The sequence below is a fragment of the Saccostrea cucullata genome, unplaced genomic scaffold (assembly GCF_032062105.1).
Source record: "Saccostrea cucullata isolate Sc308-1 unplaced genomic scaffold, CSIRO_AGI_Scuc_v1 ctg347, whole genome shotgun sequence".
NCBI classification, from domain to species: Eukaryota; Metazoa; Mollusca; class Bivalvia; order Ostreida; family Ostreidae; genus Saccostrea; species Saccostrea cuccullata.
In genome coordinates, this window is record NW_026933200.1 from 483190 (window position 1) to 555278 (window position 72089).

Genomic DNA, 72089 nt, shown 5'->3' on the forward strand with positions numbered 1-72089 from the left:
TTACCCTAACATCCATGTATTTGCACTTTTCACCATCTGTTGTGACTGCATCCTATACACAGGGACTGTGCGAACAAAATGGATCTACACTACTAGAGGATCTTTCACATTTTATACAATTTTTCATTGATTTGAGATATAGGGAAATGTTTTCCCTATATAATCCCTCTTATGGCCCTACTTTACCTTCCTTGGAACATGATGTAAATAATTTTCAAACTAGCTTAACTCATAAAACTTCAACATAAGATTAAGCTTTCCTGGTCCAATGGTTATTGAGAAAAAGACTTTTTCTCTATATTTCACTTTGTAACTTTAATTCTCTAATTGTGACTCAACCTTATCCCTTTGAACCTTAATTTAAACACTTTATTATTTTCACTTTCTGAGTAAGCTTTCACATAAGATTCGCTTTTTTATCTAGAGGTTTTTGAGAAAAAGATTTTTTAAAAAAAATTCTGTTTCAGTGTTAAAGTTTGATTGCATGTCACATTCAGATCCTACCATTTGGGGTCAAATTAAACAATTTAATATTAACATGATTAACACTACGTCCACGTATGTTTTAGCTCGTCTGCTCCAATGATTCTTTGGAGGATTTGAAAAAAATGTCCTATATATATTTAAATGTTAAACTTTGAAATCGCTATTGAAGCCCAAACCAACTCCAAAGGTCATTAATTGAACAAAAAATTTAATACACCTAAGGAAGCTTCCACATAAGTTTTAGTTTTTCTGGCCCAGTGGTATTTGAGAAGGTTTTTTTAAAACCCACGAAATTAATGCCTTTTTTGATTATTTCCCCCTTGGAAAAAGGCTTGGCCATTTATCTTAACAATTAAGAATCTCATTTGCCGTAAGGGTGCTTGTACTAACTTTGGTTAATTTTTGAGGAGTAGAAAATGTGAAAGGTTAATAGACGGACGGATAGACAGACAGACAGATGGACGCCCGATGATTTGAAAAGCTAACTCGAGCTTTCAGCTGATTAGGTAGGCTTAACAATGTTGAAAAGAGGAAAAATCTTTATGAATGTTTTTCTTGAAATATTTGGAAATGTTTGTCTTTAAGAGTGATAAAAGTGCCCAAGAGGAATTAATGAACAAGTTCGTGTTTAGTTGAAATATCAGATTTATGAAAAGGGTCTCCACTTGAGTCAATGACAAGTTCTAGAGTTATCAGTTTATACCATAAACAGGTACTCCTCAGAATAACACTACATAGCTTGAATCAATGCAGGTGTGCGTTCAATCTGCCGATCTGGTACAACAATCTAATGAATCAGTACTTCCTTTCTTGTGGAAAAATACAAACCTTTATATAATTACATATACAGTTGAATGTTTAAATGGTAAACATCATGGTTTATCATTAGAAAAATCCTGAAGGAAACTTCAAAGTATAAAATCCTTAAAGATCGCGAAAAAATCTAGCTTAGTGAAACAATTGAAACATATTTTAAAAAGAAAACCCGATAAATTTCTCTCATTCAAATGCATTATAAATATGAAAGGTTATCTTCCTACATAGGCAACATTATAAATTAAAATTGATAAATTCACCTTTCACTTATGAATTTTTATTTCAGTCAAAATTAATTTTTAAAATTCTCACTACCTTTAACATTTCACAAGATTCTAAGGGGTGTTAAGAAAGTTCGTTCCAGGATGAAATATTTTCAAAAAGTTCAAAGTAGTGCATAACTAAAGAGACGAATTTTCAAGTCCGAAAAAATCACAAGAGTGTGCTTTAGATTTATAGCAATTCATTTCCAGTAGGAACTTATAGGATTTTTCTTCCATATGAAAATACATATTACATTTTTAAAGCACCCAAATGATAGAAATGCTGGTCATTTGGGTGAAAATAGGGATAATTCCCTGTTGTTTCTTCATAGCTTATCTTCCATCAGAAAAGCTGACGAATGTAGGTATAAGAACGATAGATCACTTTTCAATACAATAGGTTTGTCATTTTGGAATTCTCCACAGATTTGATAATTTTTGCATAATATTTGAAAGGAAGTTTTGACCTGTCTGCTTAATATATGTCACAAATATGCGTCATCCCTAATTTTTCTGAACAGACATCATCTGTTTTAATACCTGCCCTCTCCTTATTGATTCAACAAAAGACAGTTAAAACCTTATCAGTAGCAAGAATGGACTCTGCAAATATGAAATATCACAAATTGTTAATATATTCTCATCGGATTTCTTTTTGAAAATAAAAGAAAAATGTGGAACGAACTTTATTAACACCCTTTATATTAAATAAATATACTTTACAAATGAAGTTTGACAGTATATTTGTGTATATTAAAGACGGAATGTTATTTACTACAAAAGACATTATTGGTAATCTAACAACCAAGCTCTCTGAAAAACATGATGACTTTAACTTTTCAATTGACAACTTCCCTTACTTATACAGATTACTCCGTTCCTATTTTATATTGCTTCATGGAATTTTTGATCTTGAATACTGTTCGTTATCCCCATATGTTTCATGTTAAAAGATTTCAGGAAAAACAATAAAATACAAACATATATTGATAATAAACATAGAATTTATAAGTGTACTGCAATTCGAGAGGCACCTATTAAACCTGTATTTGAAATTGTCGTTCAGTCTTAAACATCATATACATGCTCTGATTTGAGTGTTTTCAATAATACTTTACTTAGTGCTAATTAAGTTGATCTGAGATAAACCTTCAGTTTAATTGCATACAATAAGGAAGAACTTACGGAAGGAAAACGATACCACATAAACATTAAGTTTATTTTTAATGTATTTTGAAAACATATAAACAAAAATAAGATTAGTCCAATACTTCTTCAATGTCAAAAACTAGGCTAGATCTTTCCTTTATCCTTCTAATGAATTACCGTATATACTCGCCTATAAGTCGGATTTTTGGGAGTTAAATTTTTGGTCCAAAACCCTATGTCCGTCTTATAGGGGAGTCATAAAGATATATTTTTTTCTGGACGGTGAGATATGGTATTTTTAATTTTTTTGTTTTTTGTAGGACTCCAAAGTGCAACGGCAATCCAAAATCCGATGGTCACGCCAGAGTCCGATGGTCTGCGCCAATCCCCGATGGTCTGACACGCCAAAGTCCGATGGTGCGGAAATCAATTAACGTTTATTAAGTCACAGTGCCACTGCGCCACACCTCAATGCCGCGCCATGCCAAGGTCTTAGAAATAAGTATAAATAAATGCGAAAACTAACCCTTATCTGTCATATATGTGCGCGAGACTAATGCTCGAAAAGTGTGTATTAACAATAACCTAGATATCTTGGGTGGGTGCAAGACTAACCCTAATCACTCGACTATAGTGTGCGAGGACTTATCTTAAATATCTCGGGTTGTGCAATGCAAGGACGAACCCTAATCAGTCAAGTGGTGTGTGAGGACCAACCCTAATATCTCTGGAAGGTGCAATCAATATACAAAATCAATAAAATTGTATTCGAGGACGAATTCAGATATGATGGCTTTTGAATGCAGGACGACGGCGTCAATTTTTGACGTCAAATATATTGTGACGTCATAAACGTTGACTGTTTCTCCGCACCATCAGATTTTGACGTGTCATACCATCGCACTTTAGCGCAACGTGTCTCGTAGGAAACGAGTCATCGGACGTTGGCTTGACCATCGGACTTTGGCGTCCGTAAAGACAGTAAGCCGTCGGGGTTTGGCGCAGACCATCGCACTTTGGAGACTTAGTCGACAAAATATTTAATATCGACAACAAATGATTTATGCTTATATCAAAGAAATCAATAGGATTAGATGTGTAATTTCATTTCAATATATCGAAATTAAGTATATTTTGAACAAAAGGGTTTGCAATGTTCTTATTTTCACTCTGTTGAAGCTAATGTTGAGGTCGTGCAAAGCTGTATCTAAGATTGTCCAAGGTACTACTCGCGAACTTAAGTGCACTTATTCTATTCATCTTGTTCTTTATGACAGTCTGACACTTCCGTAGGGGGTTCATGTGAACCTCAGCCCCCGGATACTGGGGCTGGGCACTACCCCTCGCTTCTTCGTCGTCACTGAATTCAGGTGGTGGCATTTCGTCCACATCTAACAGACCGGATAGATTGTACGACATGCCATTCGTCTTCCGTCTGTTAAGCATATCCCTTTTAAGGGTAGTTTTCATTGAAGGTTCATTTCTGAGAAATTTTTTTGGCATCAAGGAACTGGTTCTCTTATTTTTACTTTTACTTTCTGTTTCATTGTCTGTTCTGATGCTCACTGTACCATCGTGTGCAGCGTTGCCCTCGCTATTGCTGTCATCGCGATAGATATCCGAATTACTTGGTGGTTTTCTTGGAAGAGGGGGTGGTTTCTTTCCTTTCTTAGGTTTATAGCGGAAACCATTGCTATGAGCAGATGGGGGCGCTGGGGGAGGCGGAAGTGCCTTTATTTCCGCTTCACTAGATCTATCATTTGAAAGAAGTGGTTCTTGTGTCAGATAATCAGATGTGTCTTCAGGAAAAAGAAAACTTTTCCGCTTGTCAGGATTGGGTGAATTAATTGGCGGTAGAGGTTTATTTTTTACAATAGGAGGCAGAGAGTTCTTAGAATACTTAACTCCTGAGAACTCTGTCTTTTGCATTTGCTTATTTAAACACATGTCCGATTTTTTGCCTTTAGCTTTCAAACTAAGAACATCGTATGAGGTGAAATCTTCACACTTTGCAGAGGGTTGACTCGTGGTCATTGGGGCTTTTGGAAGACCGACTTCCTTTGGGGTATGCTTTGTTCTTGGCATCAGTCTAGCTGTATCCGAAATTTGTGCATACGGATTTTCAGAATTATCTGGGAAGAATCCACTCGTCTCTCCGCAGGTTACACGTGGTTCACAGGGCGGGGTTTCTCGGGTGTTACATTGCCTCCTCCCGGCCTGGTCCTCCCTACAGGAAGCCTGCCGCTGAGAGGCATCTGTGTATAAAAAGGATTTCCCTTAAAGTGAATTCAATTCTTTTGAGATATAAATTAAACAAAAAGTCAATAAGTTTAACATCTTTGTCCTGTTGATCTTTAGGAGATTTTAAAAAGATCTCTATCCTCTTTATTTCCATAAAAAAGATCAAATATTGTGGATATACCTGAGCTCAAAACCAAAATTTAATTTACAATTATTGTGAACCTTATTTATTCATTGGGGTACATAATTCAATTTTTGAAAAAATCCGTGGGTAGTTATGGATGGTAATTTCCTATGTTAAACTTTGCTCTGATTTTGCTGTCCCTTCCCCTTCCACAATCATGATTTGAACAAACTTGGATCAACACTATCTAAGAATACATGTGTATTTAAAAAGTTCAAACTTCATATGAAATTGTTCTTGATTTGATTTTAAAAGATTTCTCCTATGTCGAACTTCTTTCCTTTAATTTGGCCTTACCCTTACCCCGGGAATTAAACGCATTTAATAAACGTCTTCAGTTCCCGGGGATATGTTTGTATATCAATAATATATTATAACTTATTGATATGTTTTATTATTACTTTTCTTTTTTGAGATGATTACTTATATATTTTGAACCTTATTTAGTATATCTCCTGATATGACTTGAATATGTATCGACGACGTATTGTCAATTAACAATGGTAATTTTCATTCCTACGTCGATACGATATATCCTGGTGAGCTTGAGATAAAAGATACCACAGAGTCTGACACATCTGCTTCATACTTGGATATTTCACTTGAAAAAGACGTTAATGGTAAGCTAACAACCAAGCTATATGATAAACGTGATGACTTTCACGTTTCTATTGTCAGCTTCCCTTACTTATGCAGCAATATACCTTCATCACCTGCATACGGAGTATATAAATCTCAGGTGATTCGACACGCAAGAGCATGCTCTACGTATGAACAATTTCTAAAACGAGGTACATTATTGACAAGCAAGTTGATGAAACAATAATATCAGCATTCTCGTTTAAAGTCATCATTTTGTAAGTTCTATGGTCGATACAATGACATTGTCAGCAAATACAATTTATCATTGAGTCAAGTGCTGCCAGACGTTTTTCATACTAATTGTTAGTCCATTATTTATACACTGAATTGACGACGGATTTTTCGGTTATTTCCCGATCATGACAAGGAACATACGGCGGATGTGACCAGTCAGCAGGGGATGCTCACTCCTCCATGGCACCTAATCCCACCTCTGATGTTTTGGAGGTCCGTGTTTTCTCTGCTACTAATTTGTATTGATTTATGGACTTTGAGATTGAATACTGTTCGTTATCTCCATATCCTTCCTTGAATATGTTATCGTAGCTCCATCTTATCCTTGGGTGTAATAATTTTTATGAAACTACAATCTCACAAAACTGTCACTTATGTTTCATCAAGTCTTGTCCTTTGAAGATTTTTGAAATTCAATAATTCTTAATTGATATAAAGAAAAGGCTGTGACGCTTCATTAAAAAAGGACTAAAAACCGACCCCTATCTTTTTAAACAGAATGAGAGATCGAAAAATCAGAGAGCGTATAAGCAATACAATAAAATTGAAAAACAATTTAAAGATAAAAGTTAGCGTAAATGTAATAAACTGAAGGCCTGCAAAAATAATATTTCATTAGTTTTTCTAATTTTTTAAACAGAGAATATAAAATAAAATGTATATTAATGTAATAGCAGAATAAATTAAGGTCACGATCTAATAAACGACTTTACACTGTCTTTTTGTTACTAGATCAATTTTGACTTCATAATTTATATAAGCTTAAATTTTCCCGTACTTTACGGCTGTAATAGAATTATGTAGAAAATGAAGCATTTTCATTGTATTTAATTTGAAATCATGTCAAAAATATCCCCGATATCTATATTCAATTTGATATCATTCTGAAGTAGAGGTTTAGAAGAAACGAAAAAACATTTTCTAAGAGACTGTAGGCAATATTGATACACTTCTTTTATTTGAGAAGGAAAACAATTACGAAATTCATACCCGACTTTCTTCATTTTTCATTTAAAATTACAGCTGAAAATATGTTTTTTCGTCTTGTTTATCAAAAAAAAAAAAAAAAATTATGACCCCTAATTTCACCTTATTTTATTAAGCTATATTTGTAAAGGAATCATTAAAAGAACTCGTTCCTCAAATTTGAAAAATCTGTAGTAACCTTTTATTTGCTAGAGCTCGACCTTAAACAAAATTGTGACATGCCTAATACAGTTCTACCTAAGTTCTGAGGGCTACTCTGAAATCTCTATGATAACTGGAAATCTTTAACCAGATAATTTTAATGGTTTTTGTAGAAGTATGTACTTACTATTTATATGCTTTGGTTCATATCCTTCCTTTATTTTCCTGTAAAAATATTTTTTAATCAACATTATTTATTTATTAAAATGTTTGGAAAACCCTTTGTTACAGAATCAAAATACAGTTTCACATTTTTAAACATTGTTACTGTGAAAAAGATTCTCAGATAATTTGCATTTATTTATACTTAGAATGATTGCTTATCTAATAAGATTCAAACCTTCGTCTACAACAAAAGAATACTCCAAAAATAAGAAGAAGTACGACTAGGCCTCCCACCGCAGTCACTGTTGGCAACAAATATCCCTTCCATGATAAAAGCGGGTCTTCTGTAAAATAGTTTTCTTCTATAAAAATAATGAAAAGGAAAATCTTTTACCATATTTTATATACCATTTTCTGTGCACCTATCTTGCTGTAAGAGTAGCACACAGACTGCCAATGTATCAATTCACTCAATATATTTGTTAAAAATATTCTAATTGGAGTGTCTCGCAATTTTAAGTGCACATAGAACAAAGAATAAACATTTCCTAAAAGCGAAGGAGAATATAAATAAGTATAACTGAATATAATTATCACTTTCAAAAAATAGAATTTTCAAGAATTGTGGTAAATGAAAAAGAAAAATGCAGAAAGAATAAAAGAAGCCATTTTATTAATATTTGAGAAAAGATCAATTGTTCAGTAAATTTGGTCTCTGTAGTAGATGATAGGCAGTTCGAGTATCATTAATCAAGGCATTGCTACATTTAGTACATTCTTCGTGTTTCCAACTTCAGACCAGATATTATCCAAGATGGCTGAACATCCACTTAAGGACATACGAGATGTTCCCCAATAGTATATAATTTTTTCCCAACATTTTATCAATGAACTATTACTACTTTATTATTACTACATATTTACCAAAAATTGATGTACATTATCAGGCATTTGTGCAAGATAGCAAAGGATGATGTTTTCTATATAACCCTGTTATGAAAATACTTAATTTGCCAATATTACATTTTTTGATTTTATGAAATTTTACCTGTTAAGTAATCAAAAGGTAATTAATTTTTTTAAATATTTTTCATACATTATGAAGATTTACAAAACAGATATTTGAGGAACGTATCGTCTGACCTTAAGATTGTTCTATGAAATAGATCATCAGAACTTCATAGATTTTCTTTACAAAGTTTTTGCTTAGTTCTATTCTTGATACATGTGAGCTAAAAATATTAATTTTGTTTTAATCGAAAGGTTCATTTTACGTTTATAAAAAGGAATTAATGTTTCAATATTAAACCCCACGGAATACTGCTCTTGAAAATAAAATGTACCTGTGCTCACATCACTACATCCAGTCACGCTGTTACACAGCGTCAGGTTACATGTACACCTAGAGACACAACGTCTTCCGAAGTATCCTGGTGGGCAGGGTTTAGAGCAGTTGTTATCATAATATCCCGGAGGACACTCTGAAAACAATTGATGTATAACAGTATTACTGAATATATATTTAGAAAGATGATGATAAATGTTTCAAATGTTAATATTTTAGGATATTTTGAAGGGCTGTCAATAAGAGAAAGTGTAAATTGATAGGCATATTTTTGTATATGACACGAGCGATATTATATTGATATAATATTATATATCACTACTATATCCTTTTTTTTAAAAAAAGTAGTCTGGGGAGAATGAGAATAACAGAAACAAAAATGCATTTTTCCCCCTTTTTTTTACTTTACTATGTCTTCAAATACTTAAACGCATGATTCTAAAAATCTGACATATGTTTACATATACATACCTATGCACGTGTTGCTTTTATTGTAATAGTTTACACAGCATCCATTTTCGTTTTTTCTGTGAAGTACGTAAAATCAAACTTTGACAATGAGAAAAAGAAAATGTTATCAAATTATTTAGAAAAAACCCACAAAAACTAAATTTTCAGTCTCCAAAGAAGATGGAAGAACAAGAAAAGCGATATGCGTATAGTGAAATAAACAAGTAGGTGAAAATTAAATCTCTAACTTATGACAAAACTCTTTAAAATTCCATCTCACAAGTGCAAAATTAATTATGAAATAGAATGCTCACTATAAAGATAAAAAGGTTTGTTTTCTCATATTACAGGTGAATAACACACTTTTTTATATATATATATATATATATATAAGTGACTCTTTGCTCCATTGTTCAAAGTTAAAGAGAAAATTTTCCTCAGAAAAAAAAAGATTATTATGATGTCATTAATTTCAATAATGGAAACTTAAAATACCAAATTCACAAATTACATATTATGGTATTATTTGTATATATCTAAAGCTATAGACATTTTACATGAAACATATGGAGACAGCGTACAGTTTTTCAAGCATAAACGTCCATAAAAAAACACAAAATAGGAGCAATGCAAACACAGACCTCCATAAAATACGTAATCAATTCAGTGTGTAAATAATGAACTGACATTTATATCAAAACCGTCAGTCAGCATTTGACTCAATGATTAATTGTATTTGCTGACAAGATCATTGTATGAACCGTATAACTTCTGAGACTGCTGATATCCTTGTTTCATCAACTTGTCTGTCAATAATTTACTTCGTTTTACATAGAGCATGCTCTTGTTCATCTAATAAACAGAGCGAAAACCTCAGCATGCAGGTGATGCAAGTATATTGCTGCATAAGAAAGGGAAGTTGAGGATTGAAAAGTTAAATTTATCAAGTTTATCACAGAGTGTGGTTGTTGTATTATCATTATCGACTTATTCAAGTAAAATATCCAAATATGAAACAGATGTGTCAGACTCTTTGGTATCTTATCTCAAGCTCACCGGGGCATATTGTATAGACATAAGAATGGAAATAACCATTGTTAATTGACATTAAGTCGTCGATAAATCTAATTGTCAAGTTGAAGGCCACATCAAGTGTTTTCTTCTTTACACGTATAAGATTTGTTTGCCACTTTTCTTTAAAAAATGCCATATATGTGCTGTGGAAAAAAGTTAACCACTTTGGTTGACACAAGATGTAGGGGTGTTTTATCACTAGAGACTTTTGTGGTCCGTTGAAAAATATTGCTCTCTAATACATTAATGAGTAAAACACTTTTACAATTTTAAAAAGAATACAGATAAAAAAAAGAAACTAGAAATAAAATATTCCCTGTTACGTTCATGAGATGATATCCTAATTTGCTGGTCTGCATACCGTTATAGCATAATTAATCGAGTCGAAATCTCAAAGATGGCGGTGAATTGATTTATTTTCTATTACATCACCTAACTGTAGAAGACAACGTCCACCAAATATTTCAAAGGAAAAAGAAATGGTTTCCTGTCACATAAAAAAAAACTTTTTGCAAGCGACGGAGAAAATCTTTTTCAACGTGTAAAATATGCAGTTTGAGTTTAATAATTTTCTTAAATTAAGTTTGTTGTGTTATCATATTGAATATCAAAGAGGTCCCTTTAAATATGCTTCAATCTAGATTTGATACTATTTCCATTCATTGTTCTGTATTTACTAGTATATATAGGGAAACTATTATTTACTAGTATAGACAGGGAACATCCGTTTCTCTGCCATATTTGCCTCAACTATCCCTCTTTTAAAATTCTAAGGAAACCACCACTCAACCCCCAAAAGATGATCTGATTACGGAATATGCATATACACAAGGTGTTATAAGGATATGGTTTCTATAAACAAAAAATCATTATTTTTACCTCTATTTGTCTGTCAGGATAATTTGGATGAAAATGAAAATTACGAAATTTATTGCGCATTTACAGGATGCAAACTTTCATATTTACTGCTGCTTTAACTAATTTCACGAGTAATTTGAATTGAGGAAGAGGAAAGGTGACAGATGAAGCACGGACAAGGATAATAACAATATACCTGAATTTTCTTAGAAAGTGCGTGTATGAGAATAGTTCAGATTCCAGTCTTTAAAGCAAAACTATTATTGGTGCCATAAACATTCCTTTATCACAGTATGAATTATTTTGCAATTAGTTTTATGCTGCATGATAAAAAAAAAAAAAAAAAAAAAAAAAAACGGAACAAAAAAAAAAAAAAAAAGGAATTCAGAAAAGCTTATATGGCAAATTTATTGGACAACACCTATCATATCTAAAAAGATAACAATTAGTGACTTCTTAAAGCAAACAAAATTTTGGACGAGAAGAAAGTTTGACAGACAAACGGAAGGACAAGGGGAACAATATACCAAAACTTTCTTTAGCAAATGCGAGTCTAAATGTGATTTACAATTAGAATTAGATAGAATACATGATTAGTACGTATTGGTCCCTGCTGACAAAGCAATTAGCAAAACTCTCTTTGTTTGTAAGGCTCATTAAAAATGTATTTCTGGAGAACTTGGATTTCATTCAACAAGTGACAGTTCAACTTACACTCATAACTTCCTCAGTTTTAGATATTTTTAATATTCCAAACAACCAAAATGAATTTGAATTACCATATCTATATTTTCATTATCATAAAAATCCTTACAAACAACAAACATAGCGGGTTCCAGTAAATGTTCTACCAAGTCTCTTTCTTTGCCTTACTAAGATATTTTCAGTTCGTAGCGAAGGAGAAACTTCAAGAGTACTGTTAAACAATATATTCGGAAAATGGTGTAAATCAGACGTAGATCAAAGGAACTTTTGGAACATTTGAAATCACAAAATTTGACCGAAACCAAAACCATAAAAACTAAAGATTTTCAACTTTATATACACCTATTCTGCAAGATAAATTAAAGTCTAAGCTGTCTGACATAATTGACAGCTGCTTTATCAACAAAAATGAATGGAATTGTAAATTTACTTTCATTTGCAAAAATACTTTGGTAAAAAACATTCCGATTGTACACACAAGTACTCTAAAATTGAAGTTGAAAAGATGCTCGAGTTTCTGATTGACAATATCTGTGTGGTCTTTGAAGACCAGGACTTCCAACAATCCATTTGGATTTCAATGGGTACCACATTATGCCCCCCTGTTATTAGAAGACCTATTATTGTATTCATATGAAACAGAATTTGTTCAAAATTCTTTACGTGAAAAGAAGAAAAAACACTTGCCGTGGCCTTCAAATCAACATTTAGATATATCGGAGATGTATTGTCAATTATCAGTGGTTATCTCCATTCTTATGTGGACACAATATATCTCGATTTGCTTGAAATAATAGATACCACAGAGTCTGACACATCTGTTTCATATTTGGATCTTTTACTTAAAAAAGACGTTTTTGTTATCTAACAACAAAGCTTTATGATAAACTTGATGTCTTTAGCTTTTTAACCATCAACTTTCATTGATATCTCTCGGTTAATTCGATACGGAAGAGCATGTTCTAGTATGAACATTTTCTAAAACGCAGTAGGTTATTAGAAACGTAGTTGATAAAACAAGAATATCAGCTATCTTGTTTAAAATCGTCATTCCTTAAGGTATATAGTCGATATAATGACCTTGTCAGTGAGTACAATTTACCATTAAGTCAAATGCTGACTGACTTTTTTATACTGATTGCAATGTCATTATTTACACACTGAGTTATCCGAGATTTTTTTCTGTTAATTCCCGATCATGACAATGTGCATAAGGCGGGTGCGACCGGTTGGCAGGGTATGTTCATTCCTCCATTGCACCCGATCCCACCTCTGATGTTTTGGACTGTTCAATGGACTTTTCTCTCAAACGATGTTCGTTATCTTTACATATTTTATAGATCCCTATCAGAGACCCTCAAACATTTAAATAGAACTGTAAAATGCTAATTTAATTACGTAAGCAAGGTGAAGTTGCATGGATCTGAAAATTTTGTTTTTGACAAGAGATATTTTAATACTTACGGACAATATCCTTGACTTGATGCTTTCCCAGTGCTTGAAACTAAAATCAAAATGATATAAACTAGGTTCATATCAAATAATCCAAATGTCTGGCAAAATGTATCAAAATATGAGAATCAAAGAGGAATAACAGGAAATTGTGCCTAAATCTATAATTAGAGTTTAGCAAATGTTTATGTTCATAATAAAAAAAATCTTTAGTCATGACTTCCTCTTTAAATCGATGCTTAATAAACCTTCAAATTATTCAACTCATACAGTGATTTTTATCACCCACTTTTATTTCCTAAATATTTCTTGTCTTGCTTTTATAACCAACATGTTAGTGACATATCAATGCTTATGGTCATTCATGATTCTAAATAATTCGCAAAATTTATCAGGCGGCTAAATTATACAGCTCTTTAGTTACCAATTAAAAAACAAATCATGACTGAGATTTTTAAAATAGTTTTCTTAAAATTTATTTTTTGTGAAATTGAAACGAAATATACATAATACTATTCCAAGTACATATATACTAGTATTTGGAGGAAGTAGGTTAATTTTAAACCAAGGAAATGTGTTGAACATACAATATGATCACGTGTGTACACACCGACATCGCAGACTTACCATCTTTACACCCAATCACATGATCGCACACATGGCCATCTTTACATCTACACTCATTAATGCAAAGTTCACCGAAAAACCCCTCTGGACATTTACTTGAGCAATTAGATTTATAGAAGCCAGGTTCACACTCTGTTTAAGTAAAAGTAAACCTAAATGTAACAGGTCAAACAAAAGGAAGATATATGTACATAGAGACAAAAAATTAATATTATATTGATATACTGATTTAGGTCTTGCTAAAAGACCGTTCATTAAAATAGAAATAAATGAAATACAGCACATACCTTCACAGCGATCACCAGCCTCATTTAAGTGGTAACTGGGACAGCAACTCAGAGGAGATATTCTGCAAAATGTTGATGGTTCATGAAGATAAAGCATAAAACTCAAGCTCAAAAGTCCTTAGGAACAATGTAAATGTGACGCAAAGCTAACAAGGACCGTAAATTACAATTAAAACAAACGCAACAAAAAGAACAGAAACAAAAACAAAAAAAAAAGTAGTAACAGGTGTGATAAAGGAGAGAACGTCCACTTTCGATCGGTTATACACTGTGTGCTCCTTATAATGGTCGGGCAAACGAAAAAACCCCAGGACAATTTCGTGTCAGAACAAGGACTTTACAACTTATAGAGTCTGTCAACATTTTTAACATTATGATATATTATGTCCCTAAATACTAGTATAGGATACCTTCTGTTTGTTTTTATGCTATTTAACACCCCTCTATGATATCTTTCAAAGTAACCGTAAGAAAAAAATGTCGAAATATATGTCTCAATAAATATCAATTAAATTAAATATGAAATTTGTAACAATTATATCAGTAATATTCTAATTTTTAACTTTTAATGGACTAATCAGAGAATCATTCTTTTACATTTATTTTGAAATTGACACCATTGATAAGTCCTAATCTGTATTGTTGTTGTATCAAAAATGAATTTTCTCGCGACATACCCTTTATATATAATTTGGAAGTTTTAAATTTAAATTTTACATTTTCAAAATTCAAATTTCCAAAAACGATTTTTGCATTTTAAACATTTGACTTTTTTACCTAATCGCTTGTTTTAGAAAATTTACGAATATTTATGATAAAAACCTAAAATGTCAACTCTTCAAAACGTGTTTAGAAATTTGAAAATATAGATTTTTGAACTAAAATTTTGAATTTATATATACTACAAAAATATTAATATTCTACAATTCCAGATCATTTTTAGAACGTTGAATTGCTAAATGTTACACAGACCGTAAAGGTATTCAAAGGCACTAAATTCGATTTTGACTTACTTGCATACTCCTGTAGGAAACAACTGAACACGTCTGATCAAGTTATTTATAATTCCAAAATGTAGAAAAAGAAATAAAAGCTTTCTCATATTCCAGTGTTTTAAAAATTAAACAGAATACAAAAATACCAACTTCTACATGATCCATTTACAATGCAGTGATATCAGATGTAAAAAAAAAAACTGTACACAAAACCTTTCTAAGATGATTGTAAATATATGAACTTCCTTCCTCTTTCCGTTCTCTCGTTGACATTTTTTATTTCACAACGATTGCTCAAGTTGAATTATTTACATTTCGAAAGGGTTTTGTTAATAATGTACATGTCTGCCCTGTTACCTGAGCTGAATTAGGAAAAAAAGATACACAACGTCACGTAAAAAAATCTCTACAAAGCAACGACACAAACAATATTGATAGTCCAATATTCTTTAAATTTTTATTTTACGAAATGCATCCGGTCTGTCAGTTGTACTGACATGTAGCTCTTGTATAACTACAAGGGTTGTCCCCTCTAATAATGGCACCTCAAATATTTGTTTGATGGTTTTTCAACAAATGTTCACTTAACTGCCACACAGGATATCGGTTTAGGTAAAGGGTGAAAATAACGAAAATTGATCGATCAAAAATAAATCGGTCTCATCCGAAGGATCTGTATCCAAGGCACGCAGAAGATTCAAACCAGCCAACGTAAGGATCAACTAATTATTCTCCATCGCTCTTGAGCAAGCGCCAAGTCACTGCACAATGTGACAGGAACGAAACAGTGATAAAATGGAATGTTGACAAACGTAAAACTTTTGCGTGACTAGGGCAAATTTTGTAAAATTCCTTAAAGTAATAGGTTTAGAAACTGTTTAGAAAATTACAGGTTTCAAAACCTAAAAAAAAAAATCTATTTTATGGAGAAAAACGTAAGTAAAAATAACTTGCGTTAGCTCCAACACGAAAATATTGTTTTACTTTTTCTTCCCTGTTGTTCGCATTTGATGAAAAAAGTTAGAGAAGTAGCTATGGTCTCAAGTACCACAAAATGAATGTTGGTAAACCAAGCCTTTTGAAAAGATTGTACTTGAACACATTTCTCACCTTTGCATGTTCAAACTGAATGTTATAAGTTTAAGTTAAAATGGAATTTATGGTAATAACGAACAGTATTCAAGCTCAAAAGTCCATTAAACAATACAAAATAGGAGCAGAGCAAACACGGACCTCCGAAATATCAGAAATGGGATTAGGTCACGAATAATAGTGTCGTGACCTTAACATACACGAAAACAAGGAAACAGTAGACAAAACCTGTGTTTTTCCGGTGTAAAGACGAATAATGACCCCCATCGAATAATGACCGGGGGTCATTTTTCAAAGACAAAAAATGACCCTCTACCCGTAGAAAAAAATCATTTTTTGTAGAAAAAGTGTCCTAGGGGTCATTATTTTATATGTTAGTCCTATAAAAAATTGACCCCCATTGAAAAATGACCCCCTTTAAAGTGAAAAGAGATTCTTTAATTGTCAAGTAAATAAAATTTCTTTTTAATATTCCTCCTTATAGTGTTTGCTTAAAGAATGATATTCCACTTGTTTTTAGAAATCAAACCATGCAACAATCAGATTCCACTACTCTTTAATAGAAAAATTAATTTTTCCTTCATTTCAACTTTTAGCTTGTATAAGTTTGGCAAATCCTATTTGACAATGAAAGAGGGGGAAATTTTTGACACCCCCCCCCCCAAAAAAAATTACTTTAAATCAAAACAAACAAAAAATAAATGAAAAGCAAAAATATGAATAAAACTCTATACCTTTCAATAATACTGAAAGAGACTCTAAATAAAATATTGAAATGAAGTTTAGCCTTCACACAAGTTCAATCATGTCATAATTTACTTCGCCATGATTAAAGCATACTTTAAATGTTGGTGGGGGTATACTTGAAAGTATTGTGGCAGAGTAACAGTTGAAAATTAGTAGAATAGTAGATTATTTAAAGCTTATTTTTAGTGCATCCTTATAGAAAAATAAAGGTATGGTAGTTTTTTTATTCCCCCGTAAACGAAGTTTCGGGGGTATATAGTTTTGTCGTGTCCGTCTGTCTGTCTGTCTCTCTGCCTCTGTTTGTCCTCAAAAACTTTAACCTTACCCATAACTTTTGATTTAGTGGAGCTATGACTTTCATATTTCACATGTGTATTCCTTGTGACAAGACCTTTCTTTGGATATCACCAAATTTGACCTTTTGACCTTGACCTTGGAGTTTGACCCACTTTAACATTAAAATTTTAAACTTTTACTTTGGCCATCTCTTTTGAACAGTAGATACCAGGACATTTATACTTCCAATCGGCAATCCTCGGCTGACTCCGCTGCGCTCCATTCAAACCTCGGATGTGATTAGTGGAGGAATACGCATCAGATCCTTACATTTCTCCGCCGGAAATTGCCTTATCACTCATTTCATATTTCGCTCTGCATAATGTTCGTCGAAAATGTTTCTTAATTTGTGCAATTCTTTTTCGTGAACAGGTTTTGATTACAACCTCATGTTAATAGGCTTTGAAAGCAAGAAAACACTGTTGAGTGTGCCACAAAATAACTTCGATTATGCTGTAGGCTATGACATTTGAAAGAAATTCAAAAAAGATCACATGACTGAATCAGCAAGATGGTAGATCACCGTTGACGTCCGAGGTTATGTGCGAGGTACGAGTCATCCGAGGAACTCCGAGTGTTATACTTCTCATCTGTAATCTTTGTTGAAAGACCTTTCATTGGATACCAACAATCTTGACCCTTTGACCTTGACCTTGTAGATCCCCGTACTTGGGAAAAAACTTTAACCATGGCCATAACTTTTGAATGTGTAATCCTTGTGAGGAGACCCTTCATTGAATACCAAAAACTTTGACCCTTTGACCTTGACCTTTGAGGCTTCACTACTTCAAAAAAGCAAACCTTGACCATAACTTTTAAAGAGTTAGGGCTAGTGCTTTTATACTTAACATATTTAATTTTTGTGACAAGACCTTTCATTTGATAACAAGAACTTTGACCCTTTGACCCTGACCTTGGAATTTGGCCTACTTTTAGAAAATATTAACCTTGGCCATAACTTCTGAACGGTTAGGGCGAAGGCTTCCATACTCTTCATAAGGATTCTATGTGGCAAGACCTTTCATTTGATACCAATTACATTTGATCTTTTGATCTTGACCTTGGAGATTTTTGTACATATTGAAAAAGCTTTAACATTGGCTTACTTTCAAATTTCACAATTGTTTTCCTATGTTGCCATACGGGGGCATCAGTGTTTCACAAACACATCTTGTTTTTTGTTGCTTTTGTTGATAATCAACTTCCTCCTAAATAAGTAAGGGGGTGGGTGGGTATAACACCTAAAATATGCTCTGTAAAACTATTAGTATAAAATACACATTACAATGCAAAAACTATACATGTAGACATAACCTTTTGATTTAGCACACAGTATTCATTACATTTCTTAATTCTGTTTTACTCCACGATTTTATCCAGTTCTGAGTATATTTTTTCAGAGAATTTAATATGAAAATCAGAACAAACATTTTCATTTTTGTAACGTCTTCTTTATACTGTATCATAATATGAAAAGTTAATTGAAGACCATTTCTTTTTATGTCCCTGTAATCGAAGATTCGGGGGTATATAGTTTTATCGTGTCCGTCTGTATGTCTGTCTGTCTATCTGGCGGTCTGATTTTCCGCAAAAACTTTAACCTTTACCATAACTTTTCATTTATTGTAGCTATGTCTCTCATATTCAATATGTGTACATTCCTTGTGACAAGACCTTACTTTGGGTACCACCAAATTTGACCTTTTGACCTTTACCTTGGAGTTTGTCCCATTTAACACAAAAATGCCAAATTTTTAATTAATTTACTTTGGCTATAACTTTTAAACGGTAGATACTAGTACTCTCATACTTCACAAATGTAATACTTGTTACATTAAACCTTTCTTAAGAAACCATCAACTTTGACCCTTTGACCTTTGAGTTTGACCTACCTTTCAAACACTTATCCTTAGCCATTAATTTTGAACAAGTGGTGCTAGGGCTTTCCTATTTTGCAATTGTATTTCTTGTGAGAAGACCCTACTTTGGGTACCATTATATTTAAATTGCCTTTCAGAAAAGTTTAATCTTCGCTATGTTACCATACAGGGGCATAGCTGTTTTACAAATACATCTTTTTATATATAAGAGGAGTTGCGGATAACAGATGGATACCCCAAAGCGTAACAGACGGACGGACATCCCAATCACCATATACCCTCCCGCATTTCAAGCGGAGAATAAAATAATATATGATACTGCTGATTTTTTCTGTCAGTACGATGATTCCCACCATCGAAAAACAATGTTTACCTAACCCTTTAGGCTCGATGAATCTTTACTCCTTCTGATTCCGAATCATCGCATTGACCTTAAAATACCTGGTATAGCTATAATCGTATGTTATGAGATCAACATATCATCAATTTATTCCAAATAAGCTCAGGTGAGCATTCTGGCAAATATGCTTCTTTATCTAATTTTTTTTGCCCCCTAAAAATTTCAGTTTTAATCAACAGGGAGTCATTTTTCTACGGGGGTCATTTTTCTTCATGTGGGTTCTGCAAATTTTTAGGGTGGTGACACTTTTTCTACGGGCAAAAGGGTCATTTTTCTACGTCGAATAATGACCGGGGGTCATTTTTCGCTGTCGAAAAATGACCCCCGGTCATTATTCGATGGGGGTCATTATTCGTCTTTACACCGGCTCACGTATGGAACAGACTTTTCTTGCTTTCATAATTTTCATAAATCTTTCACTTTATGTTTCTTAAAAGAAACTCATGATTTTGACTCATTATTTAACTTTATGAATTTTAAGAACTGTTCAAGACGTAGACACAAATTTTATTTTGCTATTTAACATTCTTTGAATTGTTGTTTCCATGTTTTTATTACAACCTTATGATATCATGAAAAAGAAGGAAACATTTTTTTCCCAATTATCCGAGTTATCAGTATTTCAGCCAAATTTGAATGGCATATGATAAAAAAAAAGTCTGTTAAGAATATTTTTAAAATGATGGAGATTATCTTTAAAGTCAACTTAAGAGGAAAGTCTTGTTTATCTTCCTTGAGGTCATTCATTTTCATTAATTATCACGAACAATATTAATATTATCACGTAATTACTTTATATTTTGCACCCAGGAACTTCATTTTCCATTGTTTATTATCCTGTTTGTGCTTTCTTCACAACTTTAATCAGTTCTTTGTTCTGCATTTATTTACATTTTGGTATCAAGACTTTTTATAATGAAATATATGGAGATATCGAACAGTCCATTAAACAATACCACTTATGGAACAGAGCAAACGTGGACGTCTAAAATAATCCAAGGTGGGATCAGGTGCAAGGAATGGAGGAGTGATCATCCCCTACCGACTGGTCATAACAGTCTGGTGCTCATTGTCACAATTGGGAAATAGCAGTGTGTAAAAAATTACCTTTCAGGACTTTTGCGAGAAGAACTGAGTTTTACTGTTAACGGATTACTTTGACATTTAAACCTGGTACAGAATAGATAATACGAGGGTCGTTCAATAAATAATGCAACATGTCATCTAAAGATAAGAAAGGAACATAAAATGTCTTCTTAATAGTTTCAATCCTTCAAGACATTCCCTGTTACCCTTTACATATGCATTATGTCTTTGTATCCATGCACAGAAAACCTCAGCATACTCATCTTCAGGGATGTCCCCAAGGCACTGACGAATATCATATTTCACGACATATCTGACATTGTACAATCTTCCTTTCATTGTTTTCATGAATTTTGGGAATTAAAAGATCTCCTAGTGTCTTAGATCTATCTAATATGACCGATGGAAAAGTTACGTTTACTTTATTTTCTTCAAAATCTCATTTATTTCTCTAAGCTTATATGCAACTGCGTTGTCAGGCACAGGAAAATACCCTGGTCACCGAAATTTGGACTGCCCTGGCAAGAAATCAATAAAGGAATAGCAATGGTTACTTTCATATTTGAATTGCGTTAAGTAAAGTTAAGTAGTACATGTTTTAATGGATCTCTCTAAATACATGAAAACTAAAAAAAAACATGTTTGGAGCATTTGCTTCTCTTTATCATAATAAAAAACACCTTTTCTTTGATTCCACATTTTTTCTTATTTTCGGCTATAAAAAAGTGCACCTATATTTTGTCATTTATCAAGCAAGTTTATCTTCTATTGAAAAAAACAACATTATTTAAATAGACCATTGCCACATTTACGGCATTGTTTTCTCTAAGGCATTTGTAAGAAAATAGGGCACATATCTGATAGAAATATTGTTAATTTTTTTTCTTTGTCAAAATTCTACAAAATGCCGTGATGATTTAATGTTTAGTATCTTAACGATGTCTTTCCAGGTAAATTAAAAATTTCAGGTATCATGTGGCACATAACATCGATATTTTTTAGCCCCCCCCCCCCCCCCTAAATTCAATCGGCTAGATTGATTGTAATATTTAAATTCTCTTTTTTTCTTCTTAGTTACAGTATCTATCTGAAAAGTATACAGCATTGAAGATAACTTTTTTCTACATATAAAATCATATCATAAATATGAGTTCTTAGGCAATTTATGTAAAAAGCAGTTTTCGCATACGCTGTAATTTTTATTTTCTTGACAGAGATCATCCACTCAGTGTAGTGGCCATGCTTATTTCAAAAGTGCATTTCTTTGCGAAGACAATAGGAAAATTCATGGGGCTTTCTGTCTTTAAGACAATATTAGTAGAACTTTTCATCTGTGAAAAAATAAAATTAAATGCCTCAACATTTATCACGATATACTGTATGTTGCATTACTTACTGAATGATCCTCGTAGATAAGAAAACCTTGCTGGTGGTCATAGGTATGGAGAAAGGGGTATTTATAGGTGAAGGTTGAGAGTTTAGGTTGGGTGCTTCAAGGACAACTTATCTGTGATTTGAAATAACTAGTTATTTTCGGTAAATTTAATGTTGAGCTAAATATTTATATCGTAAAAGAGCTTTTTCATACATTTTTTGTTTTTAGATGATAGATTGCATTTGCGTGTACAATCAGAATGTTTTTTAAAAAATAATTTTGCAAATGGCCAATGACAATGTAAATTACTAGTAATTTAAGAGTTCCATTTTATTGTAAAAGCAGCTATCAATGATATCAAAAGGCGTGGACTTTAATTTATGGTGGGGAATCATCATAGAAAAAAATATTATTTTTATACTTGAATTGGCACAGGAAACATTAAAAGTTTAAACAAATTGAATTTTCACTTTATTTACGACTAATGAGTGCATGAATGAGAGTACAATTGATTTGACTTTATTCAGCCACAATTTTTTTTATAAAATTGTAGTTCATTTGCATAAAGTTCAAGTCCATTTTAAAAACCATCTAATGCGTACATTGTGACACACCGTCTTCATCATTGATAAAAGTATAATCACAGCGAGGCAGTCTCTTCAACGTGCAGCCTTGTCTTTCCATGATCCCTGCGTTGTAGCCAAACCTGAAAATGAATGCAATAAGAATTAGAATTCCTTTTTTTCATGAGTTTCTTAAAATCTGTTTTCTAATTTTTGTTGTTTAATCTAGACTAATATTAATTGGACATCTTATTTAAAAGCTCACGAGAAACGATTAAAAAAACTGTTCTTTTTAACAATTTTGAAAGGAGGAAAAGTTCTCTTTTTAAATACACATAACTTCTGCAAGGGGGTTTACCTGGATATACTCCAGTCGTCTTGGATGGGTGTACTTTTCAATATCATAGTTTGCAGTTAAGTGTGAAGTTATATGTTACGTCACGGTCTGGTTGACAGCTGCGCTCAAGGCAAATTGTACACACCGCAAGTTTTACGACTGGAACTTTCTTCTTATTCCTTATTGGTTGCTGGTGCAACAGACTATTTCAGTGTCAAGGTTGATAATATGAGTTGACCAATCTCGTGAATTATTTAAACTGGATGCATCTGACGAAAAGATCGTGACGTAACGCAAAACTTCACACTCAACTGAAATTAATATTATTTAAAAAAAATGAAAAAGTTTAGCTCACGACAGTTAGGTTTCAATACTGGATAAAGAGAAATCAAAAATGAAATCTTTCACTATTTATTAACAAGTATTTGTACACCTCCCTCTTAAGAACTTTTTATTTTTCGCAACTTGAAAATTATTGGTATGAAATACATAGTGAATCTGTTACCCACAATGGAAGTATTTAAAATATATAACCGAATTCAAGGTATGTTTTGAAAAGGATTAAGGATTACACTATTGGTTGTAGAGACGCTACCATAAACGGTGAAGTGATAGAATATAGCAACATAAAACGGGAAGCAGAAGATGGAAAAGCTGAAGTCATCACAGATGAAACAGCACATTAAGGCCATAATAAAAATATTCCTAGATTCTCATCCCCGCCCGCCCCGATTTTATACCCCCGCCTCGATTTTTTTTATTTCTGTTTTTCTTCGTCTTAATTCTGATTGGGATCGGTATTCATCTACCATTCTACCCGCCAAAGTGATGATGACAGCTGAAAAGATGGTAATTGCTGTAATACATGCATCTATATTTTAAACAAGGGTCATTGGTTGAAAAATATTGGTGATGGTGTGAAGTAAGAGATAATTGAACCTTTACTATGACGTTTATTCGGGCATTAGATAAAATTACACTGACTGACCAGGTCTATAAAAAATCTGCAAAATTGAAAAAAGAAAAAAATATATAACAAGAGGCCCATGGGCCACATCGCTCACCTGAGAAGCTTTGACCATTCTGTTCTTTACGAGAGTTCCCCCTTATTATACATAATGCATCCCCACCCTACCCCACTGATCATAATTTAGACATTTTGAAATCTACACTACCCCATGATCCTTCCAAGGGCACATATGTTTCAGCTTTTTTGGCACAGTGGTTCTTGAGAAGAAGATTTTCAAAGATTTTTCCTATATATTTCTATGTAAAACTTTGATTCCCTATAATGTCCCTGCCCTTCCCCGGGGGTCATTATTTGAACAATTTAGAATCTACATTATACCAGAATGCTTCCACATAAGTTTCAGCTTTTCTGGCCTTGTGGTTCATGAGAAGAAGATTTTCAAAGATTTTTCCCATATATTTCTATGTAAAAGTTTGATTCCCCATTGTGGCCCCGCCCTTCCCCCAGGGGTCATGATGTGAACAATTTAGAATCTACACTATACCAGGATGCTTCCACATAAGTTTCAGCTTTTCTGGCACAGTGGTTCTTGAGAAGAAGATTTTCAAAGATTTTTCCTATATATTTCTATGTAAAACTTTGATTCCCCATTGTGGCCCCGCCCTTCCCCCGGGGGTCATAATTTGAACAATTTAGAATCTACACTACCCCAGGATGCTTCCACATAAGTTTCAGCTTTACTGGCCCAGTGGTTCTTGAGAAGAAGATTTTTTAATGACCCAACCCTATTTTTGTCTTTTCTTAATTATCTCCCCTTGCGAGGGGATATGTCCCTTCAGTTTAACAATTTAAATTCCCCTTCACCCAAGGATGCTTTGTACCAAGTTTGGTCAAAATTGGCCCAGTGGTTCTTGAGAAGAAGTCGAAAATGTGAAAAGTTTACAGACGGACGGACAGACAGACAGACGGACGGACGGACGGACAGACGGACAGACGGACGGACGGACGACGGACAAAATGTGATCAGAAAAGCTCACTTGAGCCTTCGGCTCAGGTGAGCTAATAAAAGCCGCCCGCCCGCCTCGATCTTTAAAAAAAAAAAATTCGGATGAGAATCTAGCAATTTATTTATTATGGCCTAAAGTCAACTTGAAATGTTCACTGAAAGATAAGGAAAGGTGATCGTGACTGAGAGGCTGAGATCTGTCATTGAACATTCAGCCATCTCTCTGAACTTTCAGTCATCTCTCTTTCAACTTTCAGTCCCATCTCTATGAACCTTCAGTCACCTCTCTGTGAACATTCAGTCCCATTTCTGTGAACATTCAGTCACCTCTCTGTGAACATTCAGTCCCATTTCTTTAAATATTCAGTCTCCCCTCTGTGAACATTCAGCCACCTCTCTGTGAGCATTCAGTCCCATTTCTTTGAACATTCAGTCCCCTCCCCCCCCCCCCCCTGTGAACATTCGGTCACCCCATTGTGAACTTTCAGTCACCTCTTTGTAAACATTCAGTCACCTCTCTGTGAACATTCAGTCACCCCTTTGTGAACGTTCAGTCACCCATTTGTGAACTTTCAGCCAACTCTCTGTGAACATCCAGTCATCTCTCTGTGAACACTCAGTCACATTCAGTCACCATTCTGTGAAAATTCAGTCTCCTCTCTGTGAACATTCAGTCCCCCCTCCGTGAAAATTGAGTTTCATTTCTTCGAACATTCAGTCATATTTCTGTGAACATTCAGTCATATCCCTGTAAACATTCCATCACCCCTCTTTGAATATTTAGTCACCGTTCTGTAAACATTAATAGTGATCCGGGTTCAATCAAGGTTGTACGAGGATTTACCCTGGGTTTTATTCGATGCAATCTGAGGCCGAAGGGTGTGTGGAATAAATTCCGGGGTAAACCCCCGTACAGCTTTGATTTGACCTGTATAACCAATTTATTTCCTAGGAACCAATAAAAAAATCTTTGTAAACATCAGATTCTAATCAGCTGTGTCTCAATCTATCGAATGATTACTACGTACTACAATGCATCGTGTCGTCATAATATTTGGTTTTTATAAAAGAGAAAGTACGCATTGTGACATCGCGTTTTTATTTACCCCCAGCTCAAGTTGGGTGCACGGATATTTTAACCCGACTCTGTAAGCAATCAAAGCTCGTGTTACAAGTTACATAGGAAATAATCAGTCACATAGCTGTTAACATTCAGTCACCCCTTCTATTAACATTCAGTCACTCTCTGTGAACATTCAGTCACCCCTTCTGTTAATTTCAGTCACTCCCTGTGAACATTCAGTCACCCCTTCTGTTAAATTCAGTCACTCTCTGTGAACATTCAGTCACCTCTCTATGAAGATTCACTCATCCCTCTGTGAACATGCAGTCAATTCATTGTGAACATTTTGTCCCCTTTCTGTGAAAACTTAGTCACAGTATTTTGAACATTCAGTCACCTTTCAGATAACAGAGTAGTAAAATTTTATCCTGTGCAACTAGTTCTCCACAATTTAGATGTTAGTTATCGTCTATACAATCGTAGGTCAACATTCGAATAAAGCAAGTGTGCAGGATAAATGGGGTCTTTTTCACGATTACTTTGCATTATAGAGTCTGCATACAGTATGGATTACTGCATACTAAAATTCTTTATATGGTATGACAACCAATGTTGATCATCAATCAGTAAAAATGACACAAACCTAACCAACTGTTTAGATTTCTCAATAAAATACAGAAGGAAATACGCGTTACATATAAATTAATGCAATATTTTGCATCGATTTTAATTAATATATTTTCATACGGTAAATTATTAATTAAAACAAAAAAAAATGTTTCCATTGAAATTAACATTGCAGATTTGCAGGAAAAAAATAATCCGTTTTCGCTTAGGTCCGGTGTCGCAGTATTGGCACAAAAAAGATAACCCACTGCGGTGGGATCTCAATACAAGTGAAGAATTATCGTAGGGACGTTAAACAGAGAAGTATCAAATAATTCTAAAAACCGATTCAAATGGGGGAATGAATGCATTTGTGGCCGTGTGAAACTTTATGTCTTTGAATTTAAACTTCGCGCGAAGTTGATGTACACGAAATAATCTTAATGTAAACAGCATATATATACACAACTACATCCCTATTTTTAGGTCTTGTAATGTCTGTATCGTATGTGTTTTGAATATTATTATAATGTAATGAAAAAGACGAAGTTTTATTTTTTAGACGTTTAAATATAAAATTAATGTATAAAATATATGGACGCAGTTGGACATTTTGATGTTTTTACACGTACTGACAATGAGGCCATTCAAAGGTATATATAAGACAATGTTTACTATTACTTACCCACAACAATGTAATGCTCCACGTCCACAGTAGCAATAAAAACAAGCCTCGTAGTCGAACTTTGTTTCATTAAAACCAATCACTTGACCTGTTTTATCCACACAACCTTCAGGAAAAAATGAGAGAAAAAAGTCAGAGTAAACAAACATCAAACAAAACATATATTAAACAAAGAATATTGAAAATCATTCTCAATAAAATGAGGAATATCTTTAATATTTACCGTTTAAATTTCTAGGAGGTTGCTGCATGAAATAACATGATCCATCAGCCAGCCAAACAAACCCAGACACAAAGACGAACACCCAAACAAACAACATAACGGTAAACAGTCGTCACTTGATGGCGGAGAGTAAAGTTTTGATTTGAAATTCTCCGATGTTGTTTACCAGCATCTGTGTGTAGAGTGCTGCGATTGCCACGTGGTCGTCTGTGTTATAATTATGTTTACTCTCTAAATCTTAACTTTTTACCCCCATATGTGTAGAACGAGTCTTAAGATTTTAAATAAATTATTCATGTGTTATGATGGCTTTCACAGTAAATCGTATTGTACTTTTAAGTATTCAAATGAATCTTATCGTGTATTAATTTCAGCCCAATTTAATATGTTGCTGAAAATACAAGTATTCAAGTAGAGACATACCTAAGGCCATGAAATCATCTCCCATTTCTAGTTAGTGTTCTATGGAACATGACTACTTTCTTCTCTGGAAGAATTATCTGTTTTGAAAAGATGACAAAACCACATATATTCATTCATGGATTTTTTCCATTTCATAAAATTTTTGAAATTCTTTTTAATTATTGGCTATTACAACTATACATTGCACACTATATCTATAAGCAAAACATATAAACACAAATACATTTACACGGTGAATTTCTTGATAATTTCGTTCTTTTCTGTTTTGAAAAGATGACAAAACCACATATATCCATTCATAGATTTTTATTCCATTTCATAAAATTTTTGAAATGTTGATAAATATGTTGTGTAATTGTAGTTTTCACACGCTTTTAATATGATCAAAACAATTAAAACAGTTAAAATTTTTGATGCCAATGTAATTATTGTTTAAGAAAAATACACAAAGGATACAAAGTTCTGGTTTTGTCTTCGAATATAAGATCTTAACAAGGAAAGCAGGAAAACATTATTTTGTTGGATATTCTATTATCTTGCGTGATAATAGATAAGTCTCCTTTTATTAAAATTTGGTTTTGTTTACTTTACTTTATCCCTTATGACCAATATTTGACGCAAAATGTTTGTCTTAAGATATACATGAGGTTCATTTTTATTTATTTTAAAAATCCAGTACATTGTTATTCTACACTAATATATATTTCAAAATGATAGCAGATTTTACATAAGTATCTTCGAAATATTTTTTAAATACATTAAGTAAACAATTATGCAATCTTGTAGTTCTTAAACATTTACCAAATCACAAAATAGTAAAAAAAAATAAATAAATAAATAAATAAATGACGCATTATTGCAGCAAAAAAGTCATAAAATGAACTGAAACTGAAAACATTTTATGCAGGACATAAATTTTTTCATCCTATAAACTAGTCCAAAAAAATTCTTCAATGAGGATATCGGTATACTGAATATAAAGATAAAAAAGTAAAATGAAAACGAACAGTATCCAAGCTTAGTGTTGTTCATTAAGCAGTATAATCAAAAATAGGACAAAGATGGATCTCGTAAACATCAAATGGTGGATCAGGTACAATGGAGGAGTGAGCATCTCCAGCTGCTGATGGTGCCTTTAGTATGATTAGGAGAGATGTAAAAAAAACTCATAAAATGTTTAATAGATTCATTTGTAACGAGATTGTCTTTCTATCATGTTTGTCGTTCAGTCTCTTTTTACATGTTAAGATACAAAAAAAAAAAAAGGATTGAAGAAATTAAAATTACTACATGTATATACATTTATAAGTTATATGACTTGTATTATAAAATTTACCGAATCGATAATACATATGGATCTCTTATTGTGTGTTTATATATATAGATATAATTAGTTATTAATTATTTTGAATGAAGTAAAATATTACCGATATCGTTTCTCATAGATATTGTAAACTTTTAATTTAAATGGATATGCACCTAATTTTGCTTTATCAGCACTTAGGAAATGTAGAACAAAAGCCAGTTCAATCACTCCTTACTTACATAGATGCATAGAGATAGCGTACAATATTCAAGCTCAAAAGACCATGAAACAAAATAAAATTAGGGTAGACCAAACACGGACTTCTTAAAAATCAAAGGTGGGATCAGGTGCCATGAAGAAGTGAGCATCCCCTGCTGACGGGTCACACATGCAGTGCGCTTCTTGTCATGATCGGGAAATAACGGAAGAATCTGTCAACAATAAGTATGAAAAACGTCAGTCAACATTTGACTTACTGATAAATTATATATGCTAAAAAGATCATTTTATGGACCAAAAACTTACGAAAAATGACATTAAAAATGAATAAACAAGACGAATAAAATTCTTGTTTCAACAATATGTCTGTCAATAATTAACCTCCTTTTACAAATTACTCATATGCACATGTAGAGCATACCCTTGCGTATCAAATGAACTGAGAGGTATATACATCGTATGCTGGTGATGACGTCACTGTTTGGCACGCAGTATCTCTGTACTAGATGTGTGGATGAAGCTCTTATCAATATTGTAGCTTGCAAAATTAAAAATAAATAAAAAGAAAGCATAGCCCGTCAAAAGTAGACGAATTCTTTTATATATTAATCCATATTTTATACTGAAACTAAATTCAAAATGTGTAGAATTTATATAAGGTCGAAAGGTCAAATTGTACAGAAATGTGCTATAATCACAGTTTCGGCAACTCGAAGATACAAAAAGTTCAACGATGTCTGTTTCACTATAAATTCAGAATTTTGAAACACTTGTAGCCAGTATCCATTACATTTTCAAACGACTTGAAGCTTGTTTTGCATTGTTGATTTAATCTGTAATTTACCATTATCTTAATATGTATTTTATCTGTGTTGGGAATTTATAGAAACACAGCTAACTTTTACCCTACTCACGACCTTGAGAATGTATACATGTATTTTACAACAACCAATGTCAAAAGAAACATGATATCTGAATTCATATTTAGATGTAAGGATATCAAGGTTTGTATGGTGGAAGATCTTCTGTAGTATAAGCGAGTTTATTTATCCTGTTTGTTTTGGTTTCTGTCCACTGGGTATTTACTGTTGAACCTGTTTTACTATTCCTGTAGAAAAGAAAGACACACGTATTTTTTGTTACCTTTAAAATGTAACATACTTAATCTTATGTTAATGGGTAGTTATAACTAACTGACCGGGCAAGAAAACCATGGGGAAGATTTGTAGTGTGCAAAGAAGAATGAATGCACTGTATGATATTGGTTGTATCCAAGTTTTTAATTCAATGAGGTATGGTAAGAGGTAAGGAAACATATTTGATTGATGAATGGATTGTCATAAAATTTAACCTGAAATATAAAACTTCAATTGTTTTTTAATGTATTATTCTTACTTTTATGTAATATAAAAAATAATCTCAGGTCAAAAATACAACAACAAAATAACAAACCCTTTTACAAATCTCTTTTTCATAATTATCAGCATCACAACCAGAATCAAAATCAGCACTCCAAGTATCAGGCCGAGGATGATCTCCAGATCTACATGCTTACGACCGCCATCACCTGAAAATACATAAAAATTGAATTAAATTTTTTGGCCAAAAAGGGAAAAAAATAAGCTCATTGTTTCTCAAAGTCTGTTTTACCATATGCATATGATTTTCTTTCATCAACTTCATCATAACCACATGGTTCATCACCTAGAATTATAACAATGTAAACAATAAACATTTCGGTCGAGGAATGAATTTAAATCTTTAAACACAAAACGCAATATTTTGCATACCGAAGCAATACCACGACGGACATGTGTCCACTCCCTGTAGACAGTAGGCGGTGTATTTGCCACAGTTCTTTACTTTGATGTCATACGACTTAGAACAACAGCTGTGGAACCCTCTTTGGCATGCCTGTCGTGTAACAACACCATCTCCTCTGGTAGGACGACTTCCTGTTTACAGTGCAAAGATTCATTTTTCATCAGACAACCCTCATCGATTGAAATAAACAACTGAGCTCTCAGATTGGAAATCTTGTTTGTGTGAAGGAGACGTATTCCTATTTGACACATAACCTACCCGAGTATTTCATTTATACTCACCATTCATCCATACTGAGTATATTGAAGCACAGCTTAAGACCTTTGGGCACCGATTTAGCATGGGAGAACTAGATTTATACCACCCAGCTTTTAGGTATTCATCACAGTACCCCTGCCCTTGTTTAAATTCACAATTCATGGAGCGGAGTCTATCCTGTGTCAATGTTTGAAGGTTTCCTTCTATGCAAGGATCTAAACGACCAAATGTTACACATATTATTAGTGTTTTATTTTATTTATGGAAACATAAATTGTCTAAAAATATATGAAAATTTTAAAGTTTTATAAGAAGTGGTTTCAGTTTATTTAAACAACATACCCTCAGAGCATGTCGTTGGTGGGCTAACCGTAGATGGTTTTGATGTTGTTGTGGTTGATGTCGTACTAGCAGTTGGATATTCACATAAACCTTGTTTCCCTTATCATAGATAAAAACATGTTTATGTTGTTTTGAGTCCATGTATGTGATACATTTATACTTGATTTATAGTATGTTCACAAACCGTAAATAAATTTTATTTTATTTATCATTTTTTTAATTTGTTCTTGTGATTATTTTTTCATGAAAAGTAAATCATCAGCAATTTACAGATTTTAGGCCCTCAAAAAATCTTACCAAAACAATATCTTTCGGAACAGGAATCGAGGGCCCCTAAACAATAAGCATGGAAGGATCCGCAGTGTTTGATCTAAACATCATACTCTTTTGAACAACAAGATGAAAATCCGACCTTGCAAACTTTTCTTTCAACAATACCGTCACTAGTCGTCGGCAAGGATCCTGATATTTTAAAAAGGATAGAGGACTCAAGAACCATGAAATTTGCTTCATTACAAAATATTTACATTCAATATAATTTTCTTTATGAAATCCATTAGAAATCCGTGACGTTCAAATCTCTGTGACACACGCGAAACCTTGTCACCGCGCGTTAGAATACACAGTAGGAACTATATGCATTTTCAATACTTTATGAACATCAAAATGTACAATGTTTGACAAAAAAAAAAAAAATTAACCCTGTTAAATTAACGTAAAAATACAACAAATGTGCATTTAGAATTAATTTATCACTTTTTTCCTCGCAATGTTCGTTTGGCGTTATTTAACTTTACGACGACACAAACGTCACAAACAGCTCAAGATTACGTCTATAAATCACAACAATTTTGAAGGTCGCTAAATTCATATTAAAGATAACCGAAATAAACAATTATGAAGAGGAAAAATTAAAGAATGTAAATATAAGCATTGAATTCATATTTTGGGATGTTTTCGGTCCTATTACACACCTGGCCGTGCCCACAAATTATCATACCGCGCTAACGCGCGGTATTCAATTTGTCGGCACGGCCAGGTGTGTTATAGGACCGAAGACATCCCAAAATATGAATTCAATGCTTAAATAATTTCTGTAGATATTGTGCTTATGCAACATTTACATAAAATATAACTCAAGACGAAAAATGTGTTAAAAAACTAAATTGATAAACTACACGTACCTTTTAGCCAAAGAGGATACAAAGCGCCGCAACTGAGAAGCTCCGGACTTTGCGTCAACATGACGTCATCCACCCTGTACCACTGGGGAATTATGTAACAGTCACACGGTGCGTATTTTGAATCATATTGGCAATTTTCAAATCTTGCATATGGTTCAAAGAATGAAGATGCATTTGCTTGCGCACATGGATCTAAAATTAAACCGAAAGAAAAAGATTATTTAATGTGATGGAATTAATTTTTTGAGACAAATTCACATAACATTATATTTTTATAATCTTACCTGCAACGTTGCAATAACATAAGGAACCTGAAATATGTCAAAATGTTTTTAAAATATTATAATAAATCAATTAGACAAAGAAAAAACATCCAGTTTATCTTTATATAAATTTTCAATCATAAGACAACCTCCCAAATTAAAACTTAGAAAGAGGCATAAAAGATGGAAAACTGTCCAAATAGGATCCATATCAGGAAAAGCAGTCTGTCCTGTATCTGGATAAAGAAAAACGATTTTCATTTCCATTCCAATTTTTTAAAGAAGGTAAGATAATATTAATCTAAATAATGTCATTTTTTGTATTAATATATATTGATATTAAATTTTTGGATATGTCATTTGTCACAATTAACTAAAGTAATTTTATGTTAATCAGTATAAATAGTACGTTGAAGAAATTTCAAATTATTTAAATGCATAAAAAAAATTCTAAGATATACATCGATGTTATTAATATTCAAATTTAGAAAAGAATAAATCAATTACCTTTTATTGTTAATCCTTTATAGCACATATGTATTTACAGAGTCTAGAATTATTTTGTCAGAAAAAGAGTAGGAAGCAAAATTATTGCAAATATCACATGACTAACAAAAATGTTTAAATAATTAAGTTTGGTCTACTTTGACGTGATTAGCAAATATGTAAAAATGAACATAAAGACCTCTGGGATTCCCCTTCACTGGCATTTCTGATAACACATTTAATTTATCTTAAAGCATTTGAATTGATGCCAAACGTCTTAAATATCAGACCGTATAAATAAATTGTACACATATATAGAAATTGAAGCCTTACCTGGCTTATACAACAGCAATTTAAACAAAAATAAAAAGAAACGAATGACATAGATGACCTTGTCAGCAATTTATTATTTTGTTATTGAGTCAAATGCTGACTGTTGTTTTTTATACTAATTGTAAGTCCAATTTTTACACAATGAATTGATTGACTATTTCCCGATCATGACAAGGTGCACAAGGCTGGTGTCAGCGGTCTGTATAGGATGTTCATTTCTCAATGACACCTGATTTCATCTTTGACGTTTCGAAGGTCCGTGTTTGCTCTGCTCCTTTATATTTTTTTGTATTTGAGCTTGAATACTGTTCGTTCTTTCCATTATTTTATCTAGAAATAAATATATATGTTTGAGAGGAAAAAATACAATTGATAATGCATGCTTTGTTTTTGTACTCAATAATTCAGAATTTCAAAAAAGCAATCTATAACACAACTATTAATTTTCACCATGTAAGCATATAGAAGTTGATAATTCGAAGTCGTAAAGGTTTTTCGAAAAATTGAAACAAACAGATACATCTGTAAAACACTGGAAATTAAATTCAACTGATATCTCCTTCATCTTAGCCAATTACGAAAATAAATTGTCAAAACGAAAAAAAAACCAAGAATATTTACACCCACTGAATATTTTTTTCCTTTATTTTTTATGAAGACAATTGCCATTAATCACTACATAAACGACTCTAAGCAAGCCATGTTGCATAGCTTTCTAAAACAATGGATGTTCCTTCGGTTATGCTTACAATTACATATATATTCATCTATAATACAATATTCAAAATATTTAAATATTTTACTTTGATTTTTTTTCATATAGATGTAAATATAAACAATAGAATGTGTTTCTTTGTTTGTAAGTACAGATTAAAGTCGCAGCTATTGCAGAAAAATATGTATATATATGTATTTTTTCTGCAACAGCTGCGACATTAATTCCAGTCTTAACAACCAAAGAAAGACATTTTATTACTCAAATTAGCGGAACAGATCCCGAAAGGGAATGTTTGTTAAGAGCAAGACAGCTAGAGAGTTCTTTTTTTTTCTTTTTTTTTTTACACGTAATATTAACAAAATACCGGTAACAAACTTGATTTACCTACCATACCCATATGAACAATCATTTTTTATTCAACCGAATATATAAAATACTACATAATAATAAATTACTTTCTTTTAAAAGTTGTTGTTACGTTTTAAAGCAGCCTGAAAAATAATAGCAACTTATCAAACTTCCGGGACGCGACTTATTTGCCTCCAGTCTCTTACGTCATTGATATTGTTGACTTTTAAAACTGATTTCATTGAAAGGGAAGCGATGAGTTAAAATGTAGCTTAAGCAGTCCTAAAAATATAGAGTGCAACATCTTTTATATATTATCTGTATCATTTTATATAGAAAGGGATTACTTGAGGACATAAGCTAAAAATTCTGCTTTTTGGATTAAATAATTAAAATCTGACAAACAAATTTATGCATGAAGCTTGAAGATAAAATATTGTTCCATGGCTTCCGTAAAAGTCAACGTGTGTAAACTAATAACAATAATTGGATCCTTCTTTTTGGGTAAGAGTTCTTTTTTCATTTATTTCAATTTACAAAAACTTCCCTTGGAATAATTCAACAAAGATTTAGTTATTTGCTATGTTAGAAGATTTTGATTTAATTAACACTAAAATAATTGAATTTATTTTCTATAACTTTGAATATGTAAACGCTCAACCGTTCAAAAAATGTTCTCGTATGGTTTTTGACGGATATAATTGGCTGATAATTTCCTTCTAAAGGAAAATTGTAATTATCAATTTTAAAGAACTTATTTTTTTGTACCGATAAACAACATTCCGGCCATTGATACAATGTCCTTGTCAGGCAACACGATGTACCATTAAAATAAAATGCTGAGTGATGGTTTTCATATTAATTGTTAAGCCATTATTTACAACCTTATTTATCTACGAGTTTTTTCTTTGTTCCATCACGACAAGGAGTACCTGTAGACATGAGTTGCTTACTCTTCAACGGCACAAGACCCAACCTCTGATGCTGTTTGCTCTAATAAAGATTTATATTGCTTGATTGGACTTTTCAGCCTAAATATTGTTCTTTATTTTCAAATGACATTAAAAAAAACATTTTAAAAACCTGTTTTTACAAATATTAATTTAATTATTTGACACAGCATTTCCGTAACGTTTTTTCGGCATTTGTTAAAAAAAAGATACAACTTCAAGGTGAATATAAAATAAATAAATTATACAAAATTTTAAGCCATAGTCATTGACCAGTATATTTTAAACCATGCAACTATATGATAGCTGAAATATTTTATCAATTTTACATTGGTTCATGCGAAAAAGTTCAAGACTGGTTCCATGTCATTTCCATTACTGATGAGATAAGGCCCTAAACACCAAGACCCTGTATCATGGCTAAGGGCGAAACGATTACACGTGTAAACGGCGAGGTTTCGGTTATATGCTCTAAACGTTTACAGATTGAGTAAACGTTTACACGAAGGTCATTATCAATGTCTATCAGAAATAAAGTTTAACACAAACAAATTGTTTTATTTCATAATATTTCATAATTTACAATTTTAGAAACACCGTCTTTGACCATTTGATAAACAACAATTTACACCAGAAACATATTGAATAAAAATATCTAAAACCCGGTACGGTCTAACATATTTAATTCCGATTTCCGAGTTGCGAATACTAGCGATGTTTTATGACACTTGAAATATAAAACTTGATATATTTTGATTAAATAAATATAATACATTTTTCACAAGTCTTTGAAAAGTGTTTTGATACAGTCAGCAGGTCCTGTTTTACATTTTTCGAGATTAAAAGATCCATCTTTACAATTCTTTTTCTACGTCCGGTATAGCCAAACAAACCAATGCAGTTGGGTGACGATGTACAAAATGAATGAGTTTAATGCGCCTTAAATTCTTACGTCATAATGACCAACAATGAAATTGTAATCAACTCATACTTATATTAAAGTGAAAGAATTGATTATTAAATTCGAGTTTCATGAGTAAGTAGCCATAAAAATCCAACATAAAATATCTCCCGTTTAAATGGTACCGTTTCGTATACTACTATCCGTTTAAACGTTTGCAAAATTCAGTAAACGTTTCACCCTTAAATTCATGGCGGGTGTTGCTACAATAAAGATCCCAAACCACACTGCTCAACTGCCCTACATGTCGAGTAATGCTCAAAATTTAAAGCTTCAACTTCATATAAATTTTGGAATGGAACGTAAACGAATATACAGTCAATCAATCAATCAATCAATCAATCAATCCTATTCTGATTACTTTGATAAGCTTTTATGAGGTTTTTAAAGTTACAGTATTCTATTTTCATTAACTATGTCAATGAAACATATAAAGGCAAAAAACAAAGAGTATTCAAGCTCAAACGTCCATAAAACAGTATAAAAACAGAAGAACTGAGCAAATTTGGACCTCCAAAACATCAGAGAAAGGATCAAGAGCATCCCCTGCCGACCGATCACCCCCGCCGTGTGTTCCTTGTCATGATCTGGAAATAATGGAAAATTAAGTCTTTTGTTTTCTTCAGTGTGTAAATAATGAACTAACAATTAGTATGATAATCGACAGTCGGCATTTGACTCATTGATAATTTGTATTTGCTACGTACCATGGTAATTGTATCGACCATAGAACTTACGAAATGATGACTTTAAACGATGTTTAATGATGAAAATGAACGAGACTGCTGATATTATTTAAGTTACTCATATTATACTCAATTTCTTCTAATATAATTACTCAGACTTTGATTCATTATTATTAATTAGAGGTACTATGCATTCTGTTACCTTTTAAACAATGCCATTTGTGATTAACAGTATCAAGTAATATGAAAATAATGAACATATGTCAAACTCAAAATTTCCTTGAAACAATACGGTTGGAAACTTAGCAAAGGAGATCTTAAGAAACATCAGAGGTGAGACCAGGTGGACGAATATGAGTCTCCTTCGACCGGTCACACTAACTTAATGATATCGAAAAGCCTGGACTTTAATTTATCGTGAGGAATGGTTTTGCATAAAGTTCAAAAGTCATACGTTTTTAAGATTTTGATTTTGGTAAAATTATGTGATTTCAAATTTTCCAAAAATTCCTTCGAATTTTTAAGTATCCACATCTGATTAACACCACTTAGATATATTGTTGCACAGTAATCTTTAAGTTTCTCCTTCTTTTTGGTTTGAATAATTGCGAATTAGGTTCTCTTTCGCTTCGCTCAGACGAACATAAATTATTTCATATTCTCTTTACATATACAAAAACAACTCAAACACAAATATAGAGTAGGCGACAAGTTAGCCAGATTCGAAAAAAAAACGCCTGAAGGAAAAATGTAAAGAAAAAAAACATTTAATTTCAATACCGTTTTTCGTACAAATAGAACCTTTTCTGTCGTGTCCTTAAGAAAACCGTCCTCTGCTGTTTCACTCTTCCACCGTCCATAAGCCTTCAAGGATATATCAGAGATGTCTAGATTGGCTGCGGCTGAAGCACCTCCTTGTCTAAGTAAATGAACACCTAACTTTGAAGCGTCCTCTCCAACATCTTTCAATGACTTGAAAATAAGTTCCTTTTACATAAGTATAAGATATGGCTTTGTAACTTTTAGCAGGCTTACAAGAATTACATTTTTGAACTATCTTAAAGACCTGAATATAAAGTCATTAGAATCATTCTGAATACCACCCAATTTAAAATAATTAATAGGACATAGAACGGGACACAAATCAGAATTGAGTTTTGCAATGAGAGCAATGTTACCCCTTCTTTATATGTCAGTCCTGAAGCTTCTAATTTTAATTTCCACATGAATATCATAAAAGGTAATGTCTGATCTCGTAATGTTGCACAGCTCTCTGGCCCTGAAAAATCCTGCATATCCAAGAACAAAGAATAATCTAATATGCAAATCAAATAAATTGGACAAGTTACTTTTTAAACTAGAGACTAGGAAATAATATTAAATGTGATAGGTTTTGTCTTGTTCATTGAAGTTTTTGTAAGAATGCACAAAGCTCCCTCAAAAGTCATTTTCACATGATTGTCAGAACACGGGTTTGGAAACATTTTTTTTCATGATACCATTGCACTGCATAAAAATGAGGGTTCATCATTGAAAATGTTGATTTAGTCCGAACAAGATGAGATATGAAAAAAGACACTGTTTCAAGCGTTCTTGGTTAAAACGATAAATTGAGAAATGACCATCAATGATCGAATCGATCATTCTGATGCCCCAATAAAACCTGGTATATTTCCAGCCAGTGTAACAATTTCCCCCTCTTCAAGAGTTCCAAATTGTACCCAATGTGAATGGTTGAAGAGCTGAAATCATTACAAAACGTTAACATATAAAGTATTAATTTTATAAAGAACAAGTTGAATTCAAATCGTAAACAGTTGCAAAAACTTTTAATCCTAGCTGTAAGGCTTAACTAAGATGCATTTAAACTTTATTTTGGCTTTCAAGCCATTCAATTACAGTATATATTAGGCTCTCAGCCTACTAAATATACAATGTATCTACATCCTGGCTCTCAGCCAATCAATACACATACTAGTATCAGGCTCTCAGCCAATCACACACATAGGCTCTCAGCCAATCATACACATAGGCTCTCAGACAATCAATACACATATCAGGCTCTCAGCCAATCATTACACATATCAGGCTCTCAGCCAATCATTACACAAATTAGGCACTCACCTTACGATGCAGAATATCAGTCCTGACTCCCAGTCAAAATTACGGATAAATGTCTAAACTGGGAACTTGAAACAAAAATGCACCTTAACAAGTCTAAATATCAAAATTAACATGAACGACTTTAACGTTGGAGAAAAATTTCACTCCAGCGAAAACACTTTCTTATAAGATCCTGAAGTGAAAAAAAATTTCTTGTTTTGTCATATTCAACATAGCAAATCACAAAATCTTTAAATTTTCCATCTGCATTAACCAGCATGGGTAAAAATAACGAATATATCCAAATTGACACAAGTGTGCCATGTGCTTTACACATACCTAAATAACGTATGGTATACAGTGTAAGCAAAATTAAGAAATGTTATTTACTAGACTTTCTTTAACCGTTTGTACATTTACATGCTCTTTTTCACAAAACAAAATATCTTTTACCATTTTAGGTACATTGATTATCTGTGGAGGGTCCCTATATTCTCTGGCCACATCCCAGCCATACATGTACTTATCTGCAATTCTTATAGCTTTTTTCCAGGTATTTAATATGAAGTCCAGGGGGTCGTAACATAAAGGGAACTTCAGTCTAGGACCATTCTTAAGTAGGACTTAAGTACAGTCTGAGCCTTAAGACCGTAACTCGAAGCGTGCTAAGATTTGACAATCTTAGCAAAACTTAGGCGGCCGGTAGAGGTGACTTAAGTATGTCTTAACTATCTTATCTACATATTTAGAAGAAATAGATTTAAAAATCTCGACGTTAAAACATTTCTTTGTTCATATTATGCGTTCAAAAAACAATTTACCAAATGAATGTAAAATAGTGATAAATCAGTTCAAGCTTTTTGTGGGGAGTGGGAGTGGGTATTGAAAACAGACTTATTGAACACTAATTCTAGTATCAGTCTTAACATGGCATATATGTACATGCTAAAAATTTTTTAATTGAATTATATAATTTATGTTACTTACTATCTGTATAATTTGGAAAGAAATTGTGAATTATTATGTTGGCTGTGACATTGTGAGATATAAAATACTTTAGAAACAGAGATATTGTTGGTGCAGTAAATTAGGAAATGATTTTTCTCAGTTTTATTTCATGTAGGTCTATAGATAAACGTTCGATTTATTGTGCCACATGTCCGCGACTATGGCAAAGCGAGTGAACATTTTTCAAAACAAAAGGGTGACAACAAAAGTTAACTGAAAACATCGCAGTCTAGAGTGAAAAACAAAAGTCATGTTTTTACAATGAATCACTTTTATAATTTATAATTTTCAAATATTAAGAATAATTTTCAATTGTATCTTTACTACGAAATCTAATCCAACCTAACAAAAACCGATAAGTTATTACGAACATCAACTTTTATACATGTGTATGCTTAAAAATGTAATAAACTGATTAATTTTTTAAGCAATGTATGTAAATTACGTGAAAAACTAGGGTTATGTATGAAAAATAAAGAGGTTGGGAACACATCCCCTTTAGCGAGATCATCTCGCTAAATCGCGATAATCTCTCTTTAGCGGAAGAAAAACATTACCATAAACGGGTATTTTGTTGTTTTCATTATAAAATGATCAAAAATCTCGTGTGTTTTGAAAATCCGGGAGAAAGCTGCATTGAAGCGTGAATTTACTACAAAAAACTGACAATATTGGCTAGAAATTTAAGACAATCACTGCTGCGTGTGAGAATAAGAGGCTGAAATCCACGTGTAAATCGTGCCTTTTTTAGCGAAGGTTTCAAGTTTTTCAGTCATATATGTTTTTGAAGCATATAAAATATGTATAGATATCCAAATTAAATTCGATAGGGTCCTAGCTTTCCATTCTTGTACAAAAGTTAAAAATAATGTTCTTAAGAAAACCCATGATATTTGCTTAAATATTTGAACTTTGGTTGACGCTAAGAAGTACGGAAGCGCAACAGGGTTGTAACATTTGTGGAAAAGTCATGATTAAAAAACAAGTATAAATTTAGATGTGTATAGAATATGGATAAACCATTAATTAAATAGAATATTGAAAACAAATTAATAAAAAAAGGGTTTATATTCAGTCTAACCGATATTGACTTATAACAAATGTTGATACATGTATAGTAAACGTGTCAATTCAGGAAACATGATTCAACGGCGTCGAAAAATTGAAAAAAAGGGGGGAAGGCTAATTCAATGAGAAAAAATTCAACCTGTAAAAAAAACTTGACAAAAAAGAGGAGAATTTGATCATTGTCCAAACCTTTCCTGCGGGTAGAGGGGGTGGAGGGGTGGGGTTAGGTTCGAACTTTTTTCAGCTACCACTTACCCTTCTCTGCATTAACACTAAAACGTGCCAGTTGAAAGTGAAAAATATGTAACCTTGAATTATTGTTCATAACTATACGAAATTAGAGAAAACAAAAATGTAAAATTGTTGAAATTACTGCTTTTAATGTTGTTATGATTTAAAGAACTATGCCATAGGTATTCATATTTTAATAATGACATAGATTCTTAATGTTTTTACCCGGTGGCAATGAACAGTTCTTCGTTTGAGGACATTTTAATTGCGTTGGAAACATATGTTGGGATCCTGCATAAGTTAACATGTGTAAATTTTAATTGGGAATCAGATACTTTCCAAAACATAGGCTACATGAAAGAACATTTTTATATCTAAAAATAGGGGGCTTCTGAAAAATCTGCCCCCCCCCCCCAAATCAAACATTTTTTTTTAAATGCCAAAAGTATTGATTATTTATTGTTAAGTGTCGAGTCGGCAAAATATCAGACTTATTTTGGGGGCGGATTAATACTTTTAAAGGTATGCTTTATTTTGAAAGAATATCTACGAACACTGCAAGGAATACTTCGAATTTTACATTTTATATACCTTGTAATTGTTTTATTTAGTTAATAAGAGAGGCTATTGTCACCTTTATATATAAGCGATGATCTACCGTATATGAATAGCTTCCTATTAGAAGGGTCTTATTGGTCACCGATAAGATCTTCAATTAAAATGGTTATGATTTGAAAATGATTATGTCGATAGCTTTTACCATGCCAGATTAGAATCTTGGTATATTTTACATTTAAAGAAATCTAGTCGCACAACCTAACTACCTCAAACGAAGAACTGTTCATTGCCACCGGGTAAAAATATTAAGAATCTATGTCATTATTAAAATATGAATACCTATGGCATAGTTCTTTAAATCATAACAACATTAAAAGCAGTAATTTCAACAATTTTACATTTTTGTTTTCTCTAATTTCGTATAGTTATGAACAATAATTCAAGGTTACATATTTTTCACTTTCAACTGGCACGTTTTAGTGTTAATGAAGAGAAGGGTAAGTGGTAGCTGAAAAAAGTTCGAACCTAACCCCACCCCTCCACCCCCTCTACCCGCAGGAAAGGTTTGGACAATGATCAAATTCTCCTCTTTATTGTCAAGTTTTTTTTTTACAGGTTGAATTTTTTCTCATTGAATTAGCCTTCCCCCCCCCTTTTTTTTTTCAATTTTTCGACGCCGTTGAATCATGCTTCCTGAATTGACACGTTTACTATACATGTATCAACATTTGTTATAAGTCAATATCGATTAGACTCAATATAGACTTTTTTTTTATTAATTTGTTTTCAATATTCTATTAAATTAATTAATGGTTTATCCATATGCTATACACATCTCAATTTATACTTTTTTTTAATCATGACTTTTCCACAAACGTTATGTAAACCCTTTTGCTCTTCCGTACTTCTTAGCGTCAACCAAAATTCAAATATTTAAGCAAATATCATGGGTTTTCTTAAGAACATTATTTTTAACTTTTGTACAAGAATGGAAAGCTAGGACCCTATCGAATTTAATTTGGATATCTATACATATTTTATATGCTTCAAAAACATATATGACTGAAAAACTTGAAACCTTCGCTAAAAAAGGCACGATTTACACGTGGATTTCAGCCTCTTATTCTCAGCAGCAGTGATTGTCTTAAATTTCTAGCCAATATTGTCAGTTTTTTGTAGTAAATTCACGCTTCAATGCAGCTTTCTCCCGGATTTTCAAAACACACGAGATTTTTGATCATTTTATAATGAAAACAACAAAATACCCGTTTATGGTAATGTTTTTCTTCCGCTAAAGAGAGATTATCGCGATTTAGCGAGATGATCTCGCTAAAGGGGATGTGTTCCCAACCTCTTTATTTTTCATACATAACCCTAGTTTTTCACGTAATTTACATACATTGCTTAAAAAATTAATCAGTTAATTACATTTTTAAGTATACACATGTATAAAAGCTGATGTTCGTAATAACTTATCGGTTTTTGTTAGGTTGGATTAGATTTCGTAGTAAAGATACAATTAAAAATTATTCTTAATATTCGAAAATTATAAAATGATTGTATCACTTGTGGTCCTCCGTAGGAAGGTTACGCTATCGTTCATAAACTTATTCTTGTTTCCATGATTTGCAGCAGTAGAGGCAATATTTTGAAGCAAATTAACTGAGATGAGGCACTAAATATTTATCTAATGGGTTGACATTCTTCCGGATTTTCCTTTTTCTGAAGTTAACACGATTAAAAGTCACTTTGTAAATTTGTTAACCTGTTTAAAACTTGTACCTTAAGTTTCTTTGTGATGTTTCGACTTGAATCAACAGAACTTTCTCTGAAACCGTTGGTTGAAATTTTGACTTCTAACTCCTTTAAAAGCACCTTTTTGGTCTCGGCTAACGCTGCACCTAACTTGCAGGAACGTAGTAAGGTCCTCATTCAAAATTAGCGAACAGTTGCGGCTAAACTCGTTGTTGTTGGACGCGCCTCTATTTTGGTCCTGAGTAACACTTATCCCCAGACTACCACGTGGAGATTGCCAGCTACCGTCTGAATCGGACATCTTAAAACCTACCTGAAAATTCGTGGCTAATTTTTGTCGAATGACAAAAGAACATAAAACACGAGTTTAAATACCCTTAGACTGAATCACTGCATGCAGCAAAATTTTCAAATCTAATTTTTTTTAAAAATACTTTGAATTGTTTGTATCTATAGCAATATGTCAAAACTCCTGATGATACAATTGAAACCGGTAGAGTTTTAATCGGCGTTCTGTAATTTTTTCTCTCTCTCTCTCTCTCTCTCTCTCTCTCTCTCTCTCTCTCTCTCTCTCTCTCTCTCTCTATATCTACTTCTCTAACTTTTTTCTTCAAATGCGAATAACAGGGAAGAAAAAGTAAAGCAACAGTTTCTAACCCTATTACTTTAAGGAATTTAACAAAATTTGCCCTAGTCACGCAAAAGTTTTACGTTTGTCAACTTTCCATTTTATCACTGTTTCGTTCCAGTCACATTGTGCAGTGACTTGGCGCTTGCTCAAGAGCGATGGAGAAGAATTAGTTGATTCTTACGTTGCTGGTTTGAATCTTTTGCGTGCCTTGGAGACAGATCCTTCGGATGAGACCGATTTATTTTTGATCGATCAATTTTCGTTATTTTCATCCTTTACCTAAACCGATATCCCGTGTGGCAGTTAAGTGAACATTTGTTGAAAAACCATCAAACAAATATTTGAGGTGCCAGTATTGGAGGGGACAACCCTTGTAGTTTTACTAGAGCTACATGTCAGTACAACTGACAGACCGGATGCATTTCGTAAAATAAAAATTTAAAGAATATTGGACTATCAATATTATTTAATTTTTGTGTCGTTGCTTTGTAGAGATTTTTTTACGTGACCTTGTGTATCTTTTTTTCCTAATTCAGCTCAGGTAACAGGGCAGACCTGTACATTATTAATAAAACCATTTCGAAATGTAAATAATTCAACTTAAACAATCGTTGTAAAATAAAAAATGTCAACGAGAGAACGGATAGAGGTAGGAAGTTCATATATTTACAATCATCTTAGAAAGGTTTTGTGTACAGTTTTTTTTTTTTTACATCTGATATCACTGCATTGTAAATGGATCATGTAGAAGTTGGTATTTTTTTATTCTGTATAATTTTTTAAAAATTGGAACATGAGAAACCTTTCATTTCTTTTTCTACATTCTGGAATTATAAATAACTTGATCAGACGTGTTCAGTTGTTTCCTACAGGAGTATGCAAGTAAGTCAAAATCGAATTTAGTGCATTTGAATACCTTTACGGTCCGTGTGACATTTAGCAATTCAACTTTCTAAAAATGATCTGGAATTGTAGAATATTAATATTTTTGTAGAATATATAAATTCAAAATTTTAGTTCAAAAATCTATATTTTCAAATTTCTAAACACGTTTTGAAAAGTTGACATTTTAGGTTTTTACAATAAATATTCGTAAACTTTCTAAAACAAGCGATAAGGTAAAAAGCCAAATGTTTAAAATGCAAAAATCGTTTTTGGAAATTTGAATTTTGAAAATGTAAAATTTAAATTTAAAACTTCCAAATTATATATATATATATATATATATATATATATATATATATATATATATATATATATATATATATATATATATATATATATATATATAGCTTTGGTTGAAACAATGAAATAAAATGTTTTTAACATTAATTTTTTTATTATATATTTTACTTTAATCTTTTTTTATTATTACGCAATAAATATCCGTAAGATATAAGTACAATTGATAGAGATGTTTTATTGCCTGTATTAATTGCTTTTTCTTCTTTTTTTTTTTTAAAACCATACTTATAAATTAGACTCTAAGTATAGAAAAATCACCATTGAAATGATATATAATTAGAGTTCTGAAATTAAATTACTCTAATTATTTCAGCTTTATTGTATTCAAGATATCTTTCTGATTATGTAAGATTCACTGTACTTTATTTTATAAAATATAAAGAGTTTTTTTAAAATATTTTATATTGACATTGAATTATTTTCGCCATTTATCTATAGATAGTAAAGTATTAATTAATAATCACCACATCCAGTCACGTGGTTACACAGCGTCAGGTTACATGTACACTTAGATAAACAAAGTTGTCCGAAATATCCCGGCGGACATGTTAAAGAGCAGTTGTAACCAAAATATCCCGGAGAACACTCTAAAAAGATTTGGTGTAAATTGGCATAAAAATATGACATTTTGAAAAAGCAAGCAGAATCAGACAACAGAAACAAATTAAATGTTAATGCTTTGTGTATTCAATATCAACTTTGAATTTGAATTTCATAAAACGATGAAAGAGAAACTGACTCTTAAGAAATGCATACCTATGCATTCAGTACCGATATTGTAATGATTTACACAACATCCATTCTCATTAGCCCTGTAAAATACATTCAGTTTTTATTTTTAAACATTTAATCATACAGAAAATGAATTTTTTTTTCATTTCCAGGCATGCATCAATCCATTTCAAGCAATCAAATAAAAAAAGTTCTACCAGGGCCGTCACGAGATCGAACGGCACTGTATTACGAAAATGGCAAAAACAAATAAGAGAAAATGTAATAAACAGAAAATTCAAGGCTTTGTTGTTGAATTAGAAATTTAATTTTCTTTGATTTCTTTATATTTTTGTGCTTCACATTCCTCTAAATATAAAAATGCCAGTACCACTCTTTAAGACAAGATTCAGAAAGTGAATATCCCTTAATTACATTTTCAATAGTGAATAACAGTAATTTTTTTATTGCACAAAAGTAACATTTTTTAGGTCACCTGAGTAAACTCAGGTGACCTATTGCTATCTGTTTTTGTCCGTCGTCGTCCGTCGTCCGTCGTCTGTCGTGCGGTGTGCGTCGTGCGTTAACATTTGAACACTTTCAGCTTCTTCTCTAAAACCACTGAACCAAATTCAACCAAATTTGGCATATAACATCTATGGGTTAAGGGGAACAAAATTTGTGAATTTCATGGTCCCTGCCCCCCTGGGGCCTGGGGGTGGGGCAAAAACCACTAAAATTAGTGCAATCTTTAAAAATCTTCTTCTTAACTCCTGGACTTCAAGCAGTCAAACTGTTAGTATGATTGTAATCAGCATTGAGTCCTCTACCAAAATTGTGAAATTCATGGCCCCAGGGTCAGGGGTTCTAGTACTAGGGCGGGGTTAAATAGGTTATATAGTGAAAATGCATTATTTCTTTGAAATTCTTCTTTTCTGCTCCTTGGCATTAAATAAACTAACCAAGCGCATAGTTGAGTTGGAAATGACTGCCTCTTCCAAAATTGTGAATTTCATGGCCCCAGGGCAATGGGTTTTAGTGCTAGGGCGGGGCTATATAGATTATATAGTGAAAATGCAAAAATTTTTTGAAAATCTTCTTTTCTGTTTGTGGGCATTAAATAAACTAACAAAGTGCATAGCTATGTTGAATAAGACTGCCTCTTCTAAAATTGTGAATCTAATGGCCCCAGGGTCAGGGGCTCTAGTGCTAGGGTGGGGCTATATAGATTATATAGTAAAAATGATTTATTTCTTTGAAAATCTTCTTCTTTGCTCCTGAGTATTAAATAAACTAACCAAGTACGTAGTTATGTTGAATAAGGCTGCCTCTTCCAAATTTGTGAATTCCATGACCCCTGGGTTAGGGGTTCTGGTGTTAGGGTGGGGCTTTATTGATTATATAGTGAAAATGCATAAATTCTCTAGAAATCTTTTTTTCCTACACCTGGGTATTTAACCAATGAACTATGTATATAGTTATGAGAAGGGAGGATGCCTCTTTGAGATTTGTGAATTTCAGAGCCCCTGGGTCAGGGCTTCTTGTGTTAGGGTGTGGCTCTAATGTTTATTTAGTGAAAATACATGAATTCTTTGAAAATGTTTTCCTTTTTTCTTGGGTATTATGCCAATGATCTTAGTATATATTTATGACGAAGAAAGCTGCTTCTTTCAAAAATAATTATTTTACTGGCCCCTGGGACAGAGGTGCTTGGTGGAGGGGGGGGGGGGTACATAATCTGAAACTTTGGTATTAATCAACAACATTATGAAATGAAACTTAAATGGTGCCTCTTTCAAAATTGTGTCAGAATTCCATGGCCTCTGGTTTAAAACATGAATCAAATTTAATTTATTGGAAAGTTGTTGCATGATACTCAGGTGACCTATAAGGCCCATGGGCCACTTGTTTTAAAATGTGAATCAATATCTACTAAAAATGCATTAATCGTAATCAGATCTTCAAAACCATCCTCCTTTCCCCAAAAAATTCCAGAGGTGGGATTCATGTGCCTTGGAGGAGTAAGCATTGTGCACTTGTTTACCGGTCATATCTGCCATGAGTCCTATATAATGTATTGATAAGGTAAAAGAAACATTTCCAAAGTTCAATGTTCATTTAAACAAAGGCCCATCATTTGGAAGGAAAGGCCAGTCAAAACACGATCCAGTCATAAGGTATATTTGTTAGTAATTTCCATTTCTGTGTCTATACGATATATCCTGCATGGTGAGCTTGAGATAAAAGATACCACAGAGTCTGACACATCTGTTTCATACTTGGATACTTTACTTGAAAAAGACATTAAGAGTAATCAAACAACTAACCTCTATGATAAACGTGATGACTTTAACTTTTCTATCCATGGGCGCTGGAACCGGGGGGCTAGGGGGGCGTAGCCCCCCACCACCTCTTTTGCAGAGGTAGACATAATATAGATATTGAACACTGGGGCGTAGGTTTAGCCCCCCTCCCCCACTTTCTACAGACATATTGCAGTTTATGTCAGAAAAGGGGTAATTGGTAACATTTTGAAAAAAAAAATTGGTACTGAAACTTCGAACCTCTCACACCCCCATCCCCCAACAAATAGAAGTTTCGTGATTGGCTATGTACATATTTTCCTTTTTTTTTTCTTGCTTGTCGGTTTTTTTTGTAGGTATGAATTTTTTCTCTTACACTTAGTCCCCTCCTTCTTTCAATTTCCTTCCGACGCCAATGCTATCGTTAACTTCCCTTTCTTATGCAGCAATATACCTTCATCAACTGCATATCTCAGTTAATTGATCCGATATGCTAGACCATGCTCTACGTATGAACAATTTCTAAAACGAGGTAAATTATTGACAAACAAGTTGATGAAACACTCAGCAGTCTCCTTTAAAGTCATCATTTCGTGAGTTCTATGGTCGATGCAATGAGTCAAATGTTGCCCGACGTTTTTCATACTATTTGTTAGTCCATTACTTACACACTGAATTGTAGACATTTTCCCGTTATTTCCCGATCATGACAAGGAGCACACGGCGGGTGTGACCGGTCGGCAGGGGATGCTCACTCGATCCTCCATAGCTCCTGATCCCACCTCTGATGTTCTGAGGTCTGTGTTTGCCCTGCTCCAATTTTGTATTGTTTTATGGACTTTTGAGCTTGAATACTGTACTTTATCTCCATCTATTTCATTTTATGCTCCTTAGTTGAAACAATGATAAATTGCATTTGCTAACAAGGTCAATGTATCGACCATAGAACTTACGAATTAGTGATTTTAGACTGCTGATATTCTTGTTTCATCAACTTGTTTGTCAATATTTTACCTCATTTTATAAATTGTACATACGTAGCGCATGCTTTTGTGTAATAAATCAACTGACATATATAGACTTCGTATGCAGAGATGAAGGCATATATCGCAGCACAGTTAAGGTTACAGTAAGGAGGCGGGGCCTAATTTGTACGGGAAATGTTTACTATGACGTCACACAAAATATAAGGTCTTCAAAGTACAACAAAATGATATTATTTGCTATTTCAAACTGCTGGATAGCTTAGACTACATAAAAACTTACTATTACATGTAGTTTTGTCGTTTGTTAAATCCCACACAACAATATATAAACGATGCATCGATCGCCATGCACTTGTCAATGTGACGTCATCTCGCATGTACACAGTGAGAGGTTGATCAAGTCACATTTTGTACAATGAAAAATGTCTTTTCTTCTGATATAAAATATTATTTGGAGTTAAAGAAAAAGCTGTTCTCTTGGATGCGATATCTAGTTTACTATTTTATTTATAAACTGTCCGTATATTTGCCAGACAAGTGATACTGACGCGTGTTTGTCTGCATATTCATTGAAAAAGTAATAGAAGGGCCCTAGTAAATCGATTTATTGCAAGGGCATACCCTCAATGTATCTTGCCAAGTTTTTACACATAAACTCAAGAAGCAATAAGGTATTTGAAAAGTGCTGCGAACCTCATGAAATCTTGCGAATAAATTTTAAAAATTATAGCTATATTTAATGTAATTGACCAGCAAAATATTCAACCTGCCGCCCAACAAATTAAATTTTAGCAATTAAATAAGGGAATCTGTATAGGTTCGCAGCATTTTTCACAAACTACATATAGTGTTGAAAAAAATTATAAATTAAACTAAGATCTTTAACTTGGTTATGACTTTGCAATATTGGAATTTATAGATGATCTCTAAACTTCAAGTATAATTGCTTAAATCATGTGACTTCGACATCACGTGACAAGTCTAAATAAAAAAATCTAAATGTTTTCACATGTAGATTTGAACCAAATTACATTTTTTTTATATCAGTGAAGTCCTTAAAGGAATCGCCCATCCTTATAAAATATGTGTTTTTTATCTTTAAAAATCGCCCGATTTTTCCATTTGTAACCTTAACTGTGCTGCTGCATAAGTACGGGAAGTTGACGTTTGAAAAGTTAAAGTCATCACGTTTATCATAGATTTTGGTTGTAAGATTAGCTTTAACGTCTTCGATGCATATAAGTTTCATCTTTCCTGGCACAGTGATTCTTGAGAAGAAGATTTTAAAAAAAATTTCCTATATGTTTCTATGTAGAAATTTGGTCGGCCATTGTGGCCCCGCCCTACCCCCGGGGACATGATGTTTAATGAGTAAAAACATTAGTAGTATAAGGGGCCTGGATGGGGTGGTCAACTGAGTGCACTTTTGGGGCTGAGGGGGATAAGCGGGTCAACGGAGTGCAGGTTTGGAGGGGTATAGGTGGGTCAAGGGAGTGCAGCCCCTGGAGGGGATAGGTGGGTCTAGAGAGTGCAGCCCCTATGGGGGATAGCCGGGTCAATTCAGTACATATGTTGCATCATCTTTTTAGATCTATTGCATCATCTTTTTGATATCTATTGCATCATCTTTTTGATACCTGTTGCATCATCTTTTTATATCTGTTGCATCATCTTTTTTTATACCTGTTGCATCATCTTGCAAAAATAGGTTGGACTTATCTTTCTGTAAACTATCTAGTCAGCGAGCTTACCTATGCATTGTGACGTCATAAACTTGGCAGCGACGTCATGTTAGTCCTTCACAAGCCGCGATGGCTGCTTATTTTGACACAATAACATAGACTTTCACAGCGCTTGAGACTTCATGTAATAACAGTATGGTCCTATGGATTTCAGTACCAAAACTGATTTTCTACCGTTTTTCTTCCAAGAAAGTTCTGAACAGCTGAATCCTGGATCAGTCTAGATGTTATTTCACTGGATTATTTAATGAATATTACTCTACTGAGTTACCTGGTTACATGGTAAGTTTTAACAAACTTTTCTTTATACATTTTCTATGAAGGTCATCTTTGTATTTATTCATTATTACTGTGTTATATACCTTATGTTTAGAACATTCATATAAACACTGCCATTGTTTACCCTGAAATACACTAGGACACTAAAAGATCCTCAAAATGTTGATAAATCTTTTTTGCATGAGTTATGATCATATTGTCTCACATTCCTTTTATTGGATCAGTATTCTAAATATTCTTATGAGGAGACTCCTAGCATATCTTATAAAATACTGATACATGCTTTTAAAACAACTAAAGTGATATTCTCAGTTGTCATTTCTAATATTTCTATGAATCTTTAATCACAGTGACCAAAAGAAGGATATGGAGATAATCAATCAGATCATATTATGCCAATGAATCTTTTGTCTCAAATCTTTTTTAATGAAATATACAGAATCTTTTGCCTTATTTGTCACTCATATTTTTACATTCTGGTGCAACAGTGGCCCAACGAAAGTGGGAAAAACTCAGTCTGAGCATCTCTGTAAATCTATAAACATGTGTGCCCACCCCTTTTTTTTTTAAACCTTCATGTATATACAAGTATGTATTTTATTTAGTCAGTGATTTCAAACATCAACATGTAAAATATATATTGAGTACTTTAAAAGTGAATATACATCATTTGTACACCCTGAATATTCTGACATACTAATGGTGACATCAGTTAAAAGAGTAATTAGTTATGTAAAATTCAGTTTATATGAATGTAAATGGGGTATTTATTCTCAGTTCATGTAAGGTATAATTTGCATGTAACCCAGAGTGTATTTAATATTACTATGATGGGTCATTCTGTGATTGAATTTAAATCAGAAAAAATGTTTACTAAATTTTGGTAAAATACATATGGTATCTTTTACATTTCTGTCCTGTTTGTCTGTCAATTGTTGCTTTACTTCCTTTGTAAAATGAGGTTAATTTGTGTATCACTGAATATTGTATGCTTTTTTTCAGGATCAGCTGAGATGTTATTTCACTGGATTATTTAATTGGGCATATAATTGGATAATTCTGGTAAGTTTGTCTTTATTTTGTTTACATTTCCTATGAAGGTCATCTTTGCATTTAACCATGATTATATGGTTTAATTTAATTACTGTGTAATTCTTATGTGATCTAATATCTCTAACATTCATATAAGCACAGTCTTATTTTGTCTAAAATATACTAAGGAAACTTCATATTGTTAATAAGTCCTTTTGCATAAATTATGATATAATATCATAATTCATTATGTCTGTTACCCATGGAATTCAGACTTACTAAATTGTGATCTATAAGGAATGTAATAAAAGAAAAAGTAAGAATCTACAAAAGGTTTATCGTTGTTTTGATTCTAAATATGTGGTAGATATGGCATACATATATTTTCATTTTCACTTTTGTTTCTTGGTAATGAGCTTTTCAAAAAATGTAGGACTACATGTTGTATATGCTAATATCTTTTTGTATGCTGTACTGACAGGTATTAAACAAAATTGAATATGCTGTTAAGAGAAAGTCTGTTAGTGTCTAAAAATTACACTGATAATCATTTTGTATTTGTGATATTAATACAGTAACTGTGCTTCTTTTGTTATCTAAAGATAACATGATGAACTATTTTCATGAACTTTTTGGCACTGTATTTAAACATGCAATGTTTCATGCAGTTCCTTGTCATATTAACAAAATGATTATATTTTCTACAGTCCTCAACCTGGAAGATATGTTTTATTCCCAACCATCTATAATCCATTCTCTATGAAGTTCAGCCTGTCTGCCCAAATTCCTTTGGAAATACATAGTTAGTCAACCAACATAGAAACAATCAAACTTGAAGGTAAAGTTTCAATGAGATATCATTTTCATTTATTTAATTCTGTTTTATTTAAATGTTTATATTTTAAAATGGATAAAAAAAAAATGGATAAAAAACATCTGATAATGGAAATCAATATCATAAAGATAGTAAGTTTTTTAGTGTCTAAATAATTAATCTGATAATCATTTTATTTATGATATTAATACAGTAGTTGTGCTTGTTTATTATCTATAGATAACATGATGAACTTTTCTCACCTGGAGTTAATGTTAAAAACAATTTTTTGAGATTAAAAACAAATATTTTCATGATCTTTTTTGGCATTGTACATGTTGTATTTAAACATGCATTGTTTCATGCAGTACTCTGTCATATTAACAAAATGGTTTTATTTCTACAGTCCTCAACATGGAAGAATTGGTTTGTTCTTAACCATCTATAATCCATTCTCTATGAAGTGAAGCCTGGCTGCTGGTCTTCCTTTGGAAATACACAGTTTGTCAATCAACATAGAAACACACAAACTTGAAGGTAAAGTTTCAATGAGATACAATTGTAATTTTTATTTATTTATTTATTTATTTACATATGCATTTTTATATTTTGGAATTGATAAGTAAATGATATATGATTTTTTTTTTAAAATAAAGAGGGCTTGGTGGTCATGGTCATGTTTAAACCATATTGATATCCTTCACAAGAAAAGGCATAAAAATCATGATCAAATTTTAAAACTAAAATGTATGAAGTTTTTCTTTGCCAAATGATAGTTAACAGCTAAAGATAGCATATCTATAGAATAAGTTAAATATGGCTAATTTGTAAACCCCCAGCTTCCTTAATAGCATAGTTGGTAAAGATAAGAAGTTTTGACTTCAATTGCTGATGAATTCTGAATTTTCCATTTAATATTAACATTATATCAAAGGGAAAGAATACTATAATGTGGCTCATTAGGATGACCATAAAAGAAATCTTAATGACCCTCTTGACTATGTATAAAGATTGTAACCTTATAACTGATGTAAGATGATCTGATTGTGTGGAAATAACATTCCCTGGTGTTTCTACTAACCAAGATCTTTTTCTGAGTGTATGGGACTGCTGTAAACCTTCTCCTGTTTATAAAAATAATACTTTGGAGCATGACACTTTATTCATAAAAGGTACTTTCAATATAATTTCTATGAGTTTGTGTTCTTTCTTTTATAATAATCTATAGTGTTATATCTCCTTTAACCTCATTAATATGCATGCTTCCAAAATCTTAGATCTGTCTGTATAGTTTCTTCAGGTCTTTGAACACAAATACCCTGATTCAATCTTTTGAGGTAGACATCATAGAGACATCGTAGATGATAATATCAGAATGTATATATCACAATCTTGATCATAAGTTCAATTTAAATGGTCTTAGGCACAACAAATGAAAGTTAAAACTTTTTTTTTTAATTAGAATACATAATTTTGTAATAAACAAATACTGGAAAAGTTACTCTCATAATGAGCCTTAATGTCTTCCAAGAGTTCAGTTTGGACTTCCTCCATTAATCCTTGTATCTTGTAATCCTTGTATCTCCAATGGTTTTGTGGGCTAAAAATCATGTGTCTTTAAGAATCTTTTTTTTTCTGACAACTGTTTTCTCTTATCATCTATAAACTTGACTTCTTCTCTAGTCAAAGGTCTTTCAGGGTAATCCAAGTAATTCTTACCCTCTTTTGGTAATAAATGGTTATATTCCTCATTGGCTTCTTCTGCAATCAAGGGTCTTTCTATGTAATCTCTGACAACATTAGGATCACCCTTCTCTGGACTTAATTGGTTATATTCTTGTTGAGAAATGATCTCACTAGTGCCATCTTTTTTTATTTTAACTGCTATACCTCTGTCTACATCTTTCTCTGAAAGAATTCTCTCTCCAAACTGAATTTTACTCATTCCTTTACTCTTTTCTTTACTGGAGGTGTTACCCATGGTTAATATGGAAAGTCAAAATCTTATGTTACAACTTGTATTTATACCCTTTTTGTCTATATTTAGAATTCCATCAAGCTTATATTGCATTACAATTTTTCTTTTTCAACTAAGACATTATTTTTTTGATTTTTTCAGGATTCTCTTGTGAGGGCTTATGGAAATGATCTATGTCTACTCTTAGAATGGTGAAAGACTTTCAGATTATGCAAAGACTAACAGAATATCCTCTCTTGGAACACTGAAACAAGAAAACCAAACTTAAAGTAGGGGTCTAGTCGTGTGACGTCATAACCGGATCGATCTCCCGGATAGGTTTTTAACACTATTATTTATCGATAACATCCCGCAGTAATGGCGGCAAGAAATAAGAAGGGGAAATTCGTGAAATCCACTCGTATAAAGCAAAATGAAGTCCTGAGGAGAGAGTGTGTAAAATATTGGGACCGCAGTGATGAAAATACTTCCAAAGAAAATGTTGAAACACCAGTAATCACTCCAGTTACGAACGAAGACCATGTGTATCACTGTGTTGACCCTCTTGCTAGCGATGTCCGTGTTGCTAGAGAGGAAATTGTTGAGCCAACAGGTAAAAATGATTGGAGCGAAGGTAGACGTATAATCGAACTTGGTATCCTTGCAAATAATTTAAAGGAGTGCAAGAGATGTGGGCAACCTTTGCATTTATCCGATTGTGTTGGAGAGACTAGATTCGGACTCGCTCAAATTCTCCAAGTGCAGTGTAGATACCAGGAGTGTAGGCTACTTAATGATGTCCCAACAGGCAAAAAACATCTAACAGAAAAGGGAGGAAAAGCATGGGATATTAATACGAAAGTAGCAGTAGGTAAGTGTATAATAAGTATGAAATAAACTTGGATAAAATTGTGTACATTGGTGCAATAGATATTACAAAAATAAATTACTAGCCCGTTGCGCTAGTGACTAGCCCATTAACTACCGAAAACAATACATGTATAAGTATAACATAAAGGTTAAAAAAAAATATTGAAGTTGAAATAAAACAAATAATGGTTTGCGCTTTGTAATTGTCAGGTACTTCCCCCTATTTATATCGACTATAATTGTCAGTGAGATGACTGGCGATAGGAACACACAATGCATATAGGTTAAAACGAATTCAAGATTTTGATTTTTCAGAAAAGTTAATTCGTACCTAAATTCAGTCGAGGTAAATATATGTTTACTTTCGTTTTAGATTTACTAGCCTGACGGGCTAACGCAGTATAGATTTAAGATAGCTGACCTCTTAAATTGGTAGCCCCGGGTGTCGGGCGATGGTGATTGCACACCCCTGTTTTAATCTTTGATTATTGTTTTAAATAATTGTGTTTGTAATATTTTAGGAATGATCAATGGTGGCTTTGGAGAGTCTCATTTAAATGCCTTCTTAGCAGTACTAAACATTCCAGGAATTTCAAAGGGAGGTCTAAAGGAAAGGGAAAGGGAAGTTGGCAGTACACTGAGTAAAATGGCAGAAGAAAGTTGTCAAACCAGTCTATTAGACGGAAGTTGAAAAGTACGTTTATTGGTATTTGTCAAAATAATTTGAATTATTGAAAAAAAAAAATAGAAATTTCATGCATGATAATTATTGGATTTTTCTTCAGGAGTGATGGTAATCTCACTGTCAGCTTCGATGGTGCCTGGCAAAAACGGGGTACTGGGCGTGCCTACAATAGCCTTACAGGTATTTTTTGATGGTTTAAAAAAGTCATCAATTATCCTATTTAGTAATTTGAATTGGATGCTTTGACTTTTCACTGATTACTAAAATAATACAAAGTATTTACTGCTATTGAACAATTTTCTTTATGTTTGAAGGACATGCAAGTTTGATCGGAGAAAAAGCCAAGAAATATGTTGGTTATGCTGTAAAATCTAAAAAATGCAGAATATGTGACTTGGCAAAACGGAAGGATGTTCCTGTGAGGAAGCACAAATGCAGTCGAAACTGGTCAGGGTCAGCCAAATCTATGGAACCTGCTATGGCTTGTGAGATGGTGCAGAGCATAAAAGATCAAGGTGAAAAGGTATGAAATGTATAGATATGTTCGATTTTATATCAATATATCTGTGTACATTCAATATTCAAAATCCATGAAGAGCTAAGAGGTGAAAGCGCTATGAATTAAAATGCCACCTTCCATGAAATCTTTATTAAATATTTATATATATGTGAAGATTGTAAATGAAAGTGCTAATGCATTACTGTTTTTTATTTTGCTTATAATTATAAAATATTGTTAGGTTTCCACGTTAGTAATGGACAACGATTCTACAACAATAGCCAGATTGAGAGCAACTGTTGATCCAGATATAAAGAAAAAGGTGGACAGCAATCACATGAAAAAGGGGTTTACTGGAAGTCTTGTGGAAATCAGCAATACCCATAAAGTATTGAAAAATGTTAAAGTTAGAACACACATTGAGAGATGCTTTACATATTGTGTTCATCAGGCATCTGAAGATCCAGAAAAGTTAGCTAATGATCTGGGGAAAATTGTTCCTCATTTATATGGTAAGAATACTACTTGCAAAAAGAATGAACATATATTTAAGTTTGACACTGGCAAGAAAAATAATTTTGTTTTCTAATTATTTTTAGAAATTTTTAGAAATTGGTCTGAGTTCATGATAATGTATGAATGCTGTATTTGTATTAGTGTATTTAATCTTGAAAGGGGACCATTCCATGTGTGGCACATGGTGCAGGAGTGAACAGACTGGTTACAAACCAAAAAACTTGCCATATGGGAAACCTCTTACAAGTGAGCCTCTGAGATCAGCTCTAGAAAAACTGTTTGAGAAGTATGCAGACCGGGCAACTGAGTTGGTGTCGATGGGATCCACTCAAGTGAATGAAAATTTTAACCACATGGTCTCTAGCAAAGCGCCTAAAAGAATGTAAGAATTTTTTATTTTCAAATTTATGAAATCATAAAAACCATGCACATAGATAAAACATGTACCTTTTATTAATTAGACTATGTCACCTAAACTGTTCATAGGTTTTATGGAGGTTCAGACAGTCTGCATAGTAGAGTATCTGCAACTGTCTGTCAGAAAAATGAGGGGTATAATTATATAACTGAGGTATACAAATGAAAAAAAATGTTCTTTGATGTTCTTTTGATGTTCACACATGGCAGTTTAGGCAATGTCAATAAAGTAAAGTATTTAAAAGGAAACATCAAAAATACCATTACATAGCCTAAACTTGTTTGTGTAGTTTTTGTTCTTGTCTTGTTTACATTTTTTTATTTACTTGACGCAGTTGAAATCATTTTTAATGCATGATTAATTTCTAAGGGTTTTGAAAGTTCTTCGAGAATTATATCTATAAAATGTGTGAATTTATTGTTACAGTAAAACTCGTTTAGTATGAACATGGATATTGCAAATTCACGGATATAGCGAAGTCATCTTGGATCCCCATCTATATAAATTTAATGAACTTCTTATATGGATATAAAGAATTGCGGATATAGTGAAGTAATTTTATAGGTCCCGGTGACTTCGTTATAACCGAGTTTTGCTGTAATACATTTTAATGCAGACACATTTGATTTTTTACTCCATAAAATATATAATCTCTTTACTTAAAAAAAAAATTACATGTTTTACATATTGATAAGGATCTGTTGATTCTTCTTTTTTTTCTTTTCCAGAAAAAGTTTTCAATTTCATATTTTCTATTTTTCTCAGGTGAATAAAAGACTGACAATGTCTCCTGGAAGATACACCCTCAAGCATTCCAGGATCCTACAAAGCAGACTGAAGCTGAAGCGATTACAACAAGCAAAGCGGAGCACAAAGCGGAGGTGCTTAGAGCTGAAGACAGAGCGGTCTGCAAAAGATGCATCACAATCTGTTCTTGAAGGTAAGTCAGATAAATACTATTTATCTGAAACTTAATTTATATGTGTGATGTTTGTTTGTTTTTACCTATCATTTTTTCCGAACATTTCTATTGCAGCGGATACATACAGCAGCAAAATTGGTTTGAGTGATGAAGTTGATTTGGAGGACATTTCTTTGAATAAATTAGATCAACTACCAAGTACCAACAAATCTTACATGGTATTTGACCTAGAGACTACTGGTTTAGGTTTGTGAACTAGTTTTTTTCTTTGTAGAAATAGCTAAGGAATATATTATATAAGGTTAAGAGAATTGTGTTGCACTTGACTTAGAAGTATACACTATGGGAGTTTCAATATTTATTTTTATTTATTTCAGCCAGGACATCAGACATTGTTCAGATTGCAGCTGTATGTGGAGAGAGAGAGTTCAACATGTACTTGACACCGCAGTCCCCAATTAGTCTTGATGCATCTGCAGCAACTGGCCTTACTTTTGTTGGTGGTGTGCTGAAGCATAATGGCAAGAAGGTGGACCATAAAGAGCCCTTTGAAGGACTTCAGCAGTTTGTTGAATTTTTGAAGACTGTTGATTGTAAACCTATTTTGGTTGGGCACAATATACAATGTTTTGACCTACCAGTGTTAATGAATCAGCTAGTCAAATGTAAATTACTTGACAGTTTTGCTAGCACTGTCACTGGTTTTATAGATACCTTACAAGTGTCTAGGAAATCTTTCAGCAAAGATGATGTTAAAGATTTTAAACAAGTCACTCTTGTAAATACTTTCATTGGAAAAGATTATGAAGCTCATAATGCTATTGCTGATGTGAAGGCATTGAGGGAACTTTTTGAAATGAAGTTGTTGGCTCTGTGTTCAGCTAATGATGTGTTCACATTGAATTATTATACCATAAAGAAGTCTTTAGAGCCCCTTGTTAAGGCAAAGATTGTATCTTCCATGATTTCGAAGAAGTTGATTGCAAATTCTCTTAGTTTGTCTAAATTGGTGCTAACCCACAAGAGGGATCCACATAATGGGTTACGAAATGTTTTTAGTGAACCATTATCAGGTTCAAAGCAGCCTAGAATATCCAAGTCATCTAATGTAATCAACAAATTGGTTGAATATTTGAATAGCTGTGAATGATTACTGTTTGTATGTATTTTAATTTAGACAATACAGTGTGTAAAATAAAGGTCTAAAAACTTGTATGGGAGATTTCAGTCAACACTCAACCTAACATTAGACTGTATTTTTTTTATGCTGACTGTTAATATTCTGTTGTATACTAATTTTTTGTGTATACTGTTGAACACATAATTGGATGTATTTTGACTCAATGTAGTGGAAAGAGTAATGCTTCAAAATTGATGACTGATTAGACTGTGGATTTTCATTTCATTTTTTACTTGAAAAACAGATACATGTACATGTATAATATGTGAAATATATCTGTAATTAATGGCACACAGAAAGTATTATAGGTTTTAAAATTATATTATATTCTAAAGAATGTTGTTATTCTTTTGCAGTTATGCATCTATGAAATGAAATAAAAGTCATCAATAGCTTTGTATTTTTTATCTTCCATTATTTGAAATTCCTTATCAAAAATCTCAATTTGGACAAAAAAAGTATAAATAAATGGTGGTGCTGAGAAAAAATATATGCTGGCAATGTGCTGTTTTTTTAATTTAACTTTAACAAATAGTCATAGATGAACATAATTTGAGAATTTGACTGAAAAATCACAAGTCAATTTTTTTTTACAATAATTTTAATAGTGTTGTACTTCCAAGTTTTGGGGCTGGTCGAGGGTTGTATTTTGTTCAATTTAGTCCCCAAAAACCAAGGAAAATATAATAAGAATAAAATTTTACTGTAATTTGTTTAATTGGATATATTTCTTTGATTTTAATAGGAAAAATCATTCAATAGCATCAAAATTAGTGTTTTTATGTACAAATTATGTGAAACCTTTATTGGAATCTCATATCGTCAATTGAAAAATGGGGGTACCTATGTTTGAGAAACTCTCTCTCAATAAAAATACTGACAACCCCTTCTTTTTTCCAATTCATCATACGTTAGTATGAACAATCTAAACATCTGAGAACAATTTTTTGAAAAATCACAAGTAGGTCCAGTACTAGGGTGTTGGGTGAGGCTAACTTTACACCATCCTTTTTTTCCATAATGATTATTTACACATTATAGCCACTATCTACATGAAATGTCATGAGTTATAAAGGAAAAGGGTCCTTCAAATGTTCCTCAATTTAGTGTGGATATATAGTTTTAAATATTATTACTACTTGGAAATTTATGGGTCTTTTGTCTTTACCATCCCTTATAACAGAGATTCTTCAAAATTGCATGAAGAATTCCATGAGTTTAACTTATGGTAAGAGCCTTCCTTAGGTTAACAAGTGTTTGGTTGATAGCAAATGCTTAATCAATATATTGATATTTATGGATATTCAAGAGTGTATGATATTGAAACTTTAAATATGTATAGGTCAGCCAGTTTGTCTTTGAATTCAGTTGGAAATTTTGATCATCACAAATTATATTTGACTGTATTAAAAGCAGTATTTATGGATAAACATTTAGAAGATTACACAAACACTATACTTTCACACTCTGGTTTTACAAATATGAAAAAGTTTTATTTACTTAGGATCAATCGTAATGACATAAAAGACAAGACTTACAAAATAAATATGAAAATACTCAGTCCTCAAGATTGAAAGTTTTTAAAGACTGAAAGTCTGAAAGTTTTTAAGACTGAAATCCTAAAAGGCTGAAAGTCTGAATCTCAAGATTTAATATACATATTGTGTTTTGAAGGATTGAAAGTCAGTATATGATTTGCTTGTAAAACTCTCTAAAATGAAGGAGCACATTCAGTGACATATTATAGAAAGAGTGGGAGATTTTTTATCTAATTCCTTACAAATAAAGAATATCACTATGAGATCCTTATAATGAAGTATTACTGTAGCAGAAATACATTGACCTTTAACCTGAAAAGTCAATAGAGGTGTTAAGATATTCATAGACAACAATGGTATAGCAAAAATTGTGCTGATCTTTGACCTGAAAATCAAAATATATTAAGTTTGTTTAATTAACCCATCTATGCAGTTTGATGAATATTAACTAAACAATTAAATTTAGCAGATGTCCACATCTCTTTGACCCTTTGACTTAAAACTTAATAAGGTCATTTATTTACCTTTGTTTGACTTTGATGAGTAACTTATATGTTGGATATATTAGCAAGACACAATCTAATCTGAGTAAAGAGGAAACCTGGAAAAGCTTTTATCCCTTTGTATGAACAAATTAATTGATGTCATGCAGATATCTTAACCAAAATATCAGAACAATCTGATGACTCTTAAATAAAAAGTTCTCATTATACTAGTCAGAAACCATTATAGTCTACCTGTCAAACACAGAAATATGAATGTCAACTCAACAAAGTAAGTAGGGTTCCTTTTCTTCAAAAAGTAAAATTTTGATGGATTAGGTGAGTGTTTGTTACTTTATGCCTATAAAGAAAAATATATGCCCTCCATTTTGACTGTATGGATTAAGAACTGTTTATATAATTGAATCAAACTTATTTCTTTCATGTCATTCTTAATGTCATAGCACCCATCATTCATATTATGTACAAGTTTCAATCCTAATAGATGAATCCACATTTTGTTTTTAATTCACATCACTTAGCAGCCATATTTGAGGGAAACTCAAAATTCTCTGTCCATGTTAATTTCTTGTGTATACCTTCATCATTTGACATAACTCATTTGCTTTGATTGCCTAAATCAGAGCTATTCATACATAAGAAGAGAACAAAAAATGAATACAGTGAATTTATTGCAATAATACCTGCATGTTTGATACATAAAGAGAAATATTTTTTTCATTACTTTTTGACATTTGGATTGACCCTGAATAGAGATAAGGTTTACATTTTGGCAAGTGTAAACTATATACTGCATGACTAAACATGGTTTGTATATTTAAATATGAAATAGTTTCTTTAATGCTTAAATCAAAATATTCCAACTATCCTAGTGAGAATTATGCTCAATTACCCTCTTTAGGAAGAAGGCTCAAATAGGATTTGCCTGCTGCCCAATTCTATTCACTTATGTATAAAAAAATTTGTATAAATTAATTAACTTTGTGAAATATTCCCAACTTCCAATGCTTCTTTATTTACATTTAAAAAAAAACTGACTCAAATAAAATTGTTTTCTCATTTATTTTACAAGAAATAACATCCTGACAGTGAATCTATTCATTTTTTTTAACTGGTTAAAGTAATGTTTCCAATTGTCTTAAAATGCTTAAATGCAAGTTTATTTCATAAACCAATACCTTAAGTGTATAGACTGAATTTACTTATGGATTAACCCCTTTGTAGTAAAAACATTTTTTAAACCTGATTTTCTTGTTTATTCTCTCATATATTTCCTAATTTGGGTATTCGCAAATTATTGATTACATAAGCAAACAAATTTAAGACAAAACTACAATATATGCTGAATACCCTGAAATGAAATGGTAACATATGTAAGATGTGTAACACATCATGTACAGCTTTTAAGTTTACAAGATTTTAAGCTACCCATATTATACAATAAGACTACTTTTTCAAAGTTTTGAAAAATTCTTTACAAAAATATAAATGCAAAAGATAAATGTTAGGGTACACTTTTAAAATACATTTTACATGAATCACAGAAGAACATTACAAATCATTTCTTTGAGCTTGTTTTCCTTTGGAACATCTGTGAACAAACATTCTGTTTTGTCTTTCTGATACATGAAAAGCGTCCAAAAATCATTTGGAATTGTTGTGTTAAACCCTGATATAATAATTTTAAGTTTCTGGTGTGTGCCCTACTTAGAAATGTTTACAATGTAACAAAGATGAAACTCATAATTTGATTTAATCAGCAATGATAAAGTCATCAGGTTTCTGCATGCTTTTCTGACACATCATGTACATTCTTTCTACTTGTTTGTCTTTGTTCACAAAAATTGAAATCAACAGTACTTAGCATTCCATATAAAGAAATATGAACCCTAGCTATTAGAAATTTTAAAATATATTTGTGCATCAATGCATTATGTTTAACAAATCAATCTCTTTCACTGTGATGAAAATTGTCTTCTTCATATAACATGCAGACAAAGAACTTCTTTGGATGATGTCATTTTCACATGTAGAAAAGAAACGAATTCAACTAAAACTAAAAGACAGTCATTAAAATTTTAAGGACATTAAAGGATGATATCAAGACCGAAGTCCAGGAATTGATAAAATTATATAATTATCATCCAAAGATGTATATGTTTGGATTTATTTTTTTAATTCACAAGCAAATGATATGCTGCCATTTAATCTTTCAAACTTTAAAAAAAAAGTTGTATACTTTTGAATTAAAAATTTCAAAATCTAGAGGAGTCTTCCCAATACCTATCTATTTATGACTGAAGGTATGTAAATCACCAGAGTTGCTGTACTGCACCATTTGAATAAAAGTCATATCCACAGTCTTGACTTTTTTCCCTAAACCTTATTTCAAAACATATATGATTCCAACCAGTCTTTATCTATGCAGTGAAAAGATTTTTACAGACTTCTAAGGTATTACATAGTAATAGTCTTTAAACATCTTTGAACATAGTGCATATGATTTACATTTCAATTCTTTCCAAAGAATATGCTATGCCACCCAATAAAGCTGATATAAAGTCACTAGGTTATCACAAAATGTTATAGTTACAACAACTGAATTTTACCCAGGAGAAAAATGATCCAAAAATCAATAGAAAATCTCCGAATCTTTCTTTACTTATGATGTGAATTTTGCAGGTTACAAATTATTGTCAAAGGTAGATATCTCAATAATCACAAGCTTTGACCCTGACAAAGTGTCCTATAAAACTAAGTGTATTACTCTAACCTGTTCTGTGTAGTAAGCATGAAGTCTAATGGTTGATAGAAATATTCAAGATATTATTACATCACAGATCAGGGGACACTTAACATCTTTATGGGGGTCCTATTGAGACCTATTAAATTCAAAATAGGACACACACACACACATACACAAACAAAATGTATTTACAGTTCCAGGAAAGTAATAATTACACCAAAGCTAGCTTTTACACATCTGTGTAATTTGTTAGGGGTTGTAGAAATAAGATGAAAAATAAAAGGTTTAAATGTATACTTCTCATACATAACAACTGTCTTCAATATGAATTGGTAAAAATAAAAGTCACATTTAGATACTTTGAAGTCTGGGAATTTTTTTTTTAAAGATCTCATACTATCAGAAAATAACAATATCAATTCTAGGATTTGATTAGACCTCATTTTGTTAAGGGCCATGCTTGCAACCAAGATGGGACAGGATTGTTGTGCCCCCACAAAGCCCTGCAGCAGGACATTTGCCACCCAGAACCCATGCAAGGAACAACAACAACCGTGCTAACACCCAAAACACAAGTTTAACTAGCACTTCTAGCTCTCCGGGCACCAGGGAAGAGGTTTTTAAAATATATATTAAAGCTTGTTGGCTGGTCTTGTGTCACAACTAATAAATAAAACCAACGGCCCTTTTAAGGGCCACCCAATAGTACAGAAAATAGGATTTTTACAGAAAACCAAGGTATTACATAGTAATAGTCATATAAACACCTTTGAACATTGTACATTTGATTAACATTTCATTCCTATTCTAAGAATTTGCACCTAATTTTTATAAAGTCTATAAGTTATCACACAATGTTAAAGTTACTGCATTACAGGACTCAAATCAGTAATCTCAGTTACTAACTTTTACCCAGGAGTAAATGATCCAAAAAAAATCTATAGAAATATCTTATTGATTCTTCATCTGTGTACTTATGATGTGAAGTTTGTAAGTTACAAATTATTGTCAAAGAAGTCATCTCAATAATCTTATGCTTTGACCTTGACAAAGTGTCCTTAACAACAAAGTGCATTCCTACAATCTTTCCATATGTAATAAGTATGATGGATGATAAAGATATTCAAGATATTATTAAAACACAGATTATGGGACACTTGCATCTTTATTGGGGGTCTTATTGAGACCCAATTTAAATTCAAAATTAAACATGATACATACACAAACAAAATATATTTACAATTCCAGGAAAGTTAAATAATAACATTAAATCCAGCATCTGGATATCTGCGTTAATTTCTAGGTGGTTGTAAAAATTAGATGAAAAATAAAAGGTTTAAATGTGTAATTCCCATACATAACAACAGTCTTCAATATGAATTGGTAAAAATAAAAGTCACTTTCAGATACTTTGAGGTCATTGAGAATTAGTTTTTAAAGAGCTCATGCTATCAGAAAATCATATTTTCAATACTTGATTTGACTAGATCTCAGTCTGATAAATGATTACACTTTATCCATAGTCAGTGTCTGACAGTGAAAGATACAATCCTGAGTCCTTTCTTTGTCATCCTGTAAACCACAGTCTATGACCGTATTGGTTAAATTGGTTGGAAATCATATTTATCTATGTTCTTCTTAAATCCTCCATCTTCTTAAGTTTGGTTTTCTTGTTTCAGTGTTCCAAGAGAGGATATTCTGTTAGTCTTTGCATAATCTGAAAGTCTTTCACCATTCTAAGAGTAGACATAGATCATTTCCATAAGCCCTCACAAGAGAATCCTGAAAAAATCAAAAAAATAATGTCTTAGTTGAAAAAGAAAAATTGTAATGCAATATAAGCTTGATGGAATTCTAAATATAGACAAAAAGGGTATAAACACAAGTTGTAACATAAGATTTTGACTTTCCATATTAACCATGGGTAACACCTCCAGTAAAGAAAAGAGTAAAGGAATGAGTAAAATTCAGTTTGGAGAGAGAATTCTTTCAGAGAAAGATGTAGACAGAGGTATACCAGTTAAAATAAAAAAAGATGGCACTAGTGAGATCATTTCTCAACAAGAATATAACCAATTAAGTCCAGAGAAGGGTGATCCTAATGTTGTCAGAGATTACATAGAAAGACCCTTGATTGCAGAAGAAGCCAATGAGGAATATAACCATTTATTACCAAAAGAGGGTAAGAATTACTTGGATTACCCTGAAAGACCTTTGACTAGAGAAGAAGTCAAGTTTATAGATGATAAGAGAAAACAGTTGTCAGAAAAAAAAAAGATTCTTAAAGACACATGATTTTTAGCCCACAAAACCATTGGAGATACAAGGATTATCAGATACAAGGATTAATGGAGGAAGTCCAAACTGAACTCTTGGAAGACATTAAGGCTCATTATGAGAGTAACTTTTCCAGTATTTGTTTATTACAAAATTATGTATTCTAATTAAAAAAAAAAGTTTTAACTTTCATTTGTTGTGCCTAAGACCATTTAAATTGACCTTATGATCAAGATTGTGATATATACATTCTGATATTATCATCTACGATGTCTCTATGATGTCTACCTCAAAAGATTGAATCAGGGTATTTGTGTTCAAAGACCTGAAGAAACTATACAGACAGATCTAAGATTTTGGAAGCATGCATATTAATGAGGTTAAAGGAGATATAACACTAGATTATTATAAAAGAAAGAACACAAACTCATAGAAATTATATTGAAAGTACCTTTTATGAATAAAGTGTCATGCTCCAAAGTATTATTTTTATAAACAGGAGAAGGTTTACAGCAGTCCCATACACTCAGAAAAAGATCTTGGTTAGTAGAAACACCAGGGAATGTTATTTCCACACAATCAGATCATCTTACATCAGTTATAAGGTTACAATCTTTATACATAGTCAAGAGGGTCATTAAGATTTCTTTTATGGTCATCCTAATGAGCCACATTATAGTATTCTTTCCCTTTGATATAATGTTAATATTAAATGGAAAATTCAGAATTCATCAGCAATTGAAGTCAAAACTTCTTATCTTTACCAACTATGCTATTAAGGAAGCTGGGGGTTTACAAATTAGCCATATTTAACTTATTCTATAGATATGCTATCTTTAGCTGTTAACTACCATTTGGCAAAGAAAAACTTCATACATTTTAGTTTTAAAATTTGATCATGATTTTTATGCCTTTTCTTGTGAAGGATATCAATATGGTTTAAACATGACCATGACCACCAAGCCCTCTTTATTTTAAAAAAAAATAATATATCATTTACTTATCAATTCCAAAATATAAAAATGCATATGTAAATAAATAAATAAATAAATAAATAAATAAATAAATAAATAAAAATTACAATTGTATCTCATTGAAACTTTACCTTCAAGTTTGTGTGTTTCTATGTTGATTGACAAACTGTGTATTTCCAAAGGAAGACCAGCAGCCAGGCTTCACTTCATAGAGAATGGATTATAGATGGTTAAGAACAAACCAATTCTTCCATGTTGAGGACTGTAGAAATAAAACCATTTTGTTAATATGACAGAGTACTGCATGAAACAATGCATGTTTAAATACAACATGTACAATGCCAAAAAAGATCATGAAAATATTTGTTTTTAATCTCAAAAAATTGTTTTTAACATTAACTCCAGGTGAGAAAAGTTCATCATGTTATCTATAGATAATAAACAAGCACAACTACTGTATTAATATCATAAATAAAATGATTATCAGATTAATTATTTAGACACTAAAAAACTTACTATCTTTATGATATTGATTTCCATTATCAGATGTTTTTTATCCATTTTTTTTTATCCATTTTAAAATATAAACATTTAAATAAAACAGAATTAAATAAATGAAAATGATATCTCATTGAAACTTTACCTTCAAGTTTGATTGTTTCTATGTTGGTTGACTAACTATGTATTTCCAAAGGAATTTGGGCAGACAGGCTGAACTTCATAGAGAATGGATTATAGATGGTTGGGAATAAAACATATCTTCCAGGTTGAGGACTGTAGAAAATATAATCATTTTGTTAATATGACAAGGAACTGCATGAAACATTGCATGTTTAAATACAGTGCCAAAAAGTTCATGAAAATAGTTCATCATGTTATCTTTAGATAACAAAAGAAGCACAGTTACTGTATTAATATCACAAATACAAAATGATTATCAGTGTAATTTTTAGACATTAACAGACTTTCTCTTAACAGCATATTCAATTTTGTTTAATACCTGTCAGTACAGCATACAAAAAGATATTAGCATATACAACATGTAGTCCTACATTTTTTGAAAAGCTCATTACCAAGAAACAAAAGTGAAAATGAAAATATATGTATGCCATATCTACCACATATTTAGAATCAAAACAACGATAAACCTTTTGTAGATTCTTACTTTTTCTTTTATTACATTCCTTATAGATCACAATTTAGTAAGTCTGAATTCCATGGGTAACAGACATAATGAATTATGATATTATATCATAATTTATGCAAAAGGACTTATTAACAATATGAAGTTTCCTTAGTATATTTTAGACAAAATAAGACTGTGCTTATATGAATGTTAGAGATATTAGTTCACATAAGAATTACACAGTAATTAAATTAAACCATATAATCATGGTTAAATGCAAAGATGACCTTCATAGGAAATGTAAACAAAATAAAGACAAACTTACCAGAATTATCCAATTATATGCCCAATTAAATAATCCAGTGAAATAACATCTCAGCTGATCCTGAAAAAAAGCATACAATATTCAGTGATACACAAATTAACCTCATTTTACAAAGGAAGTAAAGCAACAATTGACAGACAAACAGGACAGAAATGTAAAAGATACCATATGTATTTTACCAAAATTTAGTAAACATTTTTTCTGATTTAAATTCAATCACAGAATGACCCATCATAGTAATATTAAATACACTCTGGGTTACATGCAAATTATACCTTACATGAACTGAGAATAAATACCCCATTTACATTCATATAAACTGAATTTTACATAACTAATTACTCTTTTAACTGATGTCACCATTAGTATGTCAGAATATTCAGGGTGTACAAATGATGTATATTCACTTTTAAAGTACTCAATATATATTTTACATGTTGATGTTTGAAATCACTGACTAAATAAAATACATACATGTATATACATGAAGGTTTAAAAAAAAGGGGGGGGCACACATGTTTATAGATTTACAGAGATGCTCAGACTGAGTTTTTCCCACTTTCGTTGGGCCACTGTTGCACCAGAATATGAGTGACAAATAAGGCAAAAGATTCTGTATATTTCATTAAAAAAGATTTGAGACAAAAGATTCATTGGCATAATATGATCTGATTGATTATCTCCATATCCTTCTTTTGGTCACTGTGATTAAAGATTCATAGAAATATTAGAAATGACAACTGAGAATATCACTTTAGTTGTTTTAAAAGCATGTATCAGTATTTTATAAGATATGCTAGGAGTCTCCTCATAAGAATATTTAGAATACTGATCCAATAAAAGGAATGTGAGACAATATAATCATAACTCATGCAAAAAAGATTTATCAACATTTTGAGGATCTTTTAGTGTCCTAGTGTATTTCAGGGTAAACAATGGCAGTGTTTATATGAATGTTCTAAACATAAGGTATATAACACAGTAATAATGAATAAATACAAAGATGACCTTCATAGAAAATGTATAAAGAAAAGTTTGTTAAAACTTACCATGTAACCAGGTAACTCAGTAGAGTAATATTCATTAAATAATCCAGTGAAATAACATTTAGGCTGATCCAGGATTCAGCTGTTCAGAACTTTCTTGGAAGAAAAACGGTAGAAAATCAGTTTTGGTACTGAAATCCATAGGACCATACTGTTATTACATGAAGTCTCAAGCGCTGTGAAAGTCTATGTTATTGTGTCAAAATAAGCAGCCATCGCGGCTTGTGAAGGACTAACATGACGTCGCTGCCAAGTTTATGACGTCACAAT

At 32.2% G+C, this 72089-nt stretch overlaps 3 protein-coding genes, 4 long non-coding RNA genes and 1 pseudogene across 10 annotated transcripts in view; 2 read left to right on the forward strand and 6 right to left on the reverse strand.

Annotated features, from left to right (window-relative positions):
• Positions 1-2432: 2432 nt before the first annotated feature.
• On the reverse strand, positions 2433-15293 carry LOC134237637 (uncharacterized). 3 transcript variants are annotated; one of them, XM_062719776.1, is made up of 9 exons: positions 15120-15293; positions 14107-14168; positions 13820-13951; positions 13205-13244; positions 9125-9180; positions 8652-8789; positions 7544-7652; positions 7331-7368; positions 2434-4969 (listed from the first exon to the last, which is right to left on the reverse strand). In XM_062719776.1, the coding sequence occupies exons 1-9, from the start codon at positions 15206-15208 to the stop codon at positions 3894-3896; spliced, it is 1740 nt and encodes a 579-aa protein (XP_062575760.1). In that variant the 5' UTR covers positions 15209-15293; the 3' UTR covers positions 2434-3893. The 3 variants fall into 3 exon arrangements, with proteins under 3 accessions (XP_062575761.1, XP_062575760.1, XP_062575759.1); XM_062719775.1 differs by having other exon boundaries at positions 7544-7670; XM_062719777.1 differs by lacking the exon at positions 8652-8789 and having other exon boundaries at positions 2433-4969.
• Positions 15294-22471: 7178 nt separating this feature from the next.
• Positions 22472-27648, reverse strand: LOC134237651 (uncharacterized). Its single transcript, XM_062719789.1, has 3 exons — positions 27471-27648; positions 27248-27353; positions 22472-22723 (listed from the first exon to the last, which is right to left on the reverse strand). Exons 1-3 carry the CDS (start codon positions 27565-27567, stop codon positions 22609-22611), a joined length of 318 nt encoding a protein of 105 aa, XP_062575773.1. The 5' UTR covers positions 27568-27648; the 3' UTR covers positions 22472-22608.
• Positions 27649-30127: 2479 nt separating this feature from the next.
• LOC134237652 (uncharacterized) lies at positions 30128-31368 on the reverse strand. The gene is made up of 3 exons (XR_009985854.1): positions 31209-31368; positions 31069-31122; positions 30128-30526 (listed from the first exon to the last, which is right to left on the reverse strand). It is a non-coding gene; the product is annotated as an uncharacterized LOC134237652 (long non-coding RNA).
• A 160-nt stretch (positions 31369-31528) lies between these two features.
• Positions 31529-33229, reverse strand: LOC134237649 (uncharacterized). The gene is made up of 4 exons (XR_009985853.1): positions 33027-33229; positions 32140-32304; positions 31843-31941; positions 31529-31715 (listed from the first exon to the last, which is right to left on the reverse strand). It is a non-coding gene; the product is annotated as an uncharacterized LOC134237649 (long non-coding RNA).
• A 13518-nt stretch (positions 33230-46747) lies between these two features.
• Positions 46748-72089, reverse strand: part of LOC134237654 (uncharacterized) — a 27666-nt gene continuing 2324 nt past the window's right edge. The window contains exons 2-3 of the long non-coding RNA XR_009985857.1: positions 47127-47182; positions 46748-46957 (exon numbers count right to left, since the gene is read on the reverse strand). This is a non-coding gene — a long non-coding RNA (uncharacterized LOC134237654). The remainder of the gene's footprint in view (positions 46958-47126; positions 47183-72089) is intronic.
• LOC134237639 (uncharacterized) lies at positions 56475-59150 on the forward strand (annotated as a pseudogene).
• On the forward strand, positions 59015-61681 carry LOC134237638 (protein PML-like). Its single transcript, XM_062719778.1, has 4 exons — positions 59015-59146; positions 59948-60122; positions 60219-60350; positions 60482-61681. Exons 2-4 carry the CDS (start codon positions 59966-59968, stop codon positions 61252-61254), a joined length of 1062 nt encoding a protein of 353 aa, XP_062575762.1. The 5' UTR covers positions 59015-59146; positions 59948-59965; the 3' UTR covers positions 61255-61681.
• Positions 67218-71977, reverse strand: LOC134237653 (uncharacterized). Of its 2 annotated transcripts, XR_009985855.1 has the most exons (5): positions 71823-71977; positions 70774-70833; positions 69966-70096; positions 69454-69584; positions 67218-67853 (listed from the first exon to the last, which is right to left on the reverse strand). It is a non-coding gene; the product is annotated as an uncharacterized LOC134237653 (long non-coding RNA). The 2 variants fall into 2 exon arrangements; XR_009985856.1 differs by lacking the exons at positions 70774-70833; positions 71823-71977 and adding an exon at positions 70323-70424.

Bases quoted from the DNA above. Each gene is read 5' to 3' on its own strand.
- LOC134237637 (XM_062719775.1), bottom strand. From the start codon at position 15,208: ATGAGAAAGCTTTTATTTCTTTTTCTACATTTTGGAATTATAAATAAC. The intron at 13,952-14,106 runs GTATGTGCTGTA...TTACTTAAACAG, and splicing joins GGCTGGTGATCGCTGTGAAG to AGTGTGAACCTGGCTTCTAT. The intron at 7,671-8,651 runs GTACATTTTATT...TTATTTTTATAG, and splicing joins ATGTAGTGATGTGAGCACAG to AAGAAAACTATTTTACAGAA.
- LOC134237651 (XM_062719789.1), bottom strand. From the start codon at position 27,567: ATGTTGTTTGTTTGGGTGTTCGTCTTTGTGTCTGGGTTTGTTTGGCTG. The intron at 27,354-27,470 runs GTAAATATTAAA...TTTTTCCTGAAG, and splicing joins ACCTCCTAGAAATTTAAACG to GTTGTGTGGATAAAACAGGT. The intron at 22,724-27,247 runs GTAAGTAATAGT...ATTCATTTTCAG, and splicing joins GGAGCATTACATTGTTGTGG to GTTTGGCTACAACGCAGGGA.
- LOC134237638 (XM_062719778.1), top strand. From the start codon at position 59,966: ATGTCTCCTGGAAGATACACCCTCAAGCATTCCAGGATCCTACAAAGC. The intron at 60,123-60,218 runs GTAAGTCAGATA...TTTCTATTGCAG, and splicing joins ATCACAATCTGTTCTTGAAG to CGGATACATACAGCAGCAAA. The intron at 60,351-60,481 runs GTTTGTGAACTA...TATTTATTTCAG, and splicing joins CCTAGAGACTACTGGTTTAG to CCAGGACATCAGACATTGTT.